The 72,089-nt window shown below is 48.7% G+C and overlaps 1 protein-coding gene across 2 annotated transcripts; it reads left to right on the top strand.

Moving 5' to 3' along the window:
• The first annotated feature begins 44,941 nt into the window (after positions 1-44,941).
• On the top strand, positions 44,942-57,839 carry LOC122366441. Of its 2 annotated transcripts, XM_043338689.1 has the most exons (4): positions 44,943-48,820; positions 48,923-49,053; positions 56,850-56,999; positions 57,463-57,839. In XM_043338689.1, exon 1 carries the CDS (start codon positions 44,953-44,955, stop codon positions 48,679-48,681), a length of 3,729 nt encoding a protein of 1,242 aa, XP_043194624.1. In that variant the 5' UTR covers positions 44,943-44,952; the 3' UTR covers positions 48,682-48,820; positions 48,923-49,053; positions 56,850-56,999; positions 57,463-57,839. The 2 variants fall into 2 exon arrangements, with proteins under 2 accessions (XP_043194625.1, XP_043194624.1); XM_043338690.1 differs by having other exon boundaries at positions 44,942-49,053; positions 56,850-57,003.
• Positions 57,840-72,089: the final 14,250 nt, after the last annotated feature.

Raw genomic sequence — 72,089 nt, 5'->3', positions numbered from 1 at the left:
TTGGATAGCCCTATCAGGGAACTACCTTGTGACCCAATTTTATTGACCTAGGTCAAACCGATGACGTCACAGGTCAGGTCAAAGGTCGAATTTTCACCGTTTTTTCGTTAGTTTTTTTTCAATTACAACAGTTTTTTCGCTATAACTTAGCCAAAAAACGAGATATCGATCTGAAATTTGGTATGTATATAAAAGAGCACAGGGACTATCATATATATTCCGTTTTTTCGAAATTCCGATTTTTTTGGCTTTTTTGAGTTTTTCTAAAAAAAATCAATTTTTTGAAAATTTTGGGGTCATTAACCCAAAATTTTGAAAATCCGAGATAACAGTTTTGTAGCGACGCTTTTTGTCTCCTAGACCATATAAAGAACTTTGAAATTGCTTGGTAACTGTAGATTTGGTGAGCGTTTCAAGATTGCATGTTTTTTGCTCATTTTTGCTCGAACATGACCTCAGTTTGACCTCAATAACTCCTGACCTAAGGTGACCTAAGACTTGAAATTCGGTGTGAAGGTGTCAAATTGATGCCTGGGAAGGTACTGAAAATTTGGCCCGCCGTTTTCTTCCTATTCAAGAAAAACCACAGGGGGGGGGGCAAATTGCCCCCCGTCCCAACGGGGCGAGGGTTTTAACCCGCGCCCCACTGGGGTCTGCGTATAACACGCCCTACTGGGGGGGGGCCTTCATAGCCCCACTCCTAACTCCGAAACTACTGGGCCGATCGTCAAAATTCAAACGGCGTCTGATAGCCCCGGAAAACTGTCCAGCGAAACCTATTTACATTGACCTCGAGGTCACTAATGAGGTCACAGGTCAGGTCAAAGTAAAAATTATTAGCATTTTGGCTTGTTCACATTGTGGGCTCTGGCCGCCGTCTTAGAAGTCAGATCAGGCTCATTTTTGGTTTAAACACTCGTGAACAGATGTTTTAGATACCCTGAGGGTACCAAACTTGTACTTTGATTTTCAGGTCAGGGTCAGGTCATCACAGGTCACGGAAATATTATATCATGCGTCGGTCAAGTGCACATGTTTTATGGTCCATTTAGGCCATATATTTCGAATTTCATGTCGTCTGTGTCATTCGAGGTCATTTTGACTCGAATTTAGCTTAGGTCAGGTCACTTTCAAGTCTATCGATCTGAAATGGCATTTTTTCGCATTTTCCCAGCCCCGGTCGGGAATATATAGACCTGCTTCACAGCCACGTTATTTTTGGTGACTTTTCTTTGCTCGCTATTTGCAGATATACTGCATTGTCTTGGTACATTGTGGTTCAGCTCTGGTCACGGCTGTGTCTGTGCTGAAGTAAGGCCTTGGGTGCAATTAGCCTACATCTATTGAGACCTCCCAGTGATAGGATATTTTCGCCATGCAAAAAACAAGTTACGCCAAAATAGCGGAGGGCGTAAAGCCATCGTTCGTGGAGGTGCTGACGGGGATGTCCCGTGAGGCCAGGTCTGGAAGGATTTATTATCATGATTGGCAATCCACTCCAGTGGTCAGCAGGCAGGACCCCGTTTACACTGACTACGGTGCTAACATCATTGGCATACATGGCGACGGCAACTGTCTGTTCCGGGCGCTCGCCTATGCTGTCGGTGATCCCTTGCTAGATCACGTGTCCCTTCGGCAAAAGATATGTGAAGAGGAGCGCAAAGATGAACTTCTTAGGGAAGTGTTCCCTGACCTGGACGGCTACATCAATTCCATGCGCAAGGGAGGTAAGTTCGGTGGTGAGCCAGAGATAAGAGCAGCAGCACGTGTGCTTCACCGTCTCATCTATGTGTGGGAAAACGGTCATCAGGTGGCTGCTCATGGAGCACCAAACCAGTCTCCTATTCACTTATGCTATTATAGTCGGGGGCAGCACTATGACCTGCATATGGTCGCTCCATCTCCCCCAACACCACCAACACCCCAGGAGGAACCAACTGCCCAGACTTCACCGGCCATCACTGAGCAGAGCACCGACAATGATGGTGCTTGGACTATTGTTAAGGGACGAGGCGGTCGCCAGGCAAAGTGCCTAGATACTGTGGCAAAAACAGAGAGTAAGGAGGGCTCCGCAGCTGCCACGAGCCTCAACACTTCAGTCTCTGGCAATGCAGCAAAACGGGCAGTTGGCCGTCCCAAAAAACAGAAACGTATTTTCCCGCATCTCTTCGGACGTTCAATCAACGTCGAGGATGTCTGTGTGGAAGCGCAACCAGCCTCTGAGGGTGCAGACGCGCCAGTGATCGTCTCCGACATCATTCCGGTCGTCCCACTGGGTACAGATCATGGGGAAAATGAGGACGCAGCAAAAAGCTGCGAGGAGTCTGACACCGTAGTCAGCGCTACTGCCAAAAAGGTACGCGCTGGGCGTCCTAAGAAACGGCGCCCAAAGCCGCCATCATCAAAACGTGCAGTCCCAATGGAACTGGATCTAGCAGACACCATGGAAGTAGCTCCTGAGAAAACATCTCAGTCGGTTGTAGCGCTTGAAACTGACTCTTCAGAGAAAGGACAGTCGGAATCTAGTGCTACGGGAACAAAAGTTATGCGTCGTGGCGGTCGCCCAAAGAAAGGTTCAAAGAAAGAAAACCCAACTGTTTTCTCACGTCGGGAAAAGAATATCGCCACGGACGCTACTATCCCTCAGGCTATTGAGGCAGTTAGTAATGAATCAGGTCAATTATTCATTGAACCAAATGAAGGTTTATCCAGTGAACCAGGGCCTCAGTCGCCATTGGCTGTTCCTGTGAACGGCCATAACCCCCAAGGACGCATATCATCTACGGCTGGCTATGAAAATGTTCCAATATGTTGTGCTCCGGGGTGTCGGCTACCACATGGTATGGGTCAGATATGGGGCGATTGAAAAGCACGTGCCACGTGCAAACGTGTTTGATGGGGAAACCTCCGGGAAAATCCGACATTGGCCTACTCGGGGTCCTATGGCGTGGAAACGACTTCAACTAGCGACACCAAATTAGTGCAGCCGGTGAGCAGATGAATCCAGCTTGTCGCACTAGTGGTCACGTGTCGCACGTGCTATTGCACGTGCCGTGGCACGGGGTCAATTTTGGTGCTTAAATATACTAGCATTGTGAAATGCAAGTAGTGGGGGAAATAGCCGTCAGGCCGTCAGTTTTTATGATAGTAGGGTGACCGGTTTTGCAAAAAGTTTCGAAAAGTTTTGCTCCCCAGGTCTAATCTAACGTATTTGGGGGTGCTGATCACGAATCCGGCGGAAAAATATAAAATTCGAATTTTTTTTGACCGCCCCGGCTCTTTGAATATTTCCGGTTTTCTCAATTTTTGCATGTTTTTGAATAATATGATGAATGTAATGAAAAAATATTAACAATGTATCGCTAAATGCATGTACCAGTCGATTCGGCATACAGAGGCGTCGAAATCGGCACGCCGCCTGCTTCACCGGCCTCGCAGGAAAGCATAAGGCTCGGAAGGTTTGCGTTAGTTACCCGATTCTCTCCATAGATGGCGCTGGCGTAGCCGCCCGCCGGCCGGTCGTTGCCGTGCCGTTCACAGCCCCGGCGGTCACTTGCGACCGTCGTGGTCGTTATGCTACGTCTATCAAAGCACGACAGAAATGCTCACTTCATTTTTATGTTACTTCAGACACATTTTAGACCTAATGTTGAATTGGATAAATGACTATCGTGCATTGGCGAAATAGTGGAGTGCGCTCGGGAACCATTTACAATAGCGAGAAACGTAGGTGGATTGATCTGAGGAACACATGACACTGCGTTCACTGTTGATATGAAGTTTATTCACACTATGTAGTCGGATGACATGAGAACAAAGTGACTAACATGCCTTGTGTACGACACATGGATGAAGCTAATGCTACTTTTTTCATTTTGTTTCGGTAGGCCCGTTTGTTCAGAGCGTAGCCGTCCTGTCGGTCTGCGCCTGTTACAGCTGTGACTGATTCGGTGGTCAGCTTTACAGCCCTTTCGGTGGATTGGGTATGGCAGGGGACCCCCGTTTTAAGGGGAGTCTGTAGAAACTAGAAAGTCGCGCAACTCATCCTCGCTCATGTGTCGTACAGCAAGGGGGCTCAATGTCTCGGCCCTCGTCAACCGCTCGCTGCACGTTAACCAGTTCCGTATAGTTGTTCGCTTGAACGTTAATTTCCGGCAGCCGGAAGTGCCGAATGGGCTGCTGCTGTGGCGGTGGGGGTGGCAGCTTTGGCGGCGGTCGTGGCGGCGGTGCCGGCGGCGGTGGTGGTGATGGCCGCCGCTGTTTCAGACGCCGCTGCTGCTGTTGTGGCGTCGGCGGCGGGGCGGCGCCGGTATTACCTGTCGGTAGAGCAGCCCTCTGACGAGCTGTGCCTGCTGGCACGATTCATAGTTTGTGTGTATGTGCCCGGTATAATTTGCATCAAACAGAAATCGGACGTGGTGTATGCACCCTCTCACGTGTGCCAGCAGCTGCGCCGCCAGCGGCTGAACTTCACTGGCGAGTCGCTGGCGTGCATGCAAAGTAGCGTCGAGAGGAATGCTTACATGGCTCATGAGGAAAATGTGCTGCTCGCCATGCTCGGCGATGAAAATCATGGCATTAGGGCAGATGCAGTCCGCATAATCCAGAGCATTCGTCAAAAAGGGCAGCGACAGGAGCAGCCGCCGTTCCCGCACCCGCCACAGCAGAAGCAGCGGCGTCTGAAACGGCGGCGGCCATCATCACCACCACCACCACCACCACCACCACCACCACCACCACCACCACCGCCGCCGCCGGCACCGCCGCCACGACCGCCGCCAAAGCTGCCACCCCCACCGCCACAGCAGCAGCCCATTCGGCACTTCCGGCTGCCGGAAATTAACGTTCAAGCGAACAACTATATGGAACTGGTTAACGTGCAGCGAGTGGTTGACGAGGGCCGAGACAATGAGCCCCCTTGTGTACGACACATGAGCGAGGATGAGTTGCGCGACTTTCTACAGACTCCCCTTAAAACGGGGGTCCCCTGCCATACCCAATCCACCGAAAGGGCTGTAAAGCTGACCACCGAATCAGTCACAGCTGTAACAGGCGCAGACCGACAGGACGGCTACGCTCTGAACAAACGGGCCTACCGAAACAAAATGAAAAAGTAGCATTAGCTTCATCCATGTGTCGTACACAAGGTATGTTAGTCACTTTGTTCTCATGTCACCCGACTACTTAGTGTGAATAAACTTCATATCAACAGTGAACGCAGTGTCATGTGTTACTCAGATCAATCCACCTACGTTCCTCGCTATTGTAAATGGCTCCCGAGCGCACTCCACTATTTCGCCAATGCACGATAGTCATTTATCCAATTCAACATTAGGTCTAAAATGTGTCTGAAGTAACATAAAAATGAAGTGAACATTTCTGTCGTGCTTTGATAGACGTAGCATAACGACCACGACGGTCGCAAGTGACCGCCGGGGCTGTGAACGGCACGGCAACGACCGGCCGGCGGGCGGCTACGCCAGCGCCATCTATGGAGAGAGTCGGGTAACTAACGCAAACCTTCCGAGCCTTATGATTTCCTGCGAGGCCGGTGAAGCAGGCGGCGTGCCGATTTCGACGCCGCTGTATGCCGAATCGACTGGTACATGCATTTAGCGATGCATTGTTAATATTTTTTCATTACGTTCATCATATTATTCAAAAACATGCAAAAATTGAGAAAACCGGAAATGTTCAAAGAGCCGGGGCGGTCAAAAAAAAATCGAATTTCATATTTTTTCCGCCGGATTCGTGATCAGCACCCCCAAATACGTTAGATTAGACCTGGGGAGCAAAACTTTTCGAAACTTTTTGCAAAACCGGTCACCCTATTATGATAGGGTCGATCTGAAAACGGGTTTAGGCACAGAATGAAGGGGGCTAAAAAACTGCTATCTCGGATTTTTTGTAAAATGAAAAATTGAAAATTCTGGGGAAATTATATATTCGAAAGGTGAAATTTCCCTAAATTTTCCCGTTTTTCGAGTTTAACCGTCCACTGTTCAGGGACGGTGACACCGGCCGGGGTCATTTTTTACATGCTGATGGCCACGTCGATGGGTCATCACGTGGCGTGAACGGTGAAACTATCAGATGTCCGGCACGTGCCACGTGGCCACGTGTTTGAGTCGCGTACCTCCCGGATTATCGTATGTTTGCCGATTTGCCTTATAGCACGAAAACAGCACAAGCCAGGAATACTGAAATGGTGCAATCAGTGAGGAGACAAGTCCTGCTTACACCACCGGCGATCACGTGGCACACGTGCAAATTTGGGCACCTCCGTTGCGGATATATTTTATAGTGAAATATTCAATTGTACATAACTTTGTCAGTTTAAGTCCGATTGGACTAGAATTTGGTGGGTTGATGAATTGTTAAGCGACATGAACGAATGCGGCACGTTTGTTGCAGTGCGCCACGTTTGTCTCAAAGCGCCACTTTTGCCACAAAGTGCAGAATGTGCGTTATTTTGTCGAAAATTGGACGATTAGGATGCGCTGTAATTAAGGGATGGCTGCTTAAACGGTAGATATGAATGCACCACATTTGCCGCAGGGCGCCATATTTGTCTTAATGCATCAGTGTTTGCTTTTCACTTTTGCCTACGGCGGGCGTTTTTGCGGCGGTGTTTGCGTTTTTCGGTGTTTGCGTTTGGCGGCGGGCGGCCGTTTTTGCGTTTTTTTGCGGTGTTTTTGTTTGGCGGCGGGCGGCCGTTTTTTTGCGGCGTTTTGCGGTTGGTGGCGGGCGGGCGTGCGTTGCGGGCGTTTTTTGCGGCGGTGTTTGCGTTTGTTGCGTTTTTTGTGTTTGGCGGCGGGCGGGCGGGCGATGCGGGTGTTTTGCGGTGTTTGCGTTTGGCGGCGGGCGGCCGTTTTAGCGGCGGTTTGCGGCGGGCGGCCGTTTTTTGCGGCGTTTTGTAGTTTGCGGCGGGCGGCCGTTTTTTGCGGGGTTTTGCGGTCGCCGGCGGCCGGGCGTTATTTGCGGTGTTGCGGTTTTAGGCGGGCGGCCGCGTTTTGCGGCGTTTTGCCTTTGGCGGCGGGCGATGCGGGCGATTTTTTGTGGCGGTGGTATTTGCGTTTTCTGCGGTGTTTGCGTTTTGCGGTGGACGGGCGTTTTTGCGGCTTTTTTTGCGTTTCTTTTTCTGCGGTTTTGTGCGTGCGGGCGATTGTTTTTTGTTTTTTTTGCGGCTTTTGCGTTGGCGTTTTGAGCGTGCGTTTTGCGAGTTTTGCGGTTTTGCGTTTTGCGGCGGGCGTTTACAAAGGTGCTTGCTCAAACAACCTGTATGAAGCATTGAATAGTAAACGTGCTTTTACAATCATAACCGCAGGTTGTTTGAAAAGACAAACACTATTCGTTAGAATTGTGTTTTTCTATTGAAAAACAACCGGAGCGGTCCTTCTCCGGGCTATGTTTTGCATGTCTGGCCGCGAATTGGGGCAACTTGGTAGGGGCCTAAACTTGTGGCTCGATTTTCGTAAAAATTTCAGTGTATGGGCTCCCGCAGGCGATCTACCTGTTGGCACCGGTCGCTACTCGCTTAAAACCTCGTGGCACGTGGCACGTGCGTTTCAATTTTCGCCCATGTTAAGTCAATGGGGTTTTGGACACTTTTTGCGCGATCGCGAATAGCGGAAAAAATCGCCGATCAAGGTATGGTTTGCTGCACACCATTTTATGACCGACACGTTCAGGTACACGCCCGTGTGCGCCGTATACCCGTCAGAATTCGTTAACTTGAGTTGCACGAGTTTGAAGTTGAACTTTTTTCGCTCCCCATGTTAAGTCAATGGACGTTTTTGCAGAGACATTTTCATTCGTTCATTGCACAAAATTATATGATACGATTTTGTTTTAACTTCCAGGACTTGTTGTTAAAAAGACCATAGAACATGTTGTTATGCTTCATTATGAAATATAATGGGTATAATGGGCCCGTTTTGGGGTAATCGGCACGTGCATTTTCCCATAGGGTTAACATGGGGAAAATTTAAAATGCGATTTGCGAAAAATTTCGTCAATTATATTTGCTGATATTTATAGGGTCGGATCTCGGGCTGGCACCCCAACTGACGGTGGTAATTATTTAAAATATAATTGACAAAATTTCGGGTAATCGTCACGAACAGTTACCCCATGTTGAGCCTATGGCGATTTCGAAATATTATTTTCAAATCGATTTTGTCAAAAATTTCTACGTTAGATTTTGAAAATGTTCCAATATGTTGTGCCCCGGGGTATCGGCTACCACATGGTATGGGTCAGATATGGGGCGATTGAAAAGCACGTGCCACGTGCAAACGTGTTTGATGGGGTAACCTCCGGGAAAATCCGACATTGGCCTACTCGGGGTCCTATGGCGTGGAAACGACTTCAACTAGCGACACCAAATCAGTGCAGCCGGTGAGCAGATGAGTCCAGCTTGTCGCACTAGTGGTCACGTGTCGCACGTGCTATTGCACGTGCCGTGGCACGGGGTCAATTTTGGTGCTTAAATATACTAGCATTGTGAAGTGCAAGGAGTGGGGGAAATAGCCGTCAGGCCGTCAGTTTTTATGATAGGGTCGATTTGAAAATAGGTTAAGGCACAGAATGAAGGGGGCTACAAAACTGCTATCTCGGATTTTTTGTAAAATGAAAAATTGAAAATTCTGGGGAAATTATATATTCGGAAGGTGAAATTTCCTAAAATTTTCCCGTTTTTCGAGTTTAGCCGTCCACTGTTCAGAGACGGTGACACCGGCCGGGGTCATCTTTTACATGCTGATGGCCACGTCGATGGGTCATCACGTGGCGTGAACGGTGAAGCTATCAGAGATCCGGCACGTGCCACGTGGCCACGTGTTTGAGTCGCGTACCTCCCAGATTATCGTGTGTTTGCCGATTTGTGGCCTTATAGCACGAAAACAGCACAAGCCAGGAACACTGAAATGGTGCAATCAGTGAGGGGACAAGTCCTGCTTACACCACCGGCGATCACTTGGCACACGTGCAAATTTGGGCACCTCCGTTGCGGATATATTTTATAGTGAAATATTCAAATGTACATAACTTTGTCAGTTTAAGTCCGATTGGACTAGAATTTGGTGGGTTGATGAATTGTTAAGCGACATGAACGAATGCGGCACGTTTGTTGCAGTGCGCCACGTTTGTCTCAAAGCGCCATTTTTGCCACAAAGTGCAGAATGTGCGTAACTTTGTCGAAAATTGGACGATTAGGATGCGCTGTAATTTATTTATTTATTTATTTGGGGTCAAGGACAACAGGCATACGTGGGCCCATTTAATGTCCAAGCACTCAAAATCAGTCAAATGTTACACACAAACACTGGGACAAAAACATTGCAACTACGATACAATTTTACAATTCTTTTACATATGTTGACACATTGGCCCTAAGTTCCCTTAAAGAGTCATGGAATACATCAGCATCAGTACACTGAAACAAAAACTTATTAACAAACGATGGTGCTCTAACAAAAAGTGACCTTTGTACCGCGTCTACTCTCGCAAATGGAACATGAAAGACACCACGTGCTTGTTCGGTGCTTCTCGTTGCCCTTGGCGCGATAAATAGAGGGAAATGGGCTAAAAGGGCTGCACAATCAGTATGATTTTTATACAATTTGGCAACAAACATAATGTCATATTGTCGACGCCTATTCTCTAGACATGCGACGCCAAATAATCGCAGCAAGTCACTGTAATCAATAGCTGATGGTGAGTCTTGACATCGAGTATAACAATATAGCCAATATAAGAAACGTTGTTGCACCCTTTCGATTCTGTCCAGGTACGTTTTTGCGGCACCTCCCCAAATAACACAACAATACTCGAGAATTGCTCTAACGTTACCATAATATGCTGTTAAAATGGGCTTCCAGCTAAATGTTTTGACCTTGTGACCGGTTTGCATCGATCTCATGATGAGACCCATGACTCTGTTAGCTTTTGATACTGTTGTGTCTATATGTTTGCTGAAAGTCAATTTGGTATCCAAAACAACACCCAAATCCCGAATGGTTTCAACGTTTTCCAGACAGGTCCCATTAATCATATAACTATAAACAATGGGATCACGTCTGAGGGTTACCCTAAATGACTTGCATTTATCAGCATTAAGCTTGAGTTTCCAGCTTTTGGACCAGTTATAAAGTTGTGTTAGATCATTTTGTAACAATGTGGTATCATTCTGTTCTGATATCACTGAAAATAACTTTATATCGTCTGCAAACATGAGACAGTTGGTTTGAACCATTCGTGGAAAGTCATTAATAAAAAGAGCAAAAAACAAAGGTGAAATAATACTGCCCTCTGGGGTACCCGAAATAACATTCTGCCATTCAGAACATTTGCCATTTACAACTACTCTCTGCTTACGCTGTGAAAGAAAAGACGAACACCATTTAAGTGCTAGTCCGCCGACACCATACGATTTTTGAAGTTTGTGAATGAGCAGCTGATGGCTCACGCTTTGAAAAGCTGAGGAAAAGTCTGTGTAAATAATATCCGTTTGCTTGCCATTGTCTAAGGAATCACATGCAGTACTCAAAAGGCAGGCTAGATTCGTTTCACATGATCGTCCTGGTATAAATCCGTGTTGGCATTCAGAAAGGACAGATTGGACATGAGTAAATAAAGTATCACGCACTACTTTCTCAAGTATCTTGCCAAAAAACGAAGTTATTGAAACTGCTCTATAGTTTGTGGGAAGACGCCTTGAACCCTTCTTAAGTACAGGGACTATGTTTGCTTCCTTCCACTTCTCAGGAAAAGTACCTTGCTCGATAGATAACATACAGATAATTGTGAGGGGAGACACGAGCTGACCCGAACACTCTTTTATCACACGAGCACTAATGTCGTCTGGCCCAGTAGCCTTATGGACATTTAAACTATCAATGATGGAGCTAACTGAAGATGCTGACACTTCGAACGTTAGCAATTCTGGTAAATCAAAATCAAACGCAGCTGGTAAGCAATCGATAGCTGGATCTGAAAATTTTGCAGCAAATGTACGATTAAGTAGATTAGCACGCTCTACATCTCCCGACACTTCAACAGCGTCATCCAGTAAAGTAGGGAGCTGACCTTTACCGCCTTTAATGCATTTCAAAAATGACCAAAATCTTTTGGGATTCTGCTTAAAATCAGCTGTAATGCTCTTCAAATATTCAAAATACTTCATGCATGACACTTTCTTAAATATCTTTCTGCAATTCCTGAAACAAGCGAGAGTAATTAAGGGATGGCTGCTTAAACGGTAGATATGAATGCACCACATTTGCCGCAGGGCGCCATATTTGTCTTAATGCTTCAGTGTTTGCGTTTTGCCTACGGCGGGCGTTTTTGCGGCGGTGTTTGCGTTTCTTCGGTGTTTGCGTTTGACGGCGGGCGGCCGTTTTTGCGTTTTTTGCGGTGTTTTTGTTTGGCGCCGGGCGGCCGTTTTTTGCGGCGTTTTGCGGTTGGCGGCGGGCGGGCGTGCGTTGCGGGCGTTTTTTTTTGCGGCGGTGTTTGCGTTTTTTGCGTTTTTTGTGTTTGGCGGCGGGCGGGCGGGCGATGCGGGTGTTTTGCGGTGTTTGCGTTTGGCGGCGGGCGGCCGTTTTAGCGGCGGTTTGCGGCGGGCGGCCATTTTTTGCGGCGTTTTGTAGTTTGCGGCGGGCGGCCGTTTTTTGCGGGGTTTTGCGGTCGCCGGCGGCCGGGCGTTATTTGCGGTGTTGCGGTTTTAGGCGGGCGGCCGCGTTTTGCGGCGTTTTGCCTTTGGCGGCGAGCGATGCGGGCGATTTTTTGTGGCGGTGGTATTTGCGTTTTTTTGCGGTGGTTGCGTTTTGCGGCGGACGGGCGTTTTTGCGGCTTTTTTTTTTGCGTTTTTTTCTGCGGTTTTGTGCCTGCGGACGATTGTTTTTTTTTTGCGGCTTTTGCGTTGGCGTTTTGAGCGTGCGTTTTGCGAGTTTTGCGGTTTTGCGTTTTGCGGCGGGCGGGCGGTTTTTCACAATTAAAGTCCCAACCTTCGGATCCGCAGTGCTGTTCGACAAGCGCTGCCCGGGCCTAGAGTGCAGTGCATGTCAGTTCGTAGCACACCCATTCCGGTCTGCACGTGCAAGGCTCATCCTCTCGTTTGGCGGCGGGCTTTTTTTGCGGCGTTACAGAGGTGCTTGCTCAAACAACCTGCGGTCCCGCGATGCGGAGCCCAGCATCGCAGATGCTGGTATCATCTACGGCTGGCTACATTCAGTCAGATTTAGACATCGACGGGGTTTCCACGCTGACTCGTGCCATGCTGGATGACTTCGTGGATAAGTCTTCACATTGTGTTGTCATAGAAAGTGTGACGACTGATCTCAGCTCATCAGTGGACAACAATTTAATCGGCCCCTGGCCATACCGAGACAGCACCAAAGTCGTTGTGACGTACCTTATTGGTGATCATGAAGAAAAACGCCAAATTTATCTTTGCCACTTACAGCGACGTGGGTTTCCTGCTCCATCGCGTAGCGGCCAATTACGTTACGCGTTTTACTCGTGGCTCCGATTCAAGAACATGGTAAAAAAGGCTGGTCAAACAGTGGCCGCCGTTCTGGAGGACAACGATCTGTTCCACGAAACGCTTCGCCTTGTAGATCGCTTCTACTCTAAACATCCACGTCGAGCGGAGGAGGAAGGTCTGCAGCCTCACCGGGGTCCGCAGACTTGGGAGGACCGACATAATCTCCTCCAGCTGCACTACTACGGTAAGGGCTGGTATAAATTTTACCGTTTCTCTACCCTCCGCGAGATATTTATATCCAGACACGGAGCTGATCGCTGGGCCGAGTTTCAGGCTGACCCCTGGTCGGAGACACTCTCAGACGAGCATTTCGAACTTCTGCTTCGAGATGTTCATCATAAGCTACGGCAACACCATTTCAGATACATTCACCTGATTGACGCCTTTGCCGGACCACAGTGCCACGAAGATCGTGGCAACGCCACTCGCGTCCAGTACAGCGTAATGTTTGTCACTCGCTCCGCCACGTCAGGTAGGCGTCAACAGCGCAGGCCGGTGGCGCAGGCGCCGCCTCAGCGCACTGCAGCCCCTGCCATTGCAGATGTCGGTGCTCTAACATCGTTCTTCCTACGTTCGTGTGTCGATTGCGGCACTCTGCGTGTCATTGATGCTAGAGCTGCGTCCAAGTATCCGCTCGGTCATTACACCTATGCCGGCGATCAGCACAGAGTTCGTTTCACTTGTGACCGGCTTGTCGGTATCACGTGTGACACTCCGCCAGACTTTGTCACCTGCACGGCGGAAGAGAAGCCGTCCACCTGGGTGGCCATGGGCGCTCGGACGGCGGGAGACGCGTTACCGCCACCGGCAATGCAGCTTCAGTCATTACGTGTGCTGGACGCGTCTGATCATACAGAGGAGACTGAGGTTCTGGCTAGCTATCATTACCGTGGTGATGACAGAGCTGCTGAATGGACTGGTCGTCGTGCCGTACTGACCCGAACGTCAAACAGTGGCGTCGTCACACTGGGCACGCAGGCGAAGCGCAGACGCTTCCGTCCTATTTCCAGCAGTCAGTTCACAGCCGGCCGTTTCACCGTGGACAGTCCGCGCGAGGCAAAATGCTGCCAGGCGTGGCACGATCCGCTCGACACCGATTCTGAAGATCCGTCGTTCGAGCTTCAGTTCTCCAACTTACAGGTACTACGTGACATCCATGCCTTGTACAATTCGCTTCGCCGTGTGCGTTGCGTCAAGTGCAACCAGCAGACGCCTGGATTGCCTTATCCAGACTATCAGATCCAGGTGCCTGAGCATGGCCGTTTGGTTAATTTGCCGCCGGACAGCGTTGTTTCTGGCGCCGTATCGCGCTCGTCGCTGCTCCGTGAAGGCGGGCGTTGTACGGTGACGCTAGACCCCGAATTCAGGGGTGCCAACGGCACAGTTTTCACTGACCGAGACGTCACGGGCGTTTGTACAGCATGTTCATCAGCATATGAGGTTGACGCCAACAATAACATTGTACCTCGGCCGCTGGTGTCGGACATAAATCAATTACGTCCCGATCCGAATGACGTTGGCGACTTTGTCGGCGGCGCCGAGCGGCCCGTCGCCTCCCAGCCAGCGCTGAGCGCATCGGCTGCAAACAACGGTGCTCCAGAGGACGACAGTGACGAGCCAGAGCCGACGGACATCAGCCTGTTCTCGGCAGAAAATCTGGTAGCCACTGATGTCTACTCAGACGAGGCGTATCATCAGTTTGTTAAGTCATGGACACCCGCCGAGACAATGGTGCTGCGGCCAGTGCATCTGGTTGTCAGCGTGCTGCGTTTGCGTGCCAACCAGGTTCCGTTCTGCAAGCACGGCACCATTTCCTATCCGCTGAAGGATGCCTGCCGGGCGCGGAATTTACCGTGGTATGATTTTGAAAGGCTGCCATTCGTTGTGCTGGTGCAGAGCAGACGAGACGGCACGTCTGCCGAGGCCATGGTAAACATGCAGACCATACTGAGGGCCAAACACTTTATGGAACGCACCATGGAGTGTAAATACAACCCACGGCAGACGCGTCCATTCTATCGCTTTGTCGGCGAACAATGGATGCCATTTTCAAACGAAAACCTTGCAGCTCTGCAGCAGCGGCTGTCCGAGCCGGACCGGCCGAGCACGCCTGCCGGTCTTCGTGTCGTACTGGCCAGCGACATTCACGCCCGTGCAGACAAGGTGTTGCGGTTCAACGAGTTCTGCAATTGGCTAGAGTCTGGCTTCACCATGGCCGACGAGCTGTGGAAAAGCTTCCGGCTGTCGCGCAGCGGTGAGGGTGCCGACACCACAGAGGCTGGCCAGGATGACTTATGGGAGGTCATTGAGAACTTTGTGGTGGGTCAAGCTGTCGACGCGGCTGCCGACCGCCACAACGGAGGGCAGCACGAGCGACGCACAGATGACGACGACGAATCGGACGCCGATGAAATCGACGTCACCATGCGTCACGTTCTCAACTGTGCCGTTGCTAACGGCTGGCTGCTGCCCGCCCCCGTCGACGGAGACAATGTTGACTCGACCGGCGAGCCGAGTAGCGTGCTGTTACGCTGTTGTGAAGAGCTGGAGATGCTTGGCCGCGAGTTCGGCAACGATGAGGGCGTCCGCGCTGGCGGCATTTCTGCCGGTGCCGTCTGCGGGCCGCAGAGTGAACGTCCCGAAGACATTCGCCGGCAGGGTATCGCGCGTTCTGCGCTCCTTCACATACCGATGCCGGGAGTCGACCGGGAAAATCCGCTGCCCGAGTCGACACCCGGCTACATGCAGATGGCTTTCCCAGAGGTGTTCCGCTCGGGTGACGCCGATCCGTACCAGGACCGTAAGGTCAGCATTCGTCAGCCAGTCACCACGTGGCGACAGAACTGGCTTCACTGGATGTCGCGTCAGCCCGGGGCGGAAGGCAACGTTGACCTTCAGTTCGTTGTCAGCAACCAGCTGAGTCGTGATAAGACCGGCCAGGAGGCCAATGTTGCCATCAGAATGACCGATTTTCCAGACGGGTTGCCAACCAAGGAGCAACTGGAAAACGACCCGGCGCTGTGCAAAAGGCTTGCTCAGTCGCTGCTTTGTCTACGCTCAAAATTGGAGGATTCTGACGCTTACTGGCGAGTGCAAAAGCAGGACGCCATCGGCATCGCTCGCTACCTTGAGAGCCCGCCGCCGTGGCGGTCTAATGCAATCCCCATGGAGGTGTACCTGTGGCAGACACGAGCCGTTCCCTACAATCATCATCCGGCTATTCATCGGCTGTGTGACAACGCTGCCGTGAATGAGGCGCTCAGTGACGAGCGCTATCTCCATGCACGGCTAGCCAACACGCTGCGGCATCCCGGCATCGTGGCGTGGGTGTCGGCGCTGATTGGTGAGCTGGACACCTTGGCACTATCTGTCGCACGACACTCTGCAACATACTTCCTGGTGCGCTCTGAGTGGGGTGCTAACGCCAACCCACACATTCACCGTCACGTGATCAGTGAATCGTTCTCACGATTCCTACACCAGCTTCAGACCTCGCTGAAGCACAAGGTGGCAGAGATCGAAAGAGATTTGCGGGTGGAAGACCCCACTTTGGAGAGCGATGATTCTCGCATCACTCTTGAGACGCGCGTCAGCGCGGCCTGGCGTGACTGTCAACAAGAGTATGTCAGGCACATCGGTCGCTGCTACACCAACTGGAATGCCGGCTTCACAAAAGACGGCGAGCGCACCTTTGACTTTGCCTACGATCGCAAAACAACCGTTTGCCGTGCTAGCATGGCCGTCCAGCTGGACGACGCGCTGTCAACTGGCGACTTTGCCGCCATTGACGAGCTCTATGTGCGCGTCATCAACGGCACGCTGCGACACACGGGCCACAGCGGACGCGGAGACGCGCCGTCTGCCAAAGACGGGTGTGCCGTGCGGCGACCGGTCGTGGACAAGGCGGCAACCGAGGCGGCCCGTTCGGCAGATAGACGTGCCAAGCAGGTCAAGAAGGAGGTAATTGTGTGCAAGAGACGCATGCCTCGGTGTCTCCGCACCGAGCCGGCTGTGGTGAAAGATGCACACGATCCTCGTATCTATCAGTTCGAGACGGCCTCAAACGACAAATGGCTAGGTAGTCATGATCCGTTCACCATCCTGCACGTCCTCAACAACGTCGACGACAAGGCAGTGGTGCCCGCTTGGCTCACCCGTACGCCGCGTGTCGAATGGAAAAGCTCGCCCACGGACAGCGGTGGCTACACATTTAACTTGCTGCTCGCTCAGTCCCGCGGCGACGGTAGCGTCGAGTACGCGCTCAAGTATGCCATGAAGCCGGTGGCTCCGATCAGGACCACCGGCGACATGCTGTTGTCGGCAATGGAACGCCGTGAGGCGAGCGACAACGTGGATATCGGCGTCGTGCAGAAAATGTACAACCAGGCGGCGGCATCCATGTGTCAGTCCATCTTTCAGGCAGTGCACAAAAACTGGCAGCTGCCGCTGCTGCAGAAGAATTTGGACGTGAAGCGATTCAGTATGAGCGGCTGCCGCGTGGTGAAACCGGCCAATGCCGCTGACAATCCGGTGTACGTGTATGCTGACTCGGTGGAGCGCTTCAACGCTCGGCTGGGCAACAACATTCGTCATGGCAATATTCCTCTGGCCGATATTCAGCGCAAAATGTCAATCTACGAGTTTTGCGACACGTTCACGTGCACTGAGAAAACTATAGATGGTCAGCGCGTATTCCAGATAAGTCGTCGCCAGTCTTCATGGTGTGGTGTGCTGAAAACAGTCATGTTGGCACCACATCATGGCATATCAAAGGCAAATCCGGCCAGAGTCAATTTCTGGAAGTATGCTCGCGACATCGTGCTGTGGTGTCAGCCGTGCCTGACATCGCAGGAGCTGATGCCGCCACTAGATTGTCTCACTGACTGCGCCATAGCCGCTCACTGGAGAGCCATGTACGAGCAGCTGATGGCATCTGACGTACACAAGCCTGTGTGGGTCACTCGGTATTACGAAGACCACAAACGCCGAGCGACGGCAGCCACAGGCGAGGACGTGTCTGACGAATCGGACAGCGACGATGACGACGACGGCGACAACGCTGACGATGCTGCTGATGTTGTCGAGCCGCCTGAGGTAGAGGAAGAGCGTGAGCTGATGGCTCAGCGTGTGCGTGATCGCTTCTACCAGACGGCTCTGGACGCCATGCTGGCGTGTCCTGCAGAGGACATTGACGACGCAGTGCAGCGAGCTGACAGAGCGGCGGCGAGCGTCGCAAACCCGGCCGGCTACGACTTCCAGGCGCAGTGGCTCGGCGATCGCATAGTCAATCCAGAACATGTGCGTCGCAACTATGGCCGACTGGCTAGTCTGAGCGCCGGAGACGCTGCGCATTCTGCTCCGGTGACGCCGAGTGGACGTCAGCTGGTGCTGCCGCGTCTGGTCACAGGCTATCTGAAAGAACAGCGCGAGTGGCGACGCTCCTGTCGTGAATGGAATGCCTACGATCAGGCGGTGGCCAAATGGCGCCGTAATCGGTCTTCACGCATCGCCGAGCCGGTGGCGCCCCTGGTCCCCGATATTAGGGACAAACGGCCCAAGGCACTGCGTGCATTCCTGCTGGGTGATCCTGGCGCGGGCAAATCGACTACGCTGCGCTCTGCCGTGCACGAGTTGAACGAGCTGCTCGTCTCTGATGAGGCCGACTGGACTGACGTAGTCAAACTTTCGGCGCCAACGGGCTGCGCATCGTTCCACATGGCACACGGTGCGACCACCATCCACCGTCTCTTTGCTATAAGAGTCGGTCAAGTAGGCGATGACCCGTTGCCGGCCGAGAGCCGACAGTTCGCATCACTGTGTGAAAGGCTCGGTCCTGAGCTGGGTCTTCTCATATTCGACGAGTTCTCAATGATCCAGCGCAGGATGATGCGCTGGATAGTAAAGCGACTCGAGGAGGCCGGCATCAATTTGGACGACATCGGCGTCGTGCTTGTCGGTGACCCGGCACAGATACTGCCGATCGGCGACAGTCCTGTGTGGAGTCTCCGCCAGCGAATGGACGACGGCAAAGACTGCTGCGAGGCATCGCGGCTGGGCATGCTCGCTTTCCGTGAGGTGTTTCGTATGCCGGCGCTGGAAACTGTGGACGGCTTCGCGGCGTGGAGTCACGCCGCTTCACGGGAGCCGAACACGCTCAATGATGATGAGCGCCGTGCGGTGGCTCGTTTCCGTGCGGCAGCACTGGACGGCGATTACGAGACCGTCTACTTAAATGAAGTGCGGCGCACTGTCCAGAACGACGAGCTAGCCGACCATTTCACAAAGGTGATCATTCCATCGTTCCGCTACGGCAGGGCGACACACGCCAGTCTGCAGTGGCTCCGCGACAACACGGCCACCGCCGAGCACATGGCTGCTGATCCACTTTGGGCCGGCGCTGTCACACTGCACGGTAACCATTGGTTCAGCGAGCTGGCCGTGAATCGTGCTACCGTCGAGTCGGACAACGCCAGGGCGCTCGTTCGCTTCGCCAACGAGCGTGACACGCCGGTAATGGCCGTGAACGCACAGCATTTACCGACGAAAAAAGCAGCCCGACTGCAAAAGGTGTCACCCAGAGAGTTCCGCAGCATACCGGCAGTGTTCTTTGCGTGCAGTGGTCTGCCGCTTATGCTGTTGGAAAACGTGGCACCCAGTGTCGGTCTGTTCAATGGCGCTCACGTCGAGTTCGTCGGACCGCTGTACTTGGAGGATGACTGGCAGGTAACACTGTCCAGCTGTGAGTACAGAGAAAGGGTGCGAACCAGTGGCGTCACGCTGACCACTCCGCTGGACACGCCGGCCTCGGACCGTGAGCGTATGTACCAGGTTCCCGTGGGCAGTGTCATTGTGAAGGTCAACGGTCACACGGTCGACGGCGATGAGCATCGTCTCGACGAGCTGGTCGCGGCGTCTAGCACCGTCCAGCTGGTATTTCACACGCCAAAGCACCCGCCTCATCTGCCCGAGTTCATTGTGGTGCGTGTTCCAAACTACACCGAGAATCGTGGCCCAAATATCCTCGGCATCGAAGATGCCGACGATCTGGTGCCAATACGGATGGTAAAGCGCGCCCGTGACAAGGGCAAAAACAATCGGGCGATAGGCGGCGGTGAAGAGAGTCGGACCGAGTTTCGTGTTGGACCGCCGCTGGAGGGCGGCAGCGCATTCACCGGCTTTAAAGGCCAGGGCGCCACGCTGGATCGAGTGGTGGCCAAAGTGAAAGCATGGGTAGAGACGCCCGGCTTCTGGACGGTGGTGGTGTCGCGTGTCAGACACCCACATCACCTGCACATTCCCACTGACCAGTGGCCAACTGTCGAGGAGATTCAGGTTCAGCGTCTGAATCCAGACGTGCTGGAGGCCGAGATCTTCGAGCGCCAAATGAAAATCAATGCCGCAAAGACGTGGCGTCACTTTGTGGCTGCCGAGGATGACGGCCAGTGGAGTAGCGCCGATAATGTCATCGGAGACGCTGTCCACGTGGCTTGGAGGCGGCTGCACACACACGACGTGGCCTCTGTTGTGTGCGACGAGCTGCATGCCAAGGGAGTGAACGTGTCTGTAAGTGACGTACAGCACGTCATCCAGAAAATGTCGCAGACGGACGAGGCACTGATCCTTGCAGATCATATATACCTCACCTCACGGCAGCACTGCTGTCTTGTGCGCAGTAAAATACAGCGTGGACGACGACGACCCACAACCACCATAAAGAGGCGGTGCTGCATTAGTTTCAGCACGGAATCAGGTTGCGCCTTTTTACGACCTAAATTTCTCGTGCTCCGTCTGTTAAATAATTTGAAAGGAAAAATGTTATTTCAAAAGATGTAGTTTCCGGCTATGTGTTCTAGTTTTGATATTGTTTTTAGACGGGCACAATTCAAGTAAATTCAAGCAAGATTGTCTTATGTTATATACTTTAATTCATGCTTGTTTTGTATGAGTTAAACTTTCACAAGACAATAAATTCGGTGCTCTGTAAAATGAAATTTTGATACCTACGTCGAACACTCCGAACTCTACATAAGTCTAAAAACAATACAAGTAAAGTAATGTAGATTAGTAGTTATATGGTCGTATAAGACGATTTTAAGATAAAGTAACTTAAATTTCATAAGAGAATTGAAGATGGAAGCATACAACACGAAGACCAAGAAGGTGTTGAAAATTTTATTGCAAGAAAGGGGACTAAAAACAACAGGAACGAAAGACGACCTCATTAAAAGACTCATCTCATCACACAAGACTTCACAAATGGACATTGAACCTGAAGATAGTGCGTCACAAATTTCAACGTCTTCGTCATCAAGTTTCATTAAAAATCAGCGAGCCGTCGACACGGCGAAAAGGGCGGAGCTAGAAGCACGATCGAGCATTCTTGAAGAAAAACGGCGTCTACTCGAGGAAGAGTTACGTCTAAAATTACGACAAGAGCAATTAAACATTGAAGAAGAATTAGCAGCCATTCATGCCCGTGAAAAATATTTCGCTGCGAGTGATATAATGGAAAATACTGATGAAACAACTCATTTACATCAAATTCAGGTTCCTGGCACATCTTCACAATTTGTTCACTCTGATGTTGGTCACAGCAAGACGTGCGGTGCGCAAATGTACGACATGGCAGAAACTATGTTACGACAACAACGAAGAAGTTCCCTACCGAAGACCGAAATAACGAAATTTAAGGGTGATCCCATGGAATACCCTATGTTTATCCGTTCATTTATAAGCCGTATCGAAACCCAAACTGAGAACGACGCCGAAAGACTTTATTTCTTGCTTCAAAGCGTAACAGGAAAACCACATGAAATCGTGAAAGGATATATGCACTTACAGCCAGACAGAGGCTACAAGGATGCCAGGGCGGCACTGGATCGCAAGTATGGCGACGAGCATCGCATTTCTTCTGCTTATGTTGATAAAATTCTCTCTTGGCCGCAGATGAAATCATTGGATGTTGACTGTTTGGAAGATTTTTCAATTCTAATTCGAAGCTGTAAAAATGCAATGGAATCTCTGGGCGCTCTCAGCGAGGTAAATCATCCTAGGAATCTTCAGAAAATCGTTGGCAAGTTACCATATCAGTTGCAAGAAAAATGGCGTCAGCTAGTGTTTGAAAGTTCGCAACAAAATATGAAGTCAGATTTTGGAGATATAGTTGAATTTGTGGAGCGGCAAGTGTGTATATGCAGCGACCCAGTGTTTGGAGTGAAAGAAATGATGGATGCAAAATCAAGCCACGGAAAATCGTTCAAATCAACATTTTACACTGCAACCACAAATTCAGACGTGCGATGCTACGCATGTGACGAATGTCATACAATTGAATCATGTCCTGTTCTACTTCAGATGGATATATCTGCAAGGATCGAGAAAATAAAGGAGAAACGACTTTGTTTTGCTTGTCTTCGTCCAAATCATGTATCGAAACATTGTAGAAGGCGAATGCAATGTCGTCATTGTGACAAAAGGCATCCATCTCTACTGCACGTGGAATTCAAACCCGTCACCAGACCTTCCCTTCCGCCTCACCATGACAGTGTCAGTACCGATCCAAATTCAAGTACTCCACAAAACAAATTATGTGGTGGGACCAAGGCAGTCACTTCAGGCACAGTTCTACCAGTCTTGCCGGTACAATTAAGCGTCTCAGGCAAAGCCCCTGTCAAGACATATGCATTTTTGGATAACGGCAGTCAAAGTACATTCATAACGGAAGAGTTACGAAGTCAGTTGGGTCAAACTGGAGAAGAGACGCTGCTCACTATTACCACAGTAGAACATACAGCTAGCCCGGTTAAAAGTCGACTGGTAACGGGGTTACATGTAGCTGATGTCAACGGTAACAACTCTCTTCCGTTACCACCAGTATATACGATACCAACCATTCCAGTTGGAGACCAAGATGTAGCAAGAACAAGTTTGAAGAAACAGTGGTCTTATCTAGAAATTGAAATCCCAGAAGTAAAGGCGGATAAAATTGGAATATTAATAGGATGCGACTGCCCGAAAGCAATGGAGCCATGGGAGGTAATCCACAGCCAAAACGGTGGCCCTTACGCCTTGAAAACTTGCTTGGGCTGGACGGTGGTTGGCCCCAAGGTAATGTCCGAAGTCAGTTACAAGGCAGCAGACGTTAAAGTGAACACAGTACGATTGGAAACAGAAAAGTTACAAGAAATGATGATCACAATATTCAACAATGATTTCACAGATAAGACTGCTACGATGACGGGGTATGAAAACATGTCACAAGAAGATAAACTTTGGAAGGCCAAGGTAGAAGGGAGTGTGCAATTGAAGAACGGTAGTTATGAAATAGCCCTTCCGTTTAAGGCTGAAAGCGTTCGGCTTCCAAATAACAGAGCCCTAGCAGAGAGACGAGCCATAGGTCTCAAAAAGAGACTGGAAAGAGACCCAGCCCTCCACATTCGTTACACTCAATACATGAACGGGCTATTAGAAAAGGGTCACGCCGAGCCAGCGTCAATGGCATATCCTCCAGAAGAAGGCAAAATGTGGTATATTCCCCATCATTCGGTTCAGCACCCGGCTAAGCCCGAGAAAACAAGAGTGGTTTTTGACGGTTCGGCAAGGTACGGCGGAACATCCTTGAATGATCAGCTTCTACAGGGTCCAAATTTGTCAAATACTTTGATCGGTGTTCTCATCAGGTTCAGGAAGGAACGGGTCGCATTTATGGCGGATATTCAAGAAATGTTTTATCAGGTACAAGTACCATCAACCGACGTCAATTTCTACAGATTCCTATGGTGGCCAGAGGGTGATACAACAAGGGAATTGGAGGACTTTGTCATGAAAAAACACATTTTTGGCAGTGTATCGTCTCCGGGTTGTGCCAACTTCGCACTACAAAAATGTGCACAAGACAATCACACGTTCAGTCCGGATGCGGCGAAGACTATACAATATTCTTTTTATATTGATGACTGTCTGAAGTCGGTGGAAAGCATAAATAAGGCAGTGACACTGGTCCGCGAACTCAAGCAAATGTGCGCCATGGGGGGATTTAATCTCACCAAGTTCGTTAGCAATCATCGAGAAGTGACAGAATCGTTACCAGACCATGACAAAACGGAGAATATGAAAGGAGCCGAGCTGGGGTGTGACACAACGGCGGAGCGTGCACTCGGCGTTCTATGGGACTTTCAGCAAGATAGGTTCAGATTCAAGGTGAAAATCCAGTCAAAACCACTCACAAGACGTGGGATTCTTTCGGCAACAAGCTCATTTTTTGACCCATTGGGAATCGCTGCTCCCGTTTTGATGGTGCCAAAATTGATCCTTCAAGAACTATGTACATTGAATCTTGGCTGGGATGACATTATTCCCATGCCTCTGCAACAAAAATGGCTTCGGTGGCACTCCTCCCTTTGCCAGCTGGAACTCTTCAGTGTAGAGCGGTGCATGAAACCAGGAGATTTTGGTCGTGTCTTATCCACACAAATACATCACTTCGCAGATGCTAGCCAAGCTGGTTACGGCGCGGTATCATACCTCCGACAAGTGGATGATAACGGGAAAATCCACTGCTCTTTTCTCATTGGAAAGGCGCGCGTGGCGCCGCTGAAAAGTGTCACCATTCCTCGAATGGAGCTCACTGCTGCGACTTTAGCAGTGCGCCTTGACTTAGTTGTGAAAGAAGAACTCCAAACAGTTGTCGACTCGACAGTTTTCTGGACCGATAGTACAACTGTTCTTCGTTATATCAAGAACAAAACAAGTAGATTTCATATTTATGTAGCAAATCGCATTGGTTACATTCTTGAACACAGCGACGAGAACCAGTGGAAATACGTTACTTCAAAGGTGAATCCTGCTGATGAAGCCTCACGAAGCACAACGGTGGAAAAGTTTTTGAATGAGTCGATGTGGGTTCGTGGGCCAGAGTTCCTGACGCTTCCTGAAGATAAGTGGCCAGAGCAGCCATTCAAAGAACTTGAAACAGTGATGGATGGTGACCCTGAAGTAAAAATGCCAAAACTGGTGTCAGCGACGTCCACCGAAACACAGCCAACTGACAAGCTACTGCAACATTATTCCAACTGGTACCGCCTTAAAAGAGCTGTAGCTTACTATATGCGATTGAAACAAGTCTTGCGTGATCGTATCAAGAAGGAAGAGAAGCCAGAGAGCAGAAACGTCACCAATGGAGGCATAGCGAGTGACTTGTCCGTCGAAGAACTTCAAAGTGCTGAAATGTGCATTGTCAAGTACGTTCAAGCAGGATCCTTTTCAGAAGAGTTGGCCGTTCTTCATTCTCCAGAGCACAAGAAAATAACCAAGAAGAGTAACATCTACCGGCTAGATCCAGTCTGTGAGAGCGGTGTGCTACGGGTCGGTGGTCGACTAAGTCATGCTTACGCCTCAGAAGCATCACACCCAGCGATTCTGCCAGCAAGGTCTCATGTGACTGATTTGATTATCTCAGACACACATCGCAAGATCGGCCACAGTGGACGTCTCCATGTCTTGTCAGTGATTAGGGAACGGTTCTGGATTATTCGCGGAATGGCTGCGGTGCGCCGCGTGCTGTCACGTTGCGTATTCTGTCGCAGACTACACGGCCGTCCTTTAACACAGAAAATGGCTGATCTCCCGCAAGACCGCGTCACCCCGGACTTGACGCCATTCGCGGTCACTGGAGTCGACTTATTCGGACCTTTTTATGTCAAAAGAGGTAGAGCCACAGTGAAACGGTTTGGTGTCATATTTGTGTGCCAAAAAATCCGCGCTGTACATCTGGAAGTTGTACACTCCTTGACGACTCATTCCTTCATAAACGCGTTGCGTCGTTTCATGGCCAGACGAGGGGCAGTAAGGATAATCAGATGTGACAACGGCACAAATTTCGTGGGAGCCCGCCGGGAGCTGAAGGAAGAGATCCGCAACTGGAATCAGCAGCAAATAGAAGACGAACTTCTGCAGAAAGAGGTAAAATGGATTTTTAACGCACCGGGCGCCTCGCACCACGGAGGAACATGGGAACGCCTGATTCGCGAAACGAGGAAAATATTGAACTTTCTGCTGCAGCAAAAGACTTTAGAGGATGAGTGCTTATCCACCTTCATGTGTGAGGTAGAGGCGATTTTGAACGGACGCCCGCTCACACCTGTCTCAGATGACCCAAGGGACTTGGAAGCGCTCACACCTAACCATCTGCTCATCTACCGTTCGGCACAGCCATTGCCACCCGGTATCTTCTCAGAAGCCGACTCGTTTTCAAGAAAGCGATGGAAACTAGTTCAGTACCTTGCGACGGAATTCTGGCGCCGTTGGAAGAAGGAATACGTCAGTTCACTTCAAGTACGACAAAAGTGGATCCAGCCTCAGAGAAATTTGCGTGAAAATGACATGGTTCTCCTGGTAGACGCAGACTCGTCTCGCAACGAATGGAAAATGGGAAGAGTGATCAACGTGTATCCTGACGCAAAGGGCAATGTTCGTGTCGCAGAAGTGAGGACGAGCACCTCCATTCTTAGAAGGCCGATCAGCAAGCTTGTGCTCCTCTTACCAGAAGACGGCGCGAGCACGTGCTGAAACGGGGGAGGGGGTAAAGAGGCGGTGCTGCATTAGTTTCAGCACGGAATCAGGTTGCGCCTTTTTACGACCTAAATTTCTCGTGCTCCGTCTGTTAAATAATTTGAAAGGAAAAATGTTATTTCAAAAGATGTAGTTTCCGGCTATGTGTTCTAGTTTTGATATTGTTTTTAGACGGGCACAATTCAAGTAAATTCAAGCAAGATTGTCTTATGTTATATACTTTAATTCATGCTTGTTTTGTATGAGTTAAACTTTCACAAGACAATAAATTCGGTGCTCTGTAAAATGAAATTTTGATACCTACGTCGAACACTCCGAACTCTACACACCAAACCGTCTAAGCGGCCAGCCTCCACGTCTGCTGGTCGGGGCCGGCGTGGTAAGGGTCGCCGCATCTCGTGAGAATGGACGCAACGCATCGTTCGTGGATTTTCCGTGTGTATAACTGGCGCCAGAGCAAACCGTTTGAAAAGCATTAAAGTGCGTTTCAGTACAGTCGTGCACCATTCCCACATAATTTTGGTCTTTGTAGACAATTAAAGTAACGCACCGATGTTCGTTTAACAGGAGCGGGGAGTGGTGTGACCCAGTGTGCATGAATAAAACTGGTATTAACGTAATCGGGTCGCATGGGCATGGAAGGGCACTCCTGCATGCCTGCTCGCCATGCACAGCTTACCGGCTGGGGCATTTTTTGTCCGTTGGTAATCAGTTTTTGTGGCGGGTTTTCGAAGGCATGGGACAAAATTATTGGCATTGATTGCTTTTCATTCAACACCGATATTCACGTTGAAACAAGTGCATTACATGGCTTATTCGTTTCCAAAGATTACAAAGATTTCGAGTGGCAACACCAAATTGCGTTCAGCATATTTTCATTTAACAAATAACTCTTCATTGGGTCACGGAATATGCTTTACATAAAAAAGTAAATGACTTCAATAACTTTAAGAGCTTGTAGCTAACTTCTCACCGTGGATGTTCCATTAAATATTGCTCGTTTTCATTTAAAGGAAATATACCACTCTTAACATGGGTTTTTGAACTGATATAACAAGTTTTGTGGCCTGAGCTGAGACTAGCACAAATCAGGAGCTTTTACGGCCCAACGATGACCCTAGGCAAAGATATTTCATTTCTCGTTCCGAAAAGAGCGCCTTGTGTAGGAATATTTCCACTTGCGGATAGACGCCAAGAATGCAAGTATACCTGTGGCAGTGGCCAATATTCGGCCAATAATGCAGCTGGTTTGAACTACGGAATATGACAGGTGAACGCGTAAGCAGCTTTCACTGAAAATACTGTCTAGTCTCTACCAAATATGGAAGAGTTCTTGCTGTATGAAAATATGTCAAAAATTTTCAGCATTTATTATTTTGTTTCCTAAACATTTTCAACAAACACAATCATAAGACTGTAGCCAAAACATAAATGGAGAAAAGTGGTATATTGCCTTTAAGAGTTCTTGAACTTCTTATTAGTAACATCCTGTACATTTGTACCACGGAAAATCCTCGACGGTTTCAAATCGTCCAGGGCAACAGACGTCCCACGTTTCCGACAAAGAGGACTCACCACGCTGTGGTACCACTAGGGCACCAGGCTGTCGAACTGTACCGGCAATTCCAGCCTTAACGGTGGATTGCCAGCCATCATCGACGAGAGTTTCAACCACACTCGCCTCTAACACGGTGTGGTGGTACGAAATGGGCACCAACGGGCTGTCCTACGTACCGGCGATTCCAGCCTTAACGGTGGATTGCCAGCCATCATCGACGAGAGTTTCAACCAGACTCGCCTCCAACAGGGTGTGGTGGTACGAAATGGGCACCAACGGGCTGTCCTACGTACCGGCGATTCCAGCCTTAACGGTGGATTGCCAGCCATCATCGACGAGAGTTTCAACCAGACTCGCCTCCAACACCGTGTGGTGGTACGAAATGGGCACCAACGGGCTGTCCTACGTACCGGCGATTCCAGCCTTAACGGTGGATTGCCAGCCATCATCGACGAGAGTTTCAACCAGACTCGCCTCCAACACCGTGTGGTGGTACGAAATGGGCACCAACGGGCTGTCCTACGTACCGGCGATTCCAGCCTTAACGGTGGATTGCCAGCCATCATCGACGAGAGTTTCAACCAGACTCGCCTCCAACACCGTGTGGTGGTACGAAATGGGCACCAACGGGCTGTCCTACGTACCGGCGATTCCAGCCTTAACGGTGGATTGCCAGAGACCACACCTAGGCCCGAAGAGGACATGGTACGATGTGGGCACCAGGCTGTCCAGCGTACCGGCAATGCCGACCTTAACGGTGGATTGCCCGCAAGCATCGACGAGACTTCGAGATCACACCTGGGCCCGAAGACGACATGGTACGATGTGGGCACCAGGCTGTCCAGCGTACCGGCAATGCCGACCGTAACGGTGGCTTGCCAGCCATCATCAACGAGACTTCGAGACCACACCCACTCCGAGACGAGGCGGTACGGAATGGGCACCAGGCTGTCCTAGCGTACCGGCAATTCCGACCTAAATGGTAGAATATGACCTTTTTGCAAAGTCTGAGCTCATACAATTATCTGATATAGCGGTACACATTTATGTTAGCTTACAGCTATTCACTCCAATCAAGGCCTAGCCGTCAATACCTAACTCATCTTGAAATTGCGCAAAACGCTCCAAGTCATGGTTGTGCCAGCATTGATTGCAAGCACTTCAATACTTTTATTTGATGTTCAATACTTGAGGTTGAATACTTTAAATGTACAGAGCATTATTTTTGCAAAATATTCGTTTTCAAAAAAAAAAAAAACGGCACGAATGAAGGAATGGACTGAATGAGTCACTGATGCTGGCTTAAATGTACAGAACAATATTTTTCCTAAACATTTCGCAAAACCTGTGCGAATGAACGAATGCCTTCAGATGCCACAAAAGGTGCCTTCAGTTTGCAGCAATAGCATCATATTTGGCATCCTCAGTGTAGTATAGGATGAATATGGCTTGCTGATGTCAAGTATTGAATTGTGCTCATATAGTATTTGCATTTCTATATGCATTTCATTGAATTTTGGTTTCTCTTCTCATATACGTTCCATTGAAGATGTCAATTATTCTTCCTAGGAAGTTAGGAAGGTCATATTCCACCTTTTCCGTTGGATTGTCAGCCCTCGTGGACGACTTCAGGGCCGAAGAGGAGGGTACGAGATGGGCACCAACGGGCTGTCCTACGTACCGGCGATTCCAGCCTTAACGGTGGATTGCCAGCCATCATCTACGAGACATTGAACGCTGTCCGCACTGTGCCGGCGCGGGTGGTGGATGCCGACCACCCACCACTAAGGGCTTACATGTAAAATCCCAGCCAGTGCGCACTTTGGTGCGAAATGGGCACCAACGGGCTGTCCATCGTACCGGCAATTCCGACCGCCAAGGTGGATTGCCTGCCCTTGCACAGTTAATCCCTCTTGCCGGGGAGTGTGGTGGAGTGCACACACCACACGCACTGACACATTTTGCCAGTCAGTGCTCAGAAGATAGTCGGCCGTCGATATTTGGAGTTTCGTCCGGGCCCATACTCTCCAACGACGTAATGCCCGTGGTTGCTTAGTCCTGCACCATGCACGTACGGCTCCACAGCTGGGCATCATCGCCGTGGTTGTGGACCAGGCTCCCACGCTAACCACGAAGGCAGGCTTGCTGGGTCGTTGCTGCGGCGACATGCGTCACCTTTAGAGTAAAATAGATAATTTAACCGCATTTGTGTACATTTCGCAAGCTGTCGAACTCGGGCCTCTCATTGTAGTGCCGTTTGACACGCATTCTTTATACCAGTGTTCGCCATGGGCCGGGCTAGCCCAATGGGCCATAGGCTGGGCTGGGCCCTCAATTATGAAGAATCGATGGGCTGTGAATGGGCTGGGCCAAGAACTGTAAAGTGGACTCAGAGGTTCCCGACTGAGACAAATCACAACTAGCTTATGATTGTGCAAGACAAAAAAAAAACAGTTACAGCATATATGTGCAATGTGCATTGTGCATGCTACTACCCAAAAGATAATTACCCAAAAGATAATTGCTTTGCACCTATGGGTGACATATGAATGGTGTCCATCACTTTCGATCCATTCATTTTGACGAGCTGGGCCGTGCTTGGCTTTGACAATTTTACCATGAATGGGTTCTGGCTGGGCCTGGCTGTGAACCCATGGCCTGGGCGGAGCTGGACTGGGATTTTGCGGCCCGTGGCGAACACTGCTTTATCTCTTCACTTTCTGACATTGGTCAGATGTTATTATCCTAGTTCACTGAGCTTCCAATGGAATGCATGAAACAATGATTGCATTTCCTGCTTCAAAAACAAAATGTGTTTTTTAATTGCACACTAAGCGTTCGATCTTTGCTCGGTGGCTTACCTTCGGTGGCTTGAGCTAAGCTGACAGGCCATTCACGATATGCTTAATAACCACATTGGTATGAAGCATATCATCTGGCTTATCCGAGCGTGAACTGTTTTCGTTGTTAATACTGGTGATGCACAAGCCAACGTAACGTTAGAGGAGACTTCATCTCAAAAGCCGCACTGCCTGCAGGGCTAAAATCCCGGGGGGCGCGTATGGCTCGTATCATTTACGAGGCACGCGACGGGAGCCCTGAGTGGCTCTCTATCGAAAGCTGCTCTAAACCCAGGTCTCACTTGGAGATCGATCTCACTCGGAGATCACGAGTCTGTTGTAGAGTGGCGTCATCTTACGTCCAGTCCACCGAACCAGTGTGCACAATTGCTGGCGGTGGATACCAGACTCCCCCCACGGGTCGTCATGTGCGAGGCAAGGTCGGGGATAAGATATCACGGCAGCAATTGAAGATAAAATTGAGTTTATTCATGTAAATGCTATTAGGCTGCTACATTTGCACAATGAGTGAGTGCAAACTGCAAAGCTTCTCTTTACCTAATTGATATTTATCATTATCCAAGCCGACTATTGCCTGATAGGTACGTCTGAGTCTACATTCACTTCATCCAGGAAAATGCTTCAAAAACGCGTTTTTCGTCAGTAAATAGCATTGTAACCTTGCGTCAGTTGACACAAGCTTTCACTGCCGCATCCGGAATCTCAGTGCATAGCTGTCTATGCATCATGAGCTTAGGTATTGTTTCCTTTTTCGTTAGATCATGCTTCAACTTGTAGCGCTTAATCGCTCATGCCAAACAAAGTTTGCGGACTTGTTAAAGGTTAAAAGAAAATATATTTCCTTCAACAAATGTCCGTCAAATGAGGCTACAAATGAGCTGCTTTCTTCTGCCAATTATGTTACTATAGCACGTTGCTAATGGAAGGCGGTCATTTGCATTTGCAGTTGTGCCTCATCATCACTTATTTGCCAAATGCAATTTCAATTGCTGCTGTTATCCCCGGCTATAGTGTCTACGGTGGCGAGCTTTCTCCGCGGACCTTCAACTTCAAGACCTTCTACTTCAAGACCTTCAACTTCTAGACAACTAAAGGGATATTCTCGTCATACTGTACCTACTCTCGATGACCTGCATGTCGGGCGTGCCATGTCCTGAGGAGCGTTGTTTTCAATACCCTCAGTGCACATACCTACTGCACCAGACTATATTTGCGGACGTTGACTGTTTGTTTTAGGCACTGTTTCAAGCATTGTACGATGGCCGAAAACAAAAGTATTTGTTAACGTTTTCAAGTGCCATTCGGAATATCCGAAACTACGACGCAATGTTAGTCGGAAATAACGTATATAGTTAATCATGTTATCACATGATGTTCTTGTTCATTGGCAAACATTATTTCAGCAGTCGATACGTCCTCCAAACTTCAGTAACTGTTACTATATAGTCCCCGTTCGTCACAAACAACCGTTGACATTTTGTCAACCTCAAATTCGAATATATTAACCGTTTACACGCACGAGAATATCCCTTTATCCAAACTAGCAAGTGTGTCTACTGTTTTCTTACTAGGCAAACAAAAGTTTGTCACAGCATGTGCGCAGTTCACTTTACCTATGTGCATTCATACTAAAAGCCATTCGTCCACAGCAAGTTATTTATTTGCGCTATTGACGTAAGCTTTCATGAAGGCCAAACCAATGCTGATTCGTCAATGCTGATTGTCAGCTTGAAAGTAAAGATGAGCAAAGTGGTTCAACTGAATCTTATGGTTGCAGTAGGGCATATTAGAAGTAAGTGACAAGTATGTGTCAGCAATTGTTTATGCTTCTTAACCCTAGATACTTTTGATTCGATCCTTTTGGTGATGACGTAATGTGGCAGAAAACAGTAGACACACTTCATCTCATCGGAAACCCTGAATGATTGGTATTTGTGAGCATGTGTGCCTGTGAGTGTGTAAGGGTGGATGTGGGTGTGTGGGTATGTATGTGCGTATGTGAGGGTGTGCGTGTCATCTTACACGTAATTTAGTGAATGAGTGAATAGATACTAGTTTTCAAGTAAATACGTGCATGAGTGCGTGTAGTCAGTGGTGTATGGAACTAGCATTGTGCCTGCCTGCTGCCAACGAAATATGCAAGCCCACACAGAGAAAACAGTTTTATTGTGCAAAACTTCATGCTGCTGGCAGGGTTTACATGCAAGTCACATATTGCAGGTCTACCATAAGCAGAGCGATGTGACATCTGATAAGTACCTAACTCACAGCAACACATACTCTGCATGTCCAGGGAAAGTGAGTTGTGCTCGGAACAGATTGGCCAGACAGTTTTGTCCTATCAAATTCAGAATTGTTTCATCCTCCTCACAGTTGCCATTAACATCATGAGCACACATTATTGCTAGATCTGAATGCCAGCTGCCTATTGCACCGCTGGCACGTAGTTTGAGACAAAGGTGCCGCCAGTTTTCCACCTCGCTGCTGATACAATGCAATACTGCTACAAAATGTCCGTGTTCTGTGTTTTTAGTGTTGTATGTTTGTATATGAGTCTTGCGTCGTGTGAACATTACCTACATGAGTTTAAAGTGTTCCCGCGAAAGTAGGTACTGAATTAGCTCAAGCCAGGATTGCGTTGCGGATATATTTGTAGGCCATACAATGTTTTATGGCGTCATTTACGACATTTCCTGTTTTTCTTGTCGTTGTATGCACGTGAGTTGTGCCGCATGTTGCGCTTGCAAATCATGTTCTCAATGTCATTTTCTTTTGGTACAATTGGTCACCACTACACATCACTCGCATACACTCGCCCAAGCAAGTCGGATATCAATCACTGTCCAGAAGTGCATGATGCATTCAACCACGCATAGAACACTGGCACTCCAAGAACATGAACTCACGCAAAAACGAGAGGGCACACGACTTCGCATTGGACACACCGCTATCACACACAACTACATCATCACAAGAAGCCCGAGACCGAAATGCAACACCTGCAACACTTTCATCACTGTCAAACATCTGCTACTCACATGCCCACAATACCAACACCACAGGACACACATACAAACATACTGCAGAGACGCCAACATCCCACTAACACTCACAACACTGCTCGGGGACTTACACCCCGAGCTAACAACACTACTCATCCACTAAAGACACAACACTGGGCTGATCAATGACCTGTAAATCTCCTCCCCTAGAGCCAAGGACAAAAAAGCCAAAAAAAGCCAAAAAAAGAAGCAAAAAAGAAAAAACAATATTCAAAACAATGAGAATCAAAATAAAAGACCCCAGAATGGCAAAATGGCAAAAAAAAAAAACAAAAACAAAAAAAATAATAGAAGGGGCAATCCGGCTACCCGGGAGGAGATAGCTAGGAACCCAGTGCCACCCCTCAGCCCACCCTTACGAGCCAAGAAGACAACGGACACTTCAAGGCAACGGACGGACCAACAACGAAGACGGACGACAGAACCGGGCCCAAATACAGGACGCTGTGGTGGCCCGTAAGCTACAAATACCATACCATACCATAGCAGTGCATCATGCAGCAGAAGAAGCTTCATTGAACACACTCGTCATCATGAACGGCATCTAGGAGTTTCATGAGTTTGGATCTGTGACCAGTAAGTGGAATGGGAGCATAATGGTACACGCTACCAAAGCAGATTTTTTTATAAACAAAAACATTACGTTTATTACCGTTTGGAGGTGATTTTTTTTATTCGGTCATAGTGTCAATGTCATGTTTGATCATATAGGCAACGAAAAGCGTACCTATTCAAAACGTTTATTCCTTGTCATGATGTGCCTGCAGGTTGTTTTCGCAGTATCCAATAGCAACCGTGTATGACCAGGCGCCGCTTGGACGCCTTGTCCAGCCACGTCTTCCGGGACTGTGTGATGACTGCCTCTGCAATCTCAAGTGCCAGTTTCTGCCTCCGGCCTATTTCTTTATCAAAGGATGTTGGTAACTGAACGACCAGCTCTGCTCCAAGATTCCAAATCGTTTTACGGTATTGTATGCCTACAAAACGTTAGTATTTGTTTTGGAGGCGGTAATACTCGGATGAACTGACCTTTATGGGTGGGTATTCAACGTTGAATCAAGTAGGCTTGTAGCCATCTGCCTATTGACTTCTAAGGGTTTTAGTAAAATTTATATAATATCTCACCTGAAATGCATTTTCACTCTCAGTCGTCGAAATTGAAAAATCATAAGCTTAGAAATCCGCGGGCTTGACATATTATATTTTCTCGACGATTCGTTTCGACTTGCCGACATGTCAGCTAATCATCCGCTGCTTCTCCTATTTTCACAGGTGCATTACTCTCAAGTGCCAGTTTCTGCCTCCGGCCTATTTCATTATCAAAGGATGCTGTTAGCTGAACGAACAGCTCTGCTCCAAGATTCCAAACGTTTTTACGGTATTGTATGCCTACAAAACGTTAGTATTTGTTTTGGAGGCGGTAATACTCGGATGAACTGACCTTTATGGGTGGGTATTCAACGTTGAATCAAGTAGGCTTGTTGCCCTCTGCCTATTGACTTCTAAGGGTTTTAGTAAAATTTATATAATATCTCATCTGAAATGCATTTTCACTCTCAGTCGTCGAAATGGAAAAATCATAAGCTTAGAAATCCGCGGGCTTGACATATTATATTTTCTCGACGATTCGTTTCGACTTGCCGTCATGTCAGCTAATCATCCGCTGCTTCTCCTATTTTCACAGGTGCATTACCAGTCGTCTTTACCGTCGATACCGTTGAAGATTTTACCGTCGATCAGGGAGCACCCATTGCGCTGGCCGTTGCTGGTACTTTTTTATTTGTCACTAGCTATTAGTTATCTGCACATATACATTAGCCACCTGTGCACCCGGTTACACTAGCTCTCATCATCTAGTTCTACGTATGTGTGTGTTTGTTTTAATTGAAATGCCAATGAATTCGGTAGACATGCTCCGCCCGCAAACATGTACCACATGATGCAGTCCACTGAATGTAGCAGTTAATCACTCGTAAAAAGCAGTCAGGTTTTCGTATAGTGTAGGTTTGCATCTATGTAAGCATGTGTTCACACTCATGAGCGATCGACACATGATATTGCATTTCCTGTTCAGTTACATTTTTAGCACTGGAACACGATGCTCATACACTGTGTTGTTATCTTTCTTTTTTCGCCTGCTCCTTCCTCCAACTTGTGTCTTTGAGTATTTCAGTCACATGCTCAAACGTTCTTAAATGCTCTCGCCATCGGTTTACGGATGCGTTGAAAACGGACATGTGTTGACCAAATTTAACAATATGCGGACAATGGATCGACTTCTTGAAGCCTCTGGGCGTGATACACCTTCTCCATCACCATCAAGAGATCAACATTTTCGAAGACACTTGCGTACGGCTGGTATGTATTAATATTTGAATGTCCATTGTCAACACGTTGCAGAATGCTTTACATTTTGTGTGATCATTTACTGTCCTCATTCCTACACAATGCCAACATGTTTGTCATCGTCTTCATGTACCTATCTATTGGGATTGATGTTTGCGTTTACTGACAGACACTTGTCAACATTTTCAGTAGTGTCCGGCGCAATGCTGAATGCGACCTGTTATCTGTTGGATCTACTCTGTGATCCCGAACCCCAGTGCAAGTGAGTTGTTTGTTACACCAGTGCCCGAGCACTCTGTAATATGTGCAAGAGCCTGTGACTTTGTTTGCTTGGCTAACTAAACGCATACCTACGGAAAATCATTCCAACGTTGCTTTGGTTTTCAGTGTTTTACTGTATTTTTAAAGCAGTGCCTACACATATCAATCAAATATATCCCGCGCACCGACCGGGGGGGGCGGATATCCGCCCCCTGAGGTTTTCCCACTATCTACGCTTTTCAGGTTTACAGGAAAACCGTGCGCAGGATATTCTAAATGCCTTAATATGGTCCATTCCATAACCATCTAACCGAATTCCCGGTATTATTTTTTTCGCAAACCTTCTCCCTTTCTAGCAGTGGCACTGTTCGACTACAGCGCTGGACGTCGTCTACTTTTTGCTAGAAGCAAATGTCACCATCCGTCCATGAACTTCGGGCTGCTCACAGCTATATTGCCTTGGCAAGTTCTTTGAGCACTTAATACTGGACTTGGGCTGCGAAAGCTAATGACAATTTGGGGAGCTTGATATTGCAATGGCTATGACGTGAAGGTCCAATATGGCGAACAGCTCGACTATTCACCATTGTCAACGCTTATGATAGCTAAATATCATTGTGCTTGGTGTACATTCACGTCTCGTTTCCTTGCTCCATTTGTACCTCACCGGTCGTCCGTCCCCACAGGTCTCGGCTGCAGCACAAGCCACATTCATCGGCCCAATCATCAGTTATTCGTCCTGCAAGTTTTAAGTCACTTCGTTGTGACCCGGACATCGTCATCTTTCAACGAGTTCAAATGATTATTTCATTCATCATCGTCGATCAGACTCATGATGTAAAGACACTTCCATAATGCTAGCCGCCATCTACGTTTGTGCAGGAAGCAAATATCAGGTTGTTATTAGCTGCGGGCTACTCAGTACCGACTGAAGTACTGGCAGTAGTGTGCGAGCACCTAATACGTGTATTGTGATACCAAAGCTAAAACGGATGATAGCTTAGCGCATAGCGCCCTACCGCTTTCCACACACACACACAAACAAAACTTGACTTTGGGCATCAGCACCATTGCAGGATAAACAGGCAGTTTCGCTGTTTTTCACTGCTTTCATTGGCAGGTGTTACTGCTCATTCCCGTTTCATGTGATGTTAGAACAGCCCTTCACCATAGTCCTGTTTTCTCCTTTGCCGTTTTCCATAGACATCAGATGCGACATGCACTCCAACGATCGGTCAGGCGCATCACCGTCAATCCGGTCGCCTGTTAAGCAGTTCGTAATCACCGTCAGTCTTCGACATCTGTCAACACACTTATCCACATTATCGCCTTACTTTTGATCTTATCAATATGCAAGAATGAGTGCAAAATGCATTCCAATATTGCATCAGTTGATGTTGTATCGCAATGACACCGCGTCCTCACCTCACATCTGTTGTGCATACTTGATCACGAATGCCAGTTCACGAATGCAGATTCACATGGTGAAGTTTTACTCCGTTGACGTTTTCTTTCCATTCTTGTAGTCGATCAAGAGGGATTACAGTTGCACATGCGGCCTTACACATGCGTCCTTACATGTTAGCTGATTGATATGTTGGACACACTGGTTCCTGTGACTCCAAGTAGTTCTGCATTGGTATTGCTTCACTTTATATGTTCTACCCAAAGATCGTTTCTAGTTTTGTCTTAGCTTGCAGCTGTATGCCATGAACATACAGGGTACTGCGCATCTTTACCGTGACATTCCTGTAGTTTCGTCACTTTCGCGGATGATTAGGACCATGAGCTCAGTTGCAGATGCGTCCAGCAGCCACCGACATTTCTACACTTTAAATTCCTAGTCTCGGATCTTATCCACATACCAACATGATTTGAACATTTCACACGTTTAGTGATGAAATGAGCAGGTATCATCTACTACATTATATTTTCATGTAAAGCACACTCCAGTCTGTGAAAAAAGAAAACCATTAGGAGCAACAATCATGCCTTAGACAGTATAGTTGCCATAGATATTACGTTGTGCAGCGGGCAGGCCGGTGCACGAAATGGCGAGTGTGAATGCAGGAATGCGTGTGAAAAACTGCCTAGGTGTGGAGTGGCTGGTTTGTCTTCCGTTACATCGTAACGGGCTCTTGACGTAGTCTTTTTTAGTAACACCAATCATCTTTCGAACTTGAATTAACGTAATTGAAAGATGGCTATCACATTTGGAGCCAACTTATTTGCTAATTGCGTCAAGGGCGGGCAGCGCGGTGCGTGGATGCCTTTTGGTAAAGCTCACGTCCTAATATACTATCCTGCCCTTACCAAGCGTGCATCCATGTTTCCTCCATCCGGCTCCTCGTGCCGCTGCCTGGAATATTAGCCTACGGCTAATATACCAAGAGATGGAAAACTTTTCGTTGGTATGGAATATGGATGCCTCGTTGTTCACCTGGTGATGTTGAAAACAACTGTCCCGTGTGTCAGGTAGGTCTTACTTACTCACTTTCCGCTTCATTTTTTTTTTCTCGGCCGCGTAGGAAATATGATTTGACGGTAATCGTGGCGCTTTTGTTTCAGTGGCTGAATGACAGCGACATCTATAACTCAGGCTGCACTCAGAGCCCGAGTCTGAGTTTGGCTAAAAAATCGCCCATAAAAAATTCGCCCATCGCCCGCCCGCCGCGATGCGGGTGATTTTGTTTTTGCGTCGTTTTCGGTAAAAGTTTTATTTTCGGTTGGCGGCGGCCGGGCGCATTTTTGCGGTTTTTGCGTTTGACGGCGGGCGGCCGTTTTTTGCGGCGTTTTGCGGTTGGCGGCGTAGAGTGCAGTGCACGTCAGTTCGTAGAACACGCACTCCGATCTGCACGTGCAAGGCTCATCCTCTCGTTTGGCGGCGGGCGTTTTTGCGGCGTTAAAGGTGCTTGCTCAAACAACCTGCGGTCCCGCGATGCGGAGCCCAGCATCGCAGATGCTGGTAACCGCAGGTTGTTTGAAAAGACAAACACTATTCGTTAGAATTGTGTTTTTCTATTTTCTATTGAAAAACAACCGGAGCGGTAACCGCAGGTTGTTTGAAAAGACAAACACTATTCGTTAGAATTGTGTTTTTCTATTTTCTATTGAAAAACAACCGGAGCGGTCCTTCTCCGGGCTATGTTTTGCATGTCTGGCAGCGAATTGGGGCAACTTGACCGGGGCCTAAACGTGCATTGCGATTTCCGTAAAAAGTTCAGGGTATGGGTTCCCGTAGGCGATCTACCTGATGGCACCGGTCGCTACTCGCTTAAAACCTCGTGGCACGTGGCACGTGCGATTCCATTTTTCCCATAGTAAGTCAACGGGGTTTTGGACACTTTTTGCGCGATCGCGAATAGCGGAAAAAATCGCCGATCAAGGTATGGTTTGCTGCACACCATTTTATGACTGACACATTCAGGTACACGCCCATATGCGCCGTCTACCCGTAAGAAGTCGATATTTTTTGTAGTACGACTTTGAAGTTGAACTTTTTTCGCTCCCCATGTTAAGTCAATGGGCGTTTTTGCAGAGACATTTTCATTCGCACATTGCACAAAATTATATGATACGATTTTGTTTAAACTTTCAGGACCTGTTGAGAAACGACCATAGAACATGTTGTTATGCTTCGTTAAGCTGTCAGAATTCGTTTGTTCTTTTTAAGCTCGTTTAAGAGTGAAAATTTTTAACATTGAAAGTCAATGGGAGCGTCTTTGGTGCTTAATAACTTTGTACGTTGAAGATATATTTAAGTGAAAAGTTGATAGGATATACAACTTTTGATGCTCTTTCCAATGATATATAGAGCGTTATTGCACGTTGTGCCGTTTTTTGAGAAATTTAGTAAAAAAACACGACATAACCGAGATTTGAGCTCACAGCTATATATGGTCTTTGCTCAGACAGTATACGAACAGGCGGGGATACCTCCCATAGAAGGATGCGATTTAATGCTAAATATTATATTAGCGGCCGGCCGCCGTGGGCACGTTTTTGTACGACTTATATCTCCGCAACCACTGGACCGATACACTTGCGGTTTTTTGTGTGGGGTAGCTTATACCCTTCTTACAAGTATTTTACTACGCACGATGCGTGCAGGTGACCCCTACTGCACGTGACACGTGTAAAACGGACAGGTGTCACTTTTGTTGTTATGACAATAACACGGTAAGTGCTGGACTGATTGCGCTGAAACTTAACAAGGTTGTAGGCACACACCGAACCATGCGTTTCCATGTGCTACGGTTGGGGTGCAACTGCACGTGCGCACGTGCAGGGTGACGCTTCCAGATCTCGAGAACGGCCGGGCCGATTGAGTTCAAATTTGGTACACCGCTAGAGACCGGTTAGTAGGGTGCCGTGCGCAAGTCAGATAGGACCCATCTTGCACGTGCGCACGTGCAGGGTGACGCTTCCAGATCTCAACAACGGCTGGACCGATTGCACTCAAATTCGGCACACCTCTAGAGACCGATTAGTATGGTGCCGTGCACAAGTCAGTTCGTATGTATTTCCATGTGCTAGGGTTGGGGTGCAACTGCACGTGCGCACGTGCAGGGTGACGCTTCCAGATCTCGAGAACGGCTGGGCCGATTGAGCTCAAATTTGGTACACCGCTAGAGACCGGCGAATAGGGTCCCATGCACAAGTCAGTTGGACACAGCTTGCACGTGCGCACGTGCAGTGTGACGCTTCCGGATCTCGAAAATAGCCGTGCCGATTGCACTCAAATTTGGCACACCGCTATAGGCTGGCGAATAGGGTGCCGTGCACGTCAGTCCGTAGCACACCGACTCCGGTCTGTATAACCGCAGGTTGTTTGAAAAGACAAACACTATTCGTTAGAATTGTGTTTTTCTATTGAAAAACAACCGGAGCAGTCGTTCATCGGGCTATGTTTTGCATGTCTGGCCGCGGATTGGGGCACCTTGCTACCTGCCCAAACTACTGCAACGATTTTCGTAAAAATTTCAGAGCATGGGCTCGCGGAGGCGATCTAGCTGCTGGTACCGGTCGCTACTCGCTCAGAATTCTTTTGCGCGTGGCACGTGCGTTTCCATTTTCCCCATGTTAAGTCAATGGGGGTTTGGGGCTTTTTTTGCGCCATCGCTAATGGCGGAAAAACGAGCCAAGAAAGGGGTGGTTTTCTTCCAGGCATTTAATGGCAAACACGTTCCGGTACACGCCAGTGTGCGCCGTTTACCCGTCAGAATCTCGGAACGTTTCTTTGCACGAGGTCAAAGTTGGAATTTTGTTGTGTCCCATGTTAAGTGAATGGACAATTTTGCAGAGCTATTTTCATTCGTGCATTGTAAAACATTATGTGTCACGATTTCGTCCAAACATTCGAGAGTTGTTGAGGAAGGAACATAGTATATGCTGTTGTGCTTCGTTAAGCTGAGCAAAATCGTTTTTTTTTTCTTTTAAAGCTTGTTTAAAAATGACAATTTTTAACATGGAAAGTCAATGAGAGCGTCTTTGTTTCTTAATAACTTTTTACGTTGCGACTGTATACAAATGAAAAGTTAATACAACATACAACTTTCGATGCTCTTTCCAACGATGCATAGAATGTCACTGCAAGATGTGCCGTTTTTAAGAAAAGTTGTACAAAAGCATGGCTCGACTGTGACTTGAACCCAACCACATTAGAGTATACGAACAGGTGACGGGGATACCTCCCGTGTGCGGATGCGACGCTGATTATTGCTAAATATTAGCAGTCGGCCGTTGCGGAGGCGCCTTTGCACAGGTTATAGCTCAACAACTGCTTGACCGATTCACTCGCGAGTCGCGGTCTTTTGTGTGGGATAGCTTCTTCCTTTCTCACACGTAGTGTGCTACTCTCGATACGTATGGGTGACCCCTAATGCACGTGCCACGTGCAAAACGAAGAGGTGTCAGTTCGGTAGCAAGTGTAATAACTCTGTAGTTATTTTGCCGATTGCGCTGATCCTTGGCATGGATGTAGGCACCCGCCCCGCAATGCATTTCCATGTGTCACGGTTGGGGTGCCGCTGCACGTGCGCACGGGCAGGGTGACGCTTCCAGATCTCGAGAACGGCTGGGCCGATTGTGATCAAAGTTGGCACACCGTTAGGGCTCGGCGAGTAGGGTGCCGTGCACAAGTCAGATGGGACCCAGTTTGCACGTGCGCACGTGCAGGCTGACGCTTCCATATCTCAAGAACGGCTGGACCGACTGTGCTCAAATTTGGCATACCACTAGAGACTGGTTAGTAGGGTGCCGTGCACAAGTCAGTAAGTATGTATTTTCATGTGCCGCGGTTAGGGTGCAGCTGCACGTGCGCACGTGTAGGGGTCGTTTCCCGATCTTGGAAACGGCTGGGCCGATTCAGATTAAATTTGGTACATCGCAAGAAACCGGCGAATAGAGTGCCGTGCACAAGTCAATTGGGGCCCAGGCTGCACGTGCGCACGTGCAGGGTATCGCTTCCAGATCTCGAAAACGGCCGGGTCGATTGCACTCAAATTTGGCACACCGCTATAGACCGGCGAATAGGGTGCCGTGCACGTCAGTCCGTAGCACACCGACTCCGGTCTGCACGTGCAAGGCTCATCCTCTCGTTTGGCGGCGGGCGTTTTTGCTGCGTTTACAAAGGTGCTTGCTCAAACAACCTGCGGTCCCGCGATGCGGAGCCCAGCATCGCAGATGCTGGTATTTTGGTGGAAACAGGCGCACTGTAGTATGTATTGGATTCTTATGACTTTGTTAAATTATTCAATAATTCGTTTAATTCATCGGTGTGTCATCTGGTACTGACGTCCTATTCTGTTCTTCGTTTCAGGATGAAATTTATTATGAACCTTTTTGATTTTGTTGATTTTCTTTGAAATAAATTACACATCTCGGTGCAACAAGTTTTGGATTTTTGCTGGCAATACATTTCATCTACAAGCAAATTATTAACGTAAAGGGAACGTAACGTAAACGAACGTAACGTAGACTATGATAATTTAACTTGAAGATACAAGAATTCGACAACACAAAGAAAACATGAAGAACGCAGAGGAGTGTGCACCAGATCTAATCCAAAAAGCTAAAAGAAGTAGAACTAATGCTAGAAGCAAATTTACAAGAAAGTGCAACGCATTTGTCGAACTAAATGAACGAGGTGAACAATTTTTAGTACTACAAGATAAGTTCAACGATATACGCGACATTTTTAAGGAATTGGATAATGCAAACGACCGACTTATTGAAACGATAAATGAAAACGCACCACATCACGTCATGGACGGCATGCTCGAAGATTGTGATTCATATATGGAAGAAGTCGACTCCGTTCTCGATCGAATGCGAGCAATATACGCCTCTTGTGTTTCCAAATCATCTTCAGAGACGTACAGATCTTCACTAATTCATGTAAAGGCTCTTGATTCACCTCGCTTCGGAGGAAACATTCGAGAATACTCAAATTTTAAGCAAGATTTCACAAGATTAATGGTAAAAACATACGGCAAGGACGCATATGCGCTCCGATCATGTTTATATGGTCCGGCTCTTCAAACCGTTAGAGGAGTCGAAGACGACTACGACAAAATGATTGAACGGTTGGACAAAGTTTTTGGAGATTCGCGAAAATTCGTCGATACCATCATTAGCGACATTAAATCAATTAAGCCCATACACGACGGCGATAGCAAGAAATTCATTTCAATGGTTGACGTTATAGAAAGATGTTGGTTGGACCTTCAGCGAATGGATATGAGTGAAGAAATGGACACTGTTGCGATGGTCAGCATGATAGAGAAATTGCTCCCTCCAGTACAAAAGCGTGAATGGATAATTCATGTGGACACGAATCGTATAAATTCCAAGGGGATGTTCGAAGAGCTTCTGCAATATCTTTTACGCGAAAAACGAGTGATCGAATACACTGAACACGACCTCCGAACCGACAAATCACGAACGCCTCATCCTGCGACTGTAAATCAAATCGATCGACCGTCTACATCACATTCATCTCATCGACCCTATAATCATTACGCACCTGTCCAGACGCAAGATAATCAAAATCATTCCAGTATCGTTTTTACATCACGTCCATGGTGCTGGTTGCATAAAACTAACGGACATTTGATTGAAAATTGTAGCGATTTTTTGAAGATGACGTTTACAGAAAAATTTGAAGCCGCACGAAAATTTGGTGCTTGTTTTAATTGCCTTCGAGCTACCAGACACATAGCTAAAAATTGTTCGGAATCAAACAAGTGTGACGTCATAGAAGCAAATCAAAGATGTGGAAGACGGCACCATCCTCTACTGCACAAAGCATATCTACCGGAACGTAAAGAACCTCAAGCCAGCCAAATTAGTAATGTACAAGTAAAAGAAAATCGTCCTTTGTTGGCAGCTACTGCGGTTCAATGTAACAAGCAGCGAGTTACTGTTATGTGGGACTCTGGAGCGAACATATCTCTTATCACCCACCAGGCAGCTGAACGACTCGGATTACAAGGCAATGAAGTCAGCCTATCCATAGTCAAGGTAGGGGGAGAACTCACGTCATATACCACCAAGGAATACAAAGCGCCTCTCGTTGATCTGGTCGGAAAGATCTGGATAGTGGATGCATACGGAATAGACGATATCACTTCAAATCTCCAGCGCGTGGACATACGGCAAGTTGAGGGCCGGTTCCCTGGTATTGATATTTCGAAATTCACCAAACCTGAAGGAAAAATCGACATGTTGATCGGCGTAGATTTTTGCACAATGATGCCGACAGTTGTAAAAACAGTTGGGAACAGTCAACTGTTAGAAAACCAATTCGGATTCTGTATAAGGGGATCGTTTGGAGCGACGACAGAAGAAACCGAACATACTAATGCGACGATCCGAATCAACTACACGAGCTTCGACCCACACCAAGACGGAATCAAGAGAGAGTCCCCAAAACACATTGTAACCGAATTAGAGAACTTCTTTGAAATTGAAAGTCTCGGTACAAGACATATACCGAAGTGTGGTGGTTGTCGATGCGGAAAATGTATAACCGGAACGCATAATTTCACTTTGAGAGAAGAACATGAGCTGCAAATGATTCGAAGTGGATTGAGATATGATAGTGAAAGCAACAAGTTCACGATTGAATATCCCTGGATCAAAGATCCGAACAATCTCCCAAATAATATAGGAGCAGCAAGAGCAAAGCTACGGTCAATGGAGAATCGATTACAAAGATTAGATCATGATTATCGTAAGGCTTACTGCGATCAAATGACAGACATGGAGAAACGCGGAGTGGCAAGGAAATTATCAAACGAAGAAATTGACAGTTATCAGGGACCGGTGCATTACATTCACCATCATGAAGTGATCAAACAAAATTCGTCGTCTACCCCAATACGTATAGTATTCAACTCATCAGCTTCGTATATGGGCCACGTGCTCAATGAATATTGGGCCAAAGGACCGGATTTTATAAACAATTTATATGGTATACTTCTGCGATTCAGGGAATATCCAGTAGCTATCACGGCAGACATCTCGAAGATGTATAACTCTATACAGCTCTCAACGCGCGATCAACATGTCCACCGATACCTCTGGCGCGATATGGATAAAAATCGAGAGCCGGATCATTATATTCTGACGGCCGTTCCATTCGGTGACCGGCCAAGTGGCACTATCGCGTTAACCGCTCTCCATACAATAGCAGAGAGGTTCAGAGGACAGTATCCAGAAGCAGCTGCCATGATCACTAGAAACAGCTATGTGGATGACTTGGTGCACTCAGTTCATAATCCAGACGAGGCTCTAGCAATCGCCTCACAGGTGCAAGATATTCTAGCAAGTGGCAACTTCATGATCAAATATTGGACAATTTCGGGGCAAATTGAATTGAATGATGCAAACATTCGTGTGTCAAACGAAAGCAATGAAAGGATACTTGGAATGTTATGGAAGCCAGCGACTGACTGGTTTGCGTTTGAAATGAAACTTAACCTTACAAAAGAAGAAAAGATCACCATCAGCTCGAATCCGTCCATGGAGGAAATATTACGCGTGATACCGCCCGTGTTGACACGAAGGATGTTGTTACGGCAGACAGCAACCATCTTTGACCCACTCGGCCTCATTGTACCCTTCACCATTCAAGGTAAAGTTTTGATGAGAAAACTTATAACCCGTCAAGTCCCAAATCAGCAGCTTGACTGGGACGAGTCCATACCAGAAGAATGCAAAGGCGAGTGGATCACTTACTTAGCGGATATGTTTAGACTGAACCGCATACATTTTACAAGATGTCTACAGCCCCCAGACGCAGACAGCGATCCAATCCTCATCATCTTTTCCGACGCCAGCTCACAGGCCTACGGAGCGTGTGCATACGCCCGATGGAAGCTTAAATCTGGACAATACAAGACCTGTTTAATAACAGCAAAAAGCAAAATATCACCTAACCGTCAGCTCAGTATTCCGAGGTTGGAGTTATGTGGAGCTGTGTTAGCCTGTCGTTTAGGTCAAACGATTTTGAAAGAAATGACTTACAAGTTTCAGGAAGTTTTATACGTGGTCGATTCAATGATTGTTCGGTCACAAATACAAAGGCAGTCATACGGATTCGGGACGTTCGTGGCAACCCGCATCGCAGAAATACAAGAGAAATCAAGTCCAACTGAATGGTGGTGGACCGGAGGTCGCAACAATCCGGCTGACCTGACGACCAGATATACCAAGCTGGAGGAGCTGGACGTGAATAGTGTGTGGCAATCAGGACCACAGTTCTTGAATTTTCCGAGAGAATCGTGGCCCATGAGCCAAAAGCTGTATGAACACGAATTGCCCGACAGTATCGTCGTCAATCTCACGACGATTGGAACCAACACTGCCAGGCACGACATTTGCAATGACATTGCAATTGAAAATTTCAGCAGCTATGATAAACTTATCAGAGTCACTGCGAGATTGTTGAGCATTGTGGAATCGGATACAAGATCCCTGAAGAGCATCGGCAAACCATTGACAGTGGAAGTTCTATCAAAGGCCGAGGAATTATGGATCAGACAAGCTCAAAGAACAATTTTGGAAAACTGGCAAGTTCGGTTTAGGAGGCTCGGTCCTAGCCTAACGGATGACGGTATCATCATTGTAGGAAGTCGCATTGCCAACTGGCTCAAGGAGAATTGGAATCGAGATTGTTACACGCTTCTACCATCAAATCACCCGTTAACACATCTGATCGTCCGCAAAATCCACTGCCGGGATCATGGCGGTATTGATAGCACGCTAGCACAGTTACAGACGAAATTCTGGGTGCCGGGAGCGAGACGAGTGATTAAAAGCATCAGGCGAGAGTGCATCGTGTGTAGAAGGCTTTTTGATAAGCCTTCACCTCAAGTGATGGGACCGGTCAATCCCAACAGACTCAAACCCAGTCCTGCATTTCACCATACAGCGCTAGACATGTTCGGCCCCTTTTTGATAAAGGATACAGTGAAAAGAAGAACAACAACCAAGACATATGGAGTGCTGTTTACGTGCCTGTCCTCAAGAGCATCGTACATAGATTTGGTAGAGGGTTACAGCACGCAGGATTTTCTCCTGACGCTTCGCCGCTTCGCAACGATTCGCGGGTATCCTGCCACCATATATTCAGATGCCGGTTCGCAACTAACGGCTGCCAGCAGGGAAATTCAAGACATGACCAATCAGTGGAATGTCAATGAGTTGGTGGATGCTGGAGTCAACCACGGCTTGACATGGAAATTTACCAAGTCGGCAGATGCCCCTTGGGAGAACGGATGCAGCGAGTCCCTCATTCGCCTTATCAAACGGGCATTGGCGATAGCAGTGGGTGATAGCAAACTGACTTTCAGTGAGCTGCAGACAGTCCTTTTCGAAGTAGCGAACATCCTGAATCAGCGACCAATTGGAAGAAAACCGGGAGCGGATCCACTCAGTGGTGCTTATCTGTCACCAAATGATCTCTTGCTTGGACGCACGGGCATCGACGCACCACAAGGGGAATGGCCTGAAACATCGAGGTTGGCAAGCCGATTCTTATTTTTGCAAAGGATCGTTACAACATTCTGGAAGAAGTGGTACCGGGATTACTTCACACAAATGATTGTTCGACAAAAATGGCACATCCAACAGCGAAATTTTCAAGTCGGAGACATCGTGATTGTCCAAGAGGACAACCCCGCGCGCGCGACTTGGAGGATGGCAGAAATAAGCAAGATCGAACCGAGTTCTGATGGATTGGTCAGGGATGTTACCCTGAGATACAAGCCACTGACAAGCGGATCAGAGTACAACGGACGGCCAGACATACTCATCAAACGATCGACACACCGCCTGATACTGATCATCGAAACAGACGAACGCACTCCGGGCGCCCCGGAGCCTCAGCGTGACCCCAGCGTGACCTCGGGACCTCATCGTGACCCCAGCGTGACCCTGGGACCTCAGCGTGGGGGGAGTGTATCGAGCGACTGATTGAGCGAACGACGACTCCTCGTTCGGCAGAGAAACGACCTGAATTTTTGTCACGAGCATCGCCAAAACTTTTCTCCCTTTCTTGTGCTCATTTATTTTCGGTCGCAACTTATATTTTGGTGGAAACAGGCGCACTGTAGTATGTATTGGATTCTTATGACTTTGTTAAATTATTCAATAATTCGTTTAATTCATCGGTGTGTCATCTGGTACTGACGTCCTATTCTGTTCTTCGTTTCAGGATGAAATTTATTATGAACCTTTTTGATTTTGTTGATTTTCTTTGAAATAAATTACACATCTCGGTGCAACAAGTTTTGGATTTTTGCTGGCAATACAGTAGGGAAAGGTGGAATGAGACGGCCTTCTCTGGTAAGACGAACCACCATCTACCAAATAGGTTTTTGAAACGCTCGCGAGATCAGTTCAATGGTAACTCCCTCCCCCCCCCCCCCCCCACACACACACACAAACGATCGAAAAGAAACTCATGTTTCTCTCGAGGCTCATTTATTTGTCCACGGCAGCAATACGCTCGATCATTTTTTTTCATTTCACGGCGCAGTTTTCGTCCTGTCTTGCCGTCAATGGCCAAAGCCAGGACGCGCCGCACACCGGCCGGATTCATGTCCGGCCACCCTCGGAGTCGAACCCGCAGCTCGGCGGCCGTCCCCTCGGTAGTGGCAGTCGCCAGGGAAGCCTCCTCGAGTTGGCGACGTAGTGCCGCCAGTTCGACCTCCCTGGAGGCCGAGAGGACCTCGGCAGCCTCCAGCTGCTGCGACATGGCGGACAGCGCCGCCGCCTCCCGGGCCAGGCGGGCCTCCAATAGGGCTTCCCGCTCGCCGGCTGCCCGCAGCCGTCTCTCTATATCGTGGACTTTCCTGGCGGACGACCGGCGCTCCCGCTGGAGTGAGCGGGTTATTCCTTGAAGGAGTTCCATGAATGCAGCCCTAGCCTCCTCCGTGAGCTCAATGAAGGGAGACGGCAGTTTTATCGCCGCCCGCAGCAGCAGGAACGGAGTGAATATCCTCCCGTTCCGTGTCCAATCTATGTACCGGGCACCGTGGTCCCGTAGAATGCGGGCACACGTATTGACGACCCTGAGGAGTGAATAAATGCACCGGCGTTAGGAGCGATCGACCAGACGGAACAAACCAGTGGTTAGATAACCGGAAATGTTCACATCGTGAAGTGGAAAAAAGTAAACATAATGAAAGAAGCGATTTAGAGGCTACGCTTTTCAAGCAAACCAAAGGTGTTCTTGGCTCTTGCGCCTGGTCACGGAAGCACCACCGTCCAAACTCGACAAGGCACGTGACGCATATTTATTTTACGGAACACTCTACATACAGTCATTTGGATACCATTTTTTTTTTTGCAACTGTATCACAATTTTGACATCCACCAGCAAGCGTGACTGCCTGGTGCGGCAGGGCGATGCAAGCGACCCGTCGGCCGGGGCCCTAACGACGTCGGCGCGTAGACCGACCATCCACTGGAAACCGATGATTCCCAGTGGATCGAGTCTGGCCAGGTTAGGGCCGAAGTAAAGAGCCCACCAGGCGGCCGCCTCAGAGACGGCCAGCGCGTAGCGCCGCCATTCGTGGATCAACTCCTGCAAACACAACGTAACTGCGGTTAGCGAAAGATGGTACGGGGCTTATCTTATATCTGTAAGAATCTTGGTCCCGAGGGTTTACATAATGATGCATACAGAAACTAATTAAAGGCATTGACGTCTGAGCTCAGATGCTAGGTCGGCGGCCGGTTCCTCGGCAGCGACAGTCGCCATGTCGACCTCTTCCAGTTGGCGACCCAGCGCCGCCAACTCGGCCTCTCTGGCGGCAGAGACGGGACGGGTGTCGGGACAGAGACGGGACGGGTGTCGGGACAGAGACGGGTGTCTGTCAACCTGTCTGTATGTTTTTTTTTTGTCTCTGTCTCGGCCTCTGTCTGCGTTCTCCCTCTCTCTCTCTCTCTCTCTCTCTCTCTCTCTCTCTCTCTCTCTCTCTCTCTCTCTCTCTCTCTCTCTCTCTCTCTCTCTCTCTCTCTCTCTCCCTCCCTCTCTCCTCTCTCCCTCTCTCCATCTCTCTCCATCTCTCTCCATCTCTCTCCCCCTCTCCCTCCCTCTCCCTCCCTCTCCCTCCCTCTCCCTCCCTCTCCCTCCCTCTCCCTCCGTCTCCCTCTCTCTCCCTCTCTCTCTCCCTCTCCCTCTCCCTCTCCCTCTCTCTCTCTCTCTCTCTCTCTCTCTCTCTCTCTCTCTCTCTCTCTCTCTCTCTCTCTCTCTCTCTCTCTCTCTCTCTCTCTCTCTCTCTCTCTCTCTCTCTCTCCCTTCCCTCCCTAACCTCGCCGCTATTGGCACGGCATCCATCCCGACCTTCGGCCCAAGTGTTGTACCGCGCGGTGATTTGTTAGGTTCTCCGATATTTCGTACCAAGAAAGGAAAGAAATGAGTCAGTGCGTGCCGAGCGCCAAAACCGTCAGGCTGGGGGACGAGAAGATATCTAAGGTATAAATCGAGTTGTTCGAGCGCGTTGAGTCAGAAGCTTAACCCGCGCCCTGCTGGGGGGGGGTGTTTGAACACCCCCCCTTGTGGTTTTTCGCGAATATCTCAAAAACGGCGGCGCGGAGCGCCGCCGTTTTTGGTACACCTTATCATACATCAATTCTACACATGTTATGAAAATTTCAGACCAAGGTCATTCAAGGTCAGGTCACCAGGTCACTTGAAGTGACCTCACCTCATAAAAAGTTTCAATGTCTGTCATAGCTACACCGAGTGACCGATCGCTTTGAAACTTTCAGCGATTGCTAAGAGCAATAGCATGTACAAAATGTATATCTCAGAATTTTGATATCGATGACCTAAGGTCAGGTCAATTTTGCGACCTCCCCATTATAAGTCAATGGGAGAAAACTGAAATGCGCCTCTTTTGGACGAAAGACATTACAAACACTCCCAAACACTGAATTACAAGTGGTTCAGACACGCTGAGCATAAAAATGTTGTCCGTGACCCCTGTTTATGCCCTGAGGTCATCTTAGGTCACGAATGGTATCTAACAGTTTTTCGCAAATAACTTTTGATAGAGGCATGCTAGAGCGATGAAAACGCCTTAGCTGTGTTCATCTCGACGATACGGATCGACTGATATGCAACATGACCCTTTCCGGTCAGGTCATGACCTTGACCTGAGGTCAAATTTTCAAGTTGACCTTTCAAGGTCAAGTCATAGTTCATTCGATGCGTCTTGACGAGAGGAACACGATGCCGCTAAAAGTAAGCTCGTACAAGGCTTGGGTCAAAAGTTATTGCAGAAAAACTGTTTCCGAAAAAATCGGCTATTTTTGCAGTTTTTGCCCCCTGCAGGCAAAACCGTTGACGTTAGGTCAAATCTGAGGGAATTACTCAGAAAGGGCGTTAATAGGGCTATCGAATGCGCTTTTCCGCGGCGCTGTAGCTCTATTGGTTCCCGAGTTATGCGTTGGCTTCTTGGAAATTGTCGACATTCGACCTGGAAATCGGCGAAATTTTGCCTTCAATGACCTCTGGTGACCTGACCTTTGACCTGACCAAAAAATTGACCGAAGTGATTTCCTCCTTATTTTTGACGCTCTTTCGAACGCCGCCTTCCGCGTATCGCTACGTGGCCCAGGAGCCGAGTTAGAAGGGGGGGGGGGGTGTTCAAACACCCCCCCCCAGCAGGGCGTGGAAATCCAGGACCCCCAGCGGGGCGCGGGTTAATATGCCGCAGTTTCTCTCAGAAACCTCCCCAAGTCATTCTTCCGTTGAGTCCTGCCAGATGGACCCTCCAAAATCGACAAGACACATGGCGCGGGTTTATTAAAAAAAAGCAGGGAACACTATCACGCACAAAAACGCACACACTTTGCAGCCGTGCTACCATTGGGGCGGGGCGCCCGTCTGGTACGGCACCGGCGGTCGCACCAGCCTCGCCAAAGGCGAGACTAACGATCCCTCGGCCGGGGCCCTCACGATGTCGGCCCCTAGGCCGACCATCCACTGGAAGCCTACGACTCCCAGTGGGTCGAGACCGGCCAGGTGGGGGCCGAAATAGAGGGCCCACCGGGCGGCCGCCTCCGACACGGCCAGCGCATAGCGCCGCCACTCGCGGATCAACTCCTGCAAACACAACGTAACTGCGGTTAGCGAAAGATGGTCTGGGGAAGAATCTTGGTCAGGGGCTTACATAACGGTACCCGCCCCGGAACGGACGGTGTCGGTGTCTGAATTATCAAACTTATCGAAGCGCAACTGATCGTGATTATGGAGTCTGGGAATGTTCCGGCTGGCTGTTGAACGGTCAGCGGCTCTAAGGGAGTCTGGGCCAGGAAAGAAATCCCTTCCAACACGTCTGTCACGAGGAATAACCAAACTACTGACCGCACTAGGGCCAGCTAAAAACACAAGAATACATTACGGCCCGGGTGAGCGCGACCATTGCGGATTGAGTGCACTCACCTCCCGGGTTAGGAGCTCCGGGTCGAATCAGAATGGCTGCGGCGACGGCGGGCCACTCGCAGAGCTGTAGCTGGGGGGGGGGGGGGAGGAGTCTTCCCTCCCAGTGCTCTGTGAATAAACCGCGGAAAATTTACCGCTTTCGTAAGACTGGGAATCCGTGACTAAATGGGAGGGCATATCGCGACTCACACACGCTCGTCAACTCAACACAAATGGATCGTCTAGAGGGATAATTCATTTAACAACTTCCGCGCAGTGCGGCGCACGTAATGGGTCATTGGGTGCACACTGCACGCCGGCCGCTGCCTCCACACACCGGCGGAGTAGTAGCGGCTGATGTGCTGGACGCGCCGCCACCTCGGCCGTCAGCCGGGCGACTTGGGCCTCAAAGTCCAGAATCTGGGCCCGAGCCTCCTCAGTCACTCAGGGCCTCAGCCTTGGTCTCGGTGGAGGTGAGGGCGAGCCTCCTTATCATCTACCTGGGCTTCCAGCGCTGTAGCGCGTGCCTGGAGAATGGCGATTTCCGCCCCCGCCCGACGCTCTGCGGCCCGCAGGGCGGCCTCTGCGTCGGCAGCGCCGAGGCGGGCTGCTATGGGCCTGGCTATTGGCCTCTCGTGCCCGTCTCCGCTCCTTTCCGATGGCCATCTCGGCCGATAGGAGACGGGCGCCCAATTCGTCGGCTCGGTCGGCGAGGCGCGCCCGAGCGGTTTCGGATAGGTCCCGAAAGGGCGGAGGTAACAGGAGGGCGGCCCGCAGTACCTCCATTGAGGCCGGCCCATCCTGTTTTGTGGCCCAGTGGGCGTATTCAGCGCCGTGCCCCCGAAGGACCGTTGCGCATATATTCACGATCCTGTAGACAGACAGACCGGCGTATGGGAGATCAGAATACAACACTAGATTTGAATCGAATACGGGATTAGAAGGGGACGTTAAATTAGAAAAAGCACAAAAAATTATTAAATTAAACAAATCACTGGAACACAACATGTGCGTGAATAAAGTGACGCAGGAAGGAGGAGGCAGTAAAACAGCACTAATCATGACTTACCTCGACAAGAATTCGTCGCCCGTGTGCCGGTCCGGATGCACATGACCTTGTAAGCGCCGGACAAGCCTTGCCAGATTGGTCCGGAATTCCGGGCTTGAGTTCACTGCGCCTATGTCAATACCGAGAACCAATTCCGGCAGCCACCGTAGCGGGTCCTGCTCGTGGCAGAGGACGGCAAGGTCCAGCACAGGCGGGGCGGCGGGAGCTTCTCCGGCGGGGACTGACTCAGCCATCGCAGAATGGAATGGTACAAATGATGTGGCCGACCCGAGAGATTCTTATCATTCATCCGTTTCAGAGAGATTCTCACCCGGACGAAACCATTGGTAGACGTGACCGAGCGGGCCCGGTATTGGTCCCGGGAGGGCGGCGCGGAAGGCGCCCACCAATGAGGGGCGAGCGGGTTCCGGGTGCCGCCCCAGGGAACCCTCTGAATAGTTAATCACCCGGGCGGGTTTGAAAAAACGACGTAGCGGCTACGCTAAGTCGTGTAAGGGAATTAACCCTCGCATGTGTGCGGCGTTTGCCAGCTTCTAATGTGTAGGGGGGGGGGGGTCGGTTGGACCCCCCCCCCCTTGCCGTTTGGCCCCTGATCGAGCTAGAGCTTCGCGGAAAAAACGAGCGTGTTGCCCGTGACGAGAGGAAGCCGATGATACCCAATTTTAAGGTCCTAGGTCATTGGTTGACCTTCCAGGTCAGGTCAATGACCCAAAGTCGGGAAAATCGGGACCTGTTAGAAAGTCGTAAAGTGTGCCTGCTAAGGGGTTTTTCGGGGTGCTGATCACGAATATCGTGTTAGTTTTGATCACAGATGATGTCTTGAAGCATTTAGACCAGGTCGGGTCAGGTCAGGTCAGGTCAACCAGTAGGCGTCGTGACGGGTATTCGTAGTACGTGTCAACCGCCTCTGACAGCTTCGTAACATGTTACGAAGTCACCAAAAGTACTTCGTAAATGTTCAAATGGTTGCTAAATTCGAATTCAGCTCCAAAAACTAGCCTAGAAACATGTAAAACTCGAAAAAGTGACCCGAGGTCACCCGAGGTCACCAAAGGTCAATGACCTGACCTGACCTTCAGGTGACCTTGACACACACGGGAGTAACATCAAATCACATGTTTGAACGTTTGAAACCACGAAAAGCTTGCAAACACGCGGCTAGTGCGAGCCGACATACGCGAAATCGCGATTCCGGCCAAACATGGTCTCGGAAAAGAGGTCACAGGTCAAAGGTCATTTGGGTCAGGGTCATGAAATTTTCAGGGTAGGTGTAAAATTGATCAATGCGAGGGTACTGAAAGTTTCGTCGCGATCGGCCGCTTTTTACGCGAGTTATTCGCGAAAAACCATGGGGGGGTCCATCCGACCCCCCCCCCCCCCCTACACATGCGAGGGTTAACCCTCGCCGGCCGAGGGGGGGGGGGCGGGCCCATAGGTTTTTTTTCCACGATAGCTCCGAACACACTGGAGATAGAGAGCTGAAACTTGGCATACCTGACCTTTGATTCAAGCCAGATCTTTTGACATCAACCGCAGTTTTGGGTCAGGTCAGGTCACTGACCTATGACGTCATAAATGAACCTCTGCACGGTCTTCAGATGTCGCAACTTCGCAACGCCCTCACTGCCAGAGGAGATGTCACAGGGAAATGAAACTTGCAGGATCCTGTATCCGTTATGAGTCTCACAATTTGTATCTCTCTGATTTTTCCTAAAGGTCATATGAGGTCAGGTCATTTTCGTGACCTCACCATTACCTATAGGTAAGTCAATGGGGAAAAATGAAAACTGCTATTCTGGCGCCGGGAAGATCTCCAACTATCTCAAGCACACAGAATCGTGATTTGATGCACTCCTTGTAAGGTCAGATGCGTCACTTTTGCAATGTTGACCTTGCGTGACGTCATTTATGACGTCATCAAGGTCAAATTAGTTTTTCGTCAATAACTCTTGATCAAATTGAGCTAGCGAGTCGCGGAAGCCACCAATGGACTCAGGAAGACCTGCCGAATCGAATGATATGCGACATGACCTCTTTCGACCAACTTCGTGACCTGGGGGTGCTGACCTGACCTTGACCTGAGGTCAACACCCCAAGTTGACCTGACCCGAACAAAAAGTATATCGTTCGACGCGCCTGAGCAAGGCGAACACGATGCTGCCAAAATCGCGGCTCTACGGCCGTTTTTTGCGAAGTTATTCAACAAAAACTGAACCGTACCTTGGGGCACTTGACCTGACCTCAGAGGTCACCGGTTGACCTAGGACCTTAACATCGGGTACCAATCTCTGCGTCTCGTAACGGCGCACACGCTCGTTTTTCCGTGACGCGCTAGCTCCACCAGGGGCGAAACGGCGAGGGGGGTCGTACCCGCCCCCCCCCCCTCGGCCTGTATGTAGAAAACCAATAGGTCCGGCGAGGGTTAAACGTCATTTTCTCAACCTCTCTGACCTGACCTGGTATCAGTGTCCTCGAATAGCAAAATATGTGTTTTATGGACAATCAGACACCGCCGTTTTGAACTTGGCGCATCATGACGCTCCGCCTGCGCACCTTTCCACTCACATCTCGTGTTTTGTCCATGTGTCCCGTGTTGGCAATTGTGCTGGCTTGTTTTGTGTCTGGGCTGCTCGGCAGGTTCTGCTGCCGAGTCCTGTCGCAGATGGTCGGTGGACGATCAGCGTGGGAAAGGCTGTGAAGCATTAGCAGCGTGGAGCCGAACAGCTTAGTTCCACCTCGACTTCCATCTGCATGCATATCAGAAGATGATGATGAGAAAGGATGATGGTAGGTATAAGTCACGGTGAGGGGTGCCAAATCGCTACCTTCATTTGCTTATTAGGCGTTTTTTTACGATAATATACCATCCTCGACTCGACATTTATGAGCCTCCTGACAGGTATGGTTGCGGTTGGTGGCAGGCCGTAGCCAGGCGAAGTCAGCGAGGGGACCGGCCGTGCGCGGCTTTGTGCGCACGTTAAACTTTGGACTCTAAATTCTGCCATAGAATCGGAATTGCGCGATCGGAGGGTAGAGGGCAGGGTCATCGCAACAAGCTTCGCTTAGCGGTGGCTCTGTCCTTGTGATTCCTTCCCATCAAAAGGTTCGGACTAAATTATTTAAAAAAATCCTACTCCAATTTTCAAGGTTTGTTGCTGTGAATATTAAATGACATTTTTCTATCATTCATGTCACGACCAGCTGTCTCCATTCTCCAGCCGTTGAAAACGAATGCCCCTTGTGCCCCCAGAGATCCCTGAGCTGAAGTGTCCAGCTCGGCCGGCCCAGAGCGGGTGTAGTGCTGCCACCTGTACAGTACGATCAGCGCTGGCAGCGTCACCTGTGAACCGATACTGGAACCAGACCGGACCGGAGAGCTTCCTGTGGCACAGGGGCCGGGGCCGGGCCCGGCGCGGCGCGGCGGTACACCAGGATGATGCTGTACCGCATTGCGCGCTTCGATTGGGCATTCGGTGTGTGCTTTCGGTGTGTGCTTCGGTTATTTTATATGGTGATGGTGAAACATCATATTGTAAGTTCTATACAACCTACGGGCTTCAGCTGTAGGTATGTGCTTAGGAACCTATTTTGTTAGTACCTAAATGCCAATAAAATGTTATTTGTGTTTATCGTATGTCGCTGTGAAAAGGGTTATTGGGGATTGAAATGAAAGAGAATTGCGTTTTAAATTATCAAGTGGGCACCCATGTACCTTTTAACTAATCTCACAGCAATGTGATTGTAGTAAGCCAACACAGATACACTAGGTACCTATGGTAAAGACTTATCATAAGATGACTTAGTTAGGTATGCAGGCTGCAGATGTTGTCACTTGTCTCCTAATCATCTTTAACCCGCGCCCCACTGGGGTCTGCGTATAACACGCCCTACTGGGGGGGGGGGGGCTATTCATAGCCCCCCCTCCTAACTCCGACACTACTGGGCCGATCGTCAAAATTCAAACGGCGTCTGATAGCCCCGGAAAAACTGTCGAGCGAAACCTAATTTCATTGACCTCGAGGTCACCGATGACGTCACAGGTCAGGTCAAAGTAAAAATTATCAGCATTTTGGCTTGATCACGTTTTAGGCTCTGGCCGCCGTCTTACAAGTCAGACCAGGCTCATGTTTGGATCACACACTCGGGAACAGATGCTCTAGTTACCCTGAGGGTACCAAACTTGTACTTTGATTTTCAGGTCAAGGTCAGGTCATCACAGGTCACGAAAATATTATATCATGCGTCGGTCACGTGACACATGTTTCATGGTCCACTTAGGTCAGAGATTTCGAATGTAATGTCGTCTGTGTTATTCGAGGTCATTTTGAGTCGAATTTAGCTTATGTTAGGTCACTTTCAGGCCAAATAAAGGTCAAATTTTGAAGTTAAAATTTTTTAACAAAAAAGGTGTCTATTGGATGCAGTTTGAGCTCAGGAACACGATGCTGTTATTTATATTGGCGTACGATGTCAAATACGTGCTGAAAAATTGATTTGAAGAATTAATAATTGTGAATTTTTTGCAATAATGCGTAAAACTTGGCCATTTTTGAAGATATTTAGCTAAAACTTGCTAAAGTTAGTCATAATAATGCGTTCTATCACATATATTCCGTTTTTTTCGAAAAGTCAAAAACTTTTTGAAAAAAAATGTAAAAATGTAAATTTTGGATATTATTGCATAAAATTTTCGAAATTTTCAGAATTTTGAACATCCGAGAAAGCAGTTTGATAGCGCAGTCTATTCTGAGTACTCTCATGCAAAGAAATTGGATCTAGCTTAAAAACTAAGCTCTTGGGAGCGATTGCCGTGGTTAATGTTTTGCGTCGAAATCGGCCGAACATGACGTCACTCTGACGTCATTTCCGGCCGACCTATAGTAGGTACGAAGCTCAAATTTTGACACAAGGTGTCAAATTGATGCAGCCTAAGGTACTGAAAGTTTGGCGTCGATACGTCAAGCAGTTTGGAAGTTATTGCAGAAAAACGGGAGGGGGGCTATAAATAGCCCCCCCCCAGTGGGGCGCGGGTTAACACGCGCACCGACGGGGGGGCGGATATCCGCCCCCCTGAGGTTTTTCGCGAATAGCGGGAAAACTACGGCCGCGAAATTTGGTACTTACGACTATTCTCTCATCAATTTTACACATGGTTTGCAAGTTTGAACCTCCTAACTTTTAAGGTCAGGTCACCAGGTCACTTTGAATGACCCAACCTCAAGTCACTTTTTTGCAACTTTGCCACCGTGCCAGAGCTACAGTAGATGTCGGAGGCCTTTGAAAGTCACAGGATATTATAAGGTCATTAGTAGCTAAAATTTGTATATCTCGGAATATTGATACCGGTGACCTAAGGCCAGGTCAGTTTCTCGACCTACCCATTACAAGTCAACGGGGGAAAATCAACTCCCTGTTTTTACCACTAAAACGGGTCGGGATGGCCCCATATACCATACATGACTTCATATACGATCAACCTTCACTACCTTGAGGTCTGTTTTGCTGTTGGGCAGCTGTAAGGCCATGTGACGTCATCAAAGGTCACCAAAGGTTTTTTTGTCAATAACTCTGTACAGGAACAAGATACAGCCGCGCGGATGGTCTCATTGTGTTCAGCTCGTCAAGACGCATCGAAATATTATACATAATGACCTCGAGGTCACGTGACCTGAGGTCAACCTTTGACCTTAACCTTTTGAGGTCAACATATATACCATTCGATGCGGATTGACGAGAGGATCACGATGATGCCCTTAGTTTGTTCCTATCTTGACTAATTAGAAAGTTATTCGAGAAAAACTCTCTCCATAACTAGCGCCGCCATTTTGATTTTTTGACCCCTGTGACGTCATCTTTGATCTGACCTAAAAATGACCTGTGTAAAAATTGTAGACCTTGTCCGTGCGTATCCGATGCCGTTTACCGCTTGTCGCTATCTTGCCTCGTTCTCGAGATCTCAGGGGGGGGGGGGTGGTCATCCGCCCCCCCCCCCCGTCGGTACTAAGTTGCCGCAGACCCCCGTCGGTGCGCGTGTTAATCTTTTGGCGTTCCTCGACATGATGTTTTATGCTGTCATTTGTGGCTTCACAATGATTGTGACCACATTTCCCGTGCGTATAGTCGACTACAGAATGATGTTCCACTTTTCACAGGCAATTATTTGCCTGGATTAGTAGGCTGTGCCGCATCACACGGGCTGAGTTCACAAATTATAGCTTTGTCTCAATGCTCACAATCGACACGCTTAATTGCGTGACAAACGGCACAACTTATACGCTCCGGTCAACTGATAGCTTCTGAGGAGTGGAACATCATTCTGTAGTCGACTATACGTAGTGCGTAGGTACGCAGAAAAAAGTTGACTATTCAATCTTGTCAGAAGGAACAGAATACTCGTAAAAAACGAGCTTGCTTATCCATTTCTAGTATCTGAGACGTAAATAAATGACTTATCAAACTATAAGTCGAACGCAGTATCTACTAACCCGCATCCCGTTGGGGTCTGCCGAGCAGCGGGAGAGGGGGACATTTTGCCCCCCCCCCCCCGCCCTAAAATCTCGAGAACCACGCAACATGGCACAAGCAGCAAACGACCCAATTTCATTGACCTCGGTCTAACCGATGACGTCAGAGGTTAGGTCAAATGTCGCATTCTCACAGTTTACAGGCATTTCAAAAAATGTGTTATTAACTTATAAAATCGAGTAAAAGGGCATATTGTTGAAAGTCGTCGATACAAAATTGTCCAACAAACACATTATTTCCTATTTGAGGTCATTTATCCCTCGCCGGCCGAGGGGGGGGGGGGCGGGTGCTGCCCCCATAGGTTTTTTTTCGCGATAGCTCCGAACACGCTGGCGATAGAGAGCTGAAGCTCTTGGCATACCTGACCTTTGATTCAAGCCGAATCTTTTGACACCAACCGAATTTTCGGGTCATGTCAGGTCACTGATCTATGACGTCATAAATGAGCCTCTGCACGGTCTCCAGATGTCGCAACTTCGCAACGCCTTCACTGCCAGAGGAGCTTTCACAGGGAAATGAAACTTGCAGGATCTAGTATCCATTACGAGTCTCACAACTTGTATATCTCAGATTTTTCCTAAAGGTCATATGAGGTCAGGTCATTTTCGTGACCTCACCATTATACCTAAGCCAATGCACAGTGGGGATTTTTCCGATCTAGCACGTATTTATTCGTAGAGGGCAAACCATAGGTAGAATTGTAGCCAGATTGTGCACAGATGTTGGCTGGTGTGTCCTGGTGAGAATTTTACCTGTAAATGTGCATAATCAACATAGTATAGGGGGTTCAATTGGACCCCCCGCTCAGCCGTTTGGCCCCTGATCAGGCTAGAGCTTCGCGGAAAAGTCAAGCGTGCTGCCTATGACGAAATTAGGCCGAATATATCCAATTTCAAAGTCCAAGGTCATAAGCTTACTTTCCAAGTCAGTTTAATGACCCAACTAAAGTTGGGCAATCGAGACCTCTTGAAACTTCGCAAAGTTAGGGTGTTACGGGGTATTTTGGGGTGCTGATCACGAATTTCATGTTAGTTTTGATCACAGACGATGTCTTTATGCATTTAGGCCAGGTCGGGTCAGGTCAGCTTAGATCAATTAGTAGGCGTCCTGCCGGCCATCAATAGAAGTGTCACCTACTACTGATAGCTTCGTAACATGGAACGAAGGCACTAGAACTACTTCGTAAATATTCAAATGGCTGCTAAAATCGAAATCAGCACCAAAAACTACCCTAGAAACAAGTAAAACTCGAAAAAGTGAACCAAGGTCATCAAAAGGTCAATGACCTTGACTTGACCTTCACGTGACCTTGACTCCCACCATTATGCATGGCACCAACATCATTTCACATATTTGAACGTTTAAAACCACAAAAAGACTGGAAACCGCGGATAATGTGAGCTGGCATACGCCGAATCGCGATTCCGGCCAAACATTGCCTCGAGAAATATGCCACAGGTCAAAGGTCAGTTGGGTCAGAGTCATGAAATTTTTAGGTTAGATGTAAAATTGATGATCTCGAGGGCACCGAAAGTTTCAGCGCGATCGGCCGCTTTTTGCGCGAGTAATTTGCGGAAAACCATGGGGTTTTATCCGACCCCTTCCCCCTCCCCCTCCCCACAAGTGCGATGGTTAATAAGGTTACGGTATGTATTTTACGCTTGTCATCCTATTCATAATGAATGTGTCTCAGAAAATATGCATCATATAAATCACGAAGTAAAATTATTCGCCTATGTCCGGAACATACCTTTATCGTGCTGTTTGCCCTAGCGCTCCTCGAGTGGGGTGTTAAGATACTCTAATGTGAATATTCCGTGTTCAGGCAAGTTTCGGCAGCCAAACTAGGCGTTGTATTGTGCAGAAGAAAGTGGCGAATTCGATAGGATATATTTCGGAGTGGAAAAGTGTGGAGAACATTGTTGATTTCCTACATTTATTTAGAATACCATTCCTTCAATATGGTGTCTGTAAGGGTTTTTTGTAAAGGGCATTTTTGTGACCTTAGTAAGGTTGTGGCATACTTTCTGTTTGCCATTCCATTCCTAATAAAGGTGCCTTTCAGACGATATGCAACTTTAAGACCTCGCAAGATTAAAACCAACAGGACAGGACAATGAAATTGAGCTATACTTTCGGGCCTTGCTGAGCCTATTGAGTAATCACGCATGAGTGTGAACTTTGGGCGCATTTTTCCTAGTTTTGCTGTGGACATACAGATAAAACAATGCCATATATGAAAAATTCAGACATTTCTTAGCCCTACTGACACAAAAAATAAACAAAAATCCAAAAAATATTTTTTGAATTAATAGGCGCTAGATCGGAAAAATCCCCACTGTGCAATGGGTAAAAATGAAAACTGCTGCCGGGAACGATCCCCAACTATCTCAAGCACACAGAATCGTGATTTGATGCACTCCTTGCAAGGTAAAATGCGTCACTTTTGCAATGTTGACCTTGCGTGACGTCATTTATGACGTCATCAAGGTCATATTAGTTTTTCGTCAATAGCTCCCGATCAAATTGAGCTAGCGAGTCGGGAAAGCCACCAATGGACTCAAGAAGACCTGCCGAATCGAATGATAATGCGACATGACCCCTTTCGACCAGCTTCGTGACCTGGGGGCGCTGACCTGACCTTGACCTGAGGTTAACACCCTAAGTTGAGCTGACCCAAACAAAAAGTGTATCATTCGACGCGCCTGTGTGAGGCGAACACGATGCTGCCAAAATCGGCGCTCTGCGGCCGTTTTTTGCGAAGTTATTCACCAAAAACTGAACCGTACCTTGGGGCACTTGACCTGACCTCAGAGGTCACCGGCTGACCTAGGACCTTAAAATCGGGTACCAATATCTGCGTCTCGAAACGGCGCACATGCCCGTTTTTCTGCGACGCGCTAGCTCCACCAGGGGCGAAACGGCGATGGTTCGTACCCGCCCCCCTCGGCCGGCGCGCATGTAGAAAACCAATAGGTCCGGCGAGGGTTAATGTTACATAGGTATCATTCGAATCGGCTCTTCAAGAGGAACAGAATGGTACCATTTTGAAAGCTGTATCTTTATTATGTGACAAGTTATTGGCACAAACGTCATTTAACCTCAGTTGACCTCATTTGACCTGACCCATGGATAATTACACCAAACAGAAGCACCAAGTGACATAATGCTAAGTACTGAGGTTTCAAAGCACAAAAGTGATAGAACGAAGCGGATATCTCCAGTATTTTCCGAATTGTATATTTTCCCGTAGGGTTAACCCGGGGGTCTGCCTAGCAACGCGGTCATATGGGGGGAGGCATTTTGCCCCCCCCCCCTAAGATCTCGAGAACCACGCAACATAGCGACAAGCGGCAAACGACGTTGGATAGCCCCAACGAGGAACTACCTCGGACCCAATTTCATTGACCTCGGTCTAACCGATGACGTCACAGGTCAGGTCAAAGGTCGGATTTTCACCGTTTACAGGCATTTCAAGAAATGCGTTGTAAAATCGAGTAAAATGCATTTCATTGACAATCATCGATGGGGAAATGTTTGTCAAACACATCTTTTACTATTTGAGGTCACTGATACCAGGTCAGATCACAGAGGTCAAGTCACTGAGGGTTAAAATATGAGAAAATCATGTGATGCATGTTTTATGGTCCATTTTATATGCCAAATGCGATTATGTGGGACAGACAGCCCTTGGGGTCAGTTGAGATTATGTTTTGGTGAAGGTCAGGTCAAGGTCAGGTCAAGGTCAGGTCAAGGTCAGGTCAAGGTCAGGTCAAGGCCAGGTCAAGGTCAGGTCAAGGTCAGGTCAAGGTCAGGTCAAGGTCAGGTCAAGGTCAGGTCAAGGCCAGGTCAAATTAGGTCAAATTTCAAAGTTGATATTATTGCATAAAATAGGTATCGATTCGATGCAGCTCGTCACTGGGAAATCAATGGTGGTCACTGTTTTGCGCTACGTGGTCTAGAATTGCTAAAATTGGAGTTCAGAAATTTGACGTCATCAACTTTGAACAGTTTTTGCGCTTTAACTTGGCCAGAAAAGGAGGTATCGATCTTTTAAATTTGGTATGAATATCGAAGAGCGCAGGTACTATCACATATGTTCCGTTTTTTTTTTCTCGAAATTTGAAAATATTTTGGATTTTTTGAGTTTTTCTAAAAAAAAATCATTTTTTTTATTATTGAGAGTGAAAATTCCAAATTTTCGAAACTCCGAGATAGCAGTTTTGTAGCGCCGTCTTTTCTCTACACAACCACATAAAGAACAAAAATTGCTTGTTAACTGTAGATTTGGTGAGCGTTTCAAGATGCCATGCTTTTTGCTCATTTTTACTCGAACATGACCTCAGTTTGACCTCAATAACTCCTGACCCGAGGTGACCTGTGGCTTGAAATTTTGTGTGAAGGCGTCAAATTGATGCGCGGGAAGATACTTAGATTTGGCGGCGCTGCACGCCGCCGTTTTTTTCGCTATTTAGGAAGAACCACAGGGGTGGGAGGGGGGCCAAAATTGCCCCGCCCTCCCGTAGGGCTATCGACGGACCCTACCACCCGAAGGGGGGGGGCGTTTCGGCCCCCCTAAGATCTCGGAAATTTACCGGCTGATTTTCAAAATTCAAACGACGTTGGATAGCCCCAACGGGGAACTACCTTGTGACCAAATTTCATTGACCTCGGTCAAACCGATGACGTCACAAGTCAGGTCAAAGGTCGGATTTTCACCGTTGACAGGCATTTCAAGAAATGTGTTGTGACTAATCGAGCAAATTGGTAAGTTATTGAAAACCATCGATGGTACATTGTTCGTCAAATACAACTTGCTATCTGTACTTTGCTATCTGGGATCACTGATACCAGGTCAGGTCACAGAGGTCAGGTCACTGGGGGGGGGGGGTCACAATATGAAAATGTCATGTGATACATGTTTTATCAGGGCATATTTTAACATACTGACTGCGTCCCATTTTGGGACGCAGCCCCCTGCCTTTGGGACGTAGCCCTCGCGAAATTTGGACCACTGCGTCCCACACTGAAATGCCACGGTTTCAGCCGAAAAGTGCGAGCAAAAATAAGTAACATGCCTCGGTCTTTTACTGTGTAAAAGATGTTGGCTTTCCGATTGCTTTGAGCCCTGATTTACTATGTACCTAAGCACATACATGCCCTCTCCAGTCCTTGTGCCCTGCCCTACCCTTGGTCATACACCTTATTATGTTCTTCCCTACTATACCCCTAGGATATGTGCCCTGCCCAGTGCCCTGTCCTTAGGTCTTGTACCTTGCCCTGCCCTTTCTTCAGGCCCTGTGCCCCGCTCTGCCCTGCCCTCAAACACGATACTTTATATATTCTGCCTGGAAATTTGATGCGCTGCCTTCCCGTCTTTTGGCCCCGTGCCCTGCCCTACCCTAGTTTGAGGCCCCGTGCCCTTCGCTGCCCTCAAGCCTTGTGACACGTCCTGCCATCAGACCCCGTGCCGCTGCCTTGTCTTCAGGTAATGTGCCCTGCCCTGCCATCAGGCCTTGTGCCTTCCCATGTCCTCATGCCCCGGCCCCGCGCCCATCCTCGAGCCTAATGCCTTGCCCTGCCTCAGGCCCTGTCCTGTCCTGTTCTGCTTCCAGGCCTCATGTGCATTGCCCTGCCATTAGACCCTGTGTCCTATTCTGCCATTAAGCCTTATGCGTTGTATCGCCCTCAGGCCCGTGCCCTGCCTCGCCCTAAGTTGCTGTGCTCTGCCCTGTCGTCAGGCCTTGTACCGTCCCATGCCATCAGACCCTGTGTCCTACTCTGCCCTCAAGCCCTGTATTCTGCATTGCCCTAATGTCTCGTGTCCCATGCCCGCTCTCAGGCGCTGTGCCCTGCCCTGTCATCAGGCCCTGTGGTGTCTCCCGCCCTCAGGTCCCGTGCCGTTTCCCGTCCTCATGCCCCGTGCCCTTACCTGTCCTCAGAACCCGTGCTTTGTTCTGCCTCCATGCCCTGAGCCTTGCCCTGCCCTCAGGCCCCATACCCTGGCCCTGTTTCACCGGTGATAGCAGCACGCTGCAATTACACGTGTCAAATTGGGTTTCCATGGAGACATCAACAGGCCCATTGCTCAAACACTACCACAAGTATGACGTCAGCTCGCGGAATTTGATAACAGCGTCCGTGAAGCACCGCCCACGTCTTGTCATACCTTCGGGGCCCGAAGGTATGACAAGACGTGGGCGGTTTTTCGGGCCTTGTGCCATACCTGTGTCTTATGTCTTGCTCTACCTTTAGGTACTATTTCTTGCCCTGCTCTAAGATCCTGCGTGTTGCCCTGCCATCAGGTGTGTTGATCATCAGGTGTTCTAAGGCCCTGTGTCTTGCACTACTCTCCAGCCTTGTGTAATGATAGCCTCAGACCCGCGCCTTGCCTTGCCCTCGGACCCTGCATCCTACCCAGCCCTCAAGTATCCGTCTTAGCTTAGCTTCATGGCCTGTGCCTGCCCTGTCCTTAGGGCTCAGACTCTGTGTCCTGCCTTCCCTAAAGTCCTGTTTAGAGATGTCAAGTTGGAGCCCGCAGGCCCGGAGCCTGGCCTAAAATCCGGCCCTACAGGGCTTTTGCATGCACAGTGGATTGTATCATTGTTTTGAGGTACCTCATCGAAACGCATCGACTGATATGCGACATGATCTATCTTGGTCACGAAATGACCTTAATGTGAGGTCAAGTTCTTCTGACCTTGACATTTCGAGGTAAAAATGAGAGAAGAATGATTGTGCAAACGAAAATTCTCTACCTTTTTTAGTTCAAAAGCTTTTCATGAAACCTATATTGACAAAAATTGTAATTTTACCTGTTTTTGGCTATGGAGCCTTAACCGTTGATCTGAACTCAATCCTGACGAAATATTGACGAAAGAGCTGTTCAAGATATATTGATTGCTTTTCTCCTGTCGATTGCGCCCTCCTAGCTATCATAGTTTTTGAGATACCGGCACGTTTTCCGAAAAAAATATCGCATCATTGCGAAGTTTGACATTTGATGGCATACGGCCAGATCAGGGCCGTCATTGCCGTCTGGCCATAGGAGGATATAGAGGGGGCCACGGGTCCATGCTCCCCCCCCCCCCCCAAAGCGCCCGGAAATGACACAAAATCGACACATTTCTGGGCATAATAATTAAGCAAAGGAACTTCCATTGGGAAAAGTTTGGGTTATATTACATGATAGGCAGTAAGGAAGCGAAATCCGAAGCATCCAAAGCATCCGTTCATCCAAAGCATTAATCTATGATGGATTTTTTATGTAGCTTTAAAATCCGATGATTTTTTGTCACAACTTAGGTGGGTACTGTTTGACCTTACGTCATCTAATTATTTCAAATACATAGTATCTTCAATGCAAATTGGCCATGTTTCACACGTCAACCTCTATTTTGAATCGATTGATAAGGGTGAAAAACGCATGAAGAGACGTATGTATCACATTTTAATCATGTGCATATTCATTTTTATTCTATAAGCATAGGTACAATTTAGTGCGTCAAGGGAGGTCAAACACGCCCAACGCCGTTCAGGAAAACGAGTGACTAACAACAATGTAAATGTCATTTTAAATCGCCTGTCCGCCCTTTGAATGCGGATAAAGAACGCACTACGACTTGGCGAATTTCGAGACTGGCCAAAAGCAATCACAGCCCGCTCCCAACATCCCGCTTGCAGTGCCCTCCACCAGCACACTACACAATGTATCTGTACATTATCTCACTTGCATTATATACTATTTCGCTTGCAATGTGCCCTTTTCGATCAAAGCGTGTGCCCTATGCCACCTTTGGGACGCAGTGAAAAATCCTTAAAATATGCCCTGTGTTTTATGGTCCATTTTACATGACAAATGCGATTATATGAGCCAGGCAGCCTTTGGGGCCAGCTTAGGTTACGTTTTGGTGAAGGTCAGGTCAAGGTCAGGTTAAATTAGGTCAAATTTCAAAGTTTATGTTTTTGCATAAAATGGGTATCGATTCGATGCAGCTCGTCACGGGGAATCTAATGAAGGTATTTGTTTTGCCCTGCGTGGTCTAGAATTGCCGCAAAAAAATGAGTTTGAAAATTTGACGTCATCATTTTTGAACAGTTTTTTGCTACAACTTTGCCAAAAAACGAGATAGCGATCTGAAATTTGGTATGTAGATAGATGATGGTGGGCACTTTCACATATATTCCATTTTTGTTTTGTTTTTTGAAACTCAAAAACTTTTTAGATTTCTTGGCTAATATATAAAAAAATGTTTTAATGTTTGGGGGTCAAAATGCCAAAATTTTAAAAATCCGAGATAGCATGGTTTTGTAGCCCTGTCAATTTACACCTCTTATGTCTTGATCATTTTTTCTTTATCTTCAAAGCTGTTGGCCTGACAGCTCTTCTCGCGAAGGTCTTTTTTCGGTCGAAAATGGCAGAACATGACGTCATTCTGACGTCATTTGTGGCCAACCTATCATAGCCTCCGGAAAATTTGTTTGACACAATGTGTACCATTGATGATCAGAGGGGTCCTCAGAGTTTGGTGGCAATATCTCCAGCCGTTTAGGATATATCGACGGAAAAGGTCGGGGGGGGGGCGTTTCGCCACCGCCCCCCCCCCCCCCTACGGGACGCGGGTTAACATTACGACGTAATGACCTCTAACTGACCTCAGGTCAGTGACATCAAAAAAACCGAACCGTATGTTATACAACTCGGTGAACTTAGCACATCCTGAAAGTTGGAAGGAAATCAGTCCAAAACTATGAGTTGGACAGGTGCATAAAGAAAATTGAAATTTGACCATGAACTTGTACCAGTTTTTCTGAGCTAATGACCTGACCCAAGGTCACCCGGACCTGAAATTTTTAGGGTCATACCGTAAAGTGGGGCTATTTGAAACGGATTTTACAGTTTTTGGCCTCTCCCTTCAAAACGGTTGATATTTCCTATAGCATGTAAATTGCGAAAAGGTAGTTCTCTGTAACCGCTTTCAGATAGGTCCATCTTGGTTCAGCTAGTAACCATAAATAAACTTATTTTTCTCCTTGAAGCCTGTCTCAAATAGCCCCATAGTGTGGGGCTATTTGAGACAGTTTTAGTTGCAAGGAAGTTGAAGAAAATCGGTCATGCTAGGGATAATTCTGTTGGGATATTGTGACCGCGGACCGGCCGTGTGGGGCCGTGGAACAGGATGGGTCGGCGGCCCGGCCGTCCGGCCGGCGAGCCGCCTGACCGCCGCGCGGTCACCGCGCATGCGCTCTGTGCCGTGGTTATATAAGGGCGCGACCGTGACCAGACTGGGTCAGTCGGCGGGTCGCCGTGTCCGTGCTTGGTCTTCGGTCGCTGGAAGCACAATACACCGTGTCGTGATATATGCAGCTTTACTTGGCCCTAACATATTTTGGCGCGGTCGGTAGGACCAATAACGTAAATGGGCTGCATATGAGTTTTTAAGAAAGAAGATTGCTGTGAGAGTTCTGTGACGGCCTACGCAAGCTCACGGTGGAAAAGGTGGACGGAGCCGGTGAGTAGAGACTTTGGGTGAGGAGAGGTTCTCTCCAGTAGAGTTCAGTATAACAAACTATGGATTTATCTACCATTTTCCTTTCAAGAGCCTCGAAATTTAGTGGAGAGTCGGGGGAAGTGTGGCAGAAATGGTTCCGCCGATTCGAAGCTCAGACGGCGAGCATGAAAGCCGGGGACCGGCTGGCGGCTATGGTGGGTCTTTTGGACGGAGTCGCACTGGACACATTCGCGTCACTCACCGAAGAGTCACGGAAGGACTACGGCAGGGTGGTTGAAGCACTGGAAAGTCGGTTCGGCCGGCAAATAAGCACGTTGCAGGCTCATGCCGAACTCAACCGAGTTTGCCAGTCACCTTCGGAGTCTGTTGAAGACTTCTCAGCCAGGATTAGAGAGCTGAGTGGGCTAGCCCAGCCGGCTCTGCCCAGCGACCACAGCGCTATGGAGGGATTCCAGTGCGGCCGATTCATCTGTGGCCTCCGCGACACGCAATTGCAAGAGAGGTTAATCAGCCAGAACGTATCCACACTGACTGACGCGGTACGCGTTAGTAAAGAATTCGAGGAGACTAGGAAGACGATCAAGGCAGTGCGAAATCATGAGATCGACGTCATCGGGGCGGTCCGCCCGGTCGGGGGTGAAGCAACCGTGGGTCAAGCAGAAAAGACTGTGACGGACAACAACCGGCTCACAGCCATCGAAGATCATATTCGCGGGCTACACGAGTCGATATCGGCCATCACAATGGCGCCGAAGACGACAACTGATGCGAGTAAGTCGCGCCGACTTCCCCGGTGCTACCGCTGCGAGCAGCCGGGTCATTTTCAGCGAGACTGCCCCGAGCGTAGCCGTGGTTCACCTAGCGTCAGATGCTTCAGCTGTGGAGAATTGGGTCACCTCAAGCGACACTGCCCCATTTCATTGCCGTCGACAAGGGATGGGCGCGCGCTGCCGCTCTGCTTATGTTGTGGGCAGCAGGGCCACTGGATGGCGGGGTGCCAATACTTCCAGGGTGGCAGCAATGGCGGAGGCCACTCCGAGACAAGAGCTGCTGATCCCCGGCGGGGCGCCGGTGCGCATCAGGAAAACTGAACCGGACTGGAGCCGTGGGACAGGTCCCAGTCCTCTCGAAAGCGTCCCCACTCACGGCGTCGGCCGTTCGGGTCGTCATTCACGGCGCTCCGACATGGGCGCTGGTGGACACTGGTGCCGACTTCACCATGATGCGAAGAGGATTTTATGAGGGGAACCCAGCACTCAGAGCAATCCGGCTCAGCCCGAGCGCGCGCAATGCTATCGGAGCGGGAGGTACCTCCCTCCAGGTAGTTGGTGAGTTGGAAAACCTCTCATTATGCATTGATGGAGTCAGCTTCCGATGCCCGGTAGTGACCGTGGCAGACGACCTCGTGTACGACGTGATACTAGGTCGCGACTTCACGTGCATGCATCGCACGGTCATCGACGACGACGCTGGCTCATTCAAGATTGGAACCATGAGCGTTCCCCTGCCGAGCCGGGAGCAGGTTCGACCAAGACGTGCGCGAGTGCGATTACTGTCGAACGTCGCCATTCCAGCACGGTCAGAAAGCGTGGTAGCCGGTAAGCTGGAGAGAGTGGACGGCGTGCAGAGCGATGAAATGGGTGCAGCCGGGATATTCGAGCCATCAACCGTAGCGGAGCGGGAGGGACTCCTGACTCCAAGGGCTCTGGTCGTTGCAGACGACGACGGGTGCGTCTCGATCATTTTGACAAATGTTGGGTCTGAAGAAGTCCGTGTTCTCAGAGGCAGTGACCTAGGGACATTTTATGATGCTACAAACGAGAAGGACTGCGAGTACAAG

Source organism: Amphibalanus amphitrite, unplaced genomic scaffold (assembly GCF_019059575.1).
Source record: "Amphibalanus amphitrite isolate SeventyFive unplaced genomic scaffold, NRLGWU_Aamphi_draft 000806F_arrow, whole genome shotgun sequence".
NCBI classification, from domain to species: domain Eukaryota; kingdom Metazoa; phylum Arthropoda; class Thecostraca; order Balanomorpha; family Balanidae; genus Amphibalanus; species Amphibalanus amphitrite.
This window is presented reverse-complemented; position numbering and strand designations above follow the sequence as displayed.

Bases quoted from the DNA above. Each gene is read 5' to 3' on its own strand.
- LOC122366441 (XM_043338690.1), top strand. From the start codon at position 44,953: ATGATGCCGACAGTTGTAAAAACAGTTGGGAACAGTCAACTGTTAGAA.